At 45.5% G+C, this 72,089-nt stretch overlaps 2 protein-coding genes across 2 annotated transcripts; both read right to left on the minus strand.

The window, feature by feature from the left end:
- Window positions 1–2,012: 2,012 nt before the first annotated feature.
- On the minus strand, window positions 2,013–4,999 carry LOC780687 (sucrose:sucrose 1-fructosyltransferase). Its single transcript, XM_044582563.1, has 4 exons — window positions 4,558–4,999; window positions 4,393–4,401; window positions 3,132–4,000; window positions 2,013–2,957 (listed from the first exon to the last, which is right to left on the minus strand). The coding sequence occupies exons 1-4, from the start codon at window positions 4,910–4,912 to the stop codon at window positions 2,256–2,258; spliced, it is 1,935 nt and encodes a 644-aa protein (XP_044438498.1). The 5' UTR covers window positions 4,913–4,999; the 3' UTR covers window positions 2,013–2,255.
- Window positions 5,000–22,626: 17,627 nt separating this feature from the next.
- Window positions 22,627–26,576, minus strand: LOC123166347 (sucrose:sucrose 1-fructosyltransferase-like). Its single transcript, XM_044584135.1, has 4 exons — window positions 25,777–26,576; window positions 25,624–25,632; window positions 24,660–25,504; window positions 22,627–23,624 (listed from the first exon to the last, which is right to left on the minus strand). The coding sequence occupies exons 1-4, from the start codon at window positions 26,171–26,173 to the stop codon at window positions 22,929–22,931; spliced, it is 1,947 nt and encodes a 648-aa protein (XP_044440070.1). The 5' UTR covers window positions 26,174–26,576; the 3' UTR covers window positions 22,627–22,928.
- Window positions 26,577–72,089: the final 45,513 nt, after the last annotated feature.

Genomic DNA, 72,089 nt, shown 5'->3' on the forward strand with positions numbered 1-72,089 from the left:
CCGAACCAAGCCCGGCCCAGAGAATGCCCAGTTGGAGATGCTTTAACGTACCTGCTCATTTATGTGCCTGTAACTTTACCTCAAAAAAAAAATTATGTGCCTGTAAGGCACTTGTGAATTGATGCCTTAAGTTTGATTGCCTGATGTTGAATAATCAGTGAGGCTTTATGATTGGACTCTCAAGACAGTAGCTGGCCATGAAAATGATGCACCATCATGGCATCTATCACATGACCGTGATCGCAAACTTGCTGGCGATCGAAAAGGCAGACATGCATGTACCCATCAGCGATGCATGCCGACGGCCAGCAGCCACCCGGAATCGAATGAAGCAACAGCGGTACAGAACAGTAATAAACGTGGGTGGAAGGAATCCAGCCCGGTAAAAACTGTCAAGACAATAGTGAACCCGATGGACATCACGCGTGCGTGCGGGCCATCGTTGCCGACTACAGCACACGGCGATCGACGGCAGTGGCAGCGGTGCAACAGCAATGCCGGGAGATCCACACAAAATCTGCCCTAATAATGCAGCTACAGTACCGGGGAGAAGCCAGCCATGGAACGGCATCGACGGAGGCCGTGAGCTCACCCGTCACCATGCTGGCTGCCACATCACGACTGACTGGGCTTTCACTTGCCTCGATCGCTCGACGGCCAGGGAGGGGAGGGGAGCTGCTCCGTCGCTCTCGTCCCTCCTCCGGTCGGGTTGAGTCGTGCGTGGGTGTGCCGTCCCACCGTCCACGTGTGCGGTCCGCGGGGTCGCCTGGTGGCGGATGCTGACTCGGCTCGCCTCGGCCGTGCACATCATGCGCACGTTCTCCTTTTCTTTTTCTGTTGTGATTGACAGTGAAACGGGCAGGAGAGGTTCCAAACATGCGTCCTCCCTTTTGGATATTTGATTGAAGCTTTTCAAGATGTCTTCTTCGACCTTTTTGGAGATGCCGGCAATGACGATGGAGCCGCTTGCTGCAAATAGTGAGCCGACCGTGGACGCACCACCCTACGGAGAAGACGATCGACTTGTCAATTTACGACGCGTCAACCTTGATGCCGAGGCCAAGGCGTGGGAGGTGCAAATATATATTCCTTTTTCATTTCAATTTTTGAAACATCTATAGATGTGTGCTCGCACGTTTGTTTGTTGCATATATAAACCTAGCTAGTGCATGCAACACTGCATCTGCGTGAATATGATTGAGCTGGAGACCCTCCCTGGACGACAGAGGTATCTGTCTGACTGTGGCTGTGGGGTTGGTGGGGAGGGAGGGGAGGAGCCCATGGATGAATTGAAAGGGACAGCAACGGCGGAGAGGCTAATTCATCTGTGGCTTGACCTTGATATTATGGCATCAAGTGACCACACCCTTCATACAAACAGATCTGCTGCTGTTTTTCTGGGGTCTCCCTCATCTTTGCAGCTATAGAGCTGCGAGATTCTGCGGCTGCGTTTTGTGGTCTCTGGTGCAAAGGCAGGCGATTTCCTGTTCCTTTGTGCTGGTAGATCTAGTCCCTGATGCTTCGGGAGGTTCAAGTGGTGTGTAGTCGGTTCTAGCCAGTCAGACTGCTTGGTTTTCTTAATGAAAATCAGGGCCCGTTCTACGTTGTGCTGCTCACAAAAATTCGTTTGTCAAGTATTTTCTTTTCGGAATTCACGAGGTACGGCATTTAGTTATGGGAGCCATGTAACTGTACTTTGATTACGTCAGGTACGTATAAGGGCATGGCCCTAGGATGATGCCCCGTAAGCCATGTAGGATCGGGTATCAAGAAAAGTAGGTTCGGATGATGTAGCGGGATCCTCGGCATGAGGCGGGTGCTTAGGAAGAAAAATGTGGTCAGCTGCATAAAGTTGAAAAAGTTAAAGCGGAGAGTAGTGATGCATGTGTGATGGGAGTCTACTTTCTATTCTTTGACGTGTTTCCCTTCTGAAGAAAAATACAACATGATTGCTTTCCCCAAAAATACAAAATACAAAGATTGCATACAAAATGAATAAGAAATTAGACAACTTGAACTTGAAATAGTCACTTATATTTGGTGGTAGGCATCCATGCCCTTTTAATTTACCCGTAATTGATTTACAGGTGACCAACATCATCTAATTCATCTTACTAAAACCAAAACCGGAACCAAAAACATAAATCAAGATGACAGGTAGACTTGCTGGTGCTCCACCGCTAAAAATCTGTCCAAGATAAAAGGAAGCTCCACGGACCGAGCAAAAAATCCATTACTTGTTGTAAGTGATCAGTCTAATCGAGGACTACCAAGTCGGCGTCCGTGAATATCCGGTTGTACGACGAATCCATGTCGTGCACAATGAGCTTCTCAGCGGTGATGGTGGCGCTGGTGGCATTGTTGAACAGGTAGACCCCCGCCGCCGCGTAAATGGCCTCCGTCGGGTACGCCCTCGACGTCGCCGTCATCCTCCCGCCCATGACGAAGCTCTGCACGATGGAGTGGTCCACGAGCACCCTAACGGAAAAATCCTCGCCGTCGAGCACCGGCACCGTGCTACCCACCACCTCCTTCGCCACATCAGTGGCATGCGTCGACCGCAACTCATCGTGGCAGAAGTGCGTTCGAAGAACGCCGTCGAGGCCCTTGGACACATAAAAGTACACCGCCGTCTGTTCTGTCAGGGCGGCGTTGGCGAGGACGAGAATGCCGAAGGGGCCGAGCGCGCCGCGGGTGGCGGCGCCGCTGGTCATGGTGCAGTTGTAGCTGACGTCGACCTCATTGAGGGCCTCGATGACGGAGGCGTTGATGCGGAAGGATGCCTCGATGTCGAGTTGGGAGGTCTGGTGGAGGGGGAGGGAGACGACGGATCCGGCACCGACAGTGATACCGCTGAGATCGGTGGTGTTGATGCGGAGGGTATCGAGCTCCTCCACCGGCCATTGGATGAGGTTTGTCCGGGTCTTCTCGTCAAGCTCCACCGTTCTCGGAATCGACTGCACACACAACACACACACACTCAATAATATCGGGTCGGAATAGTGCTGCACGCACTGTTGTTACTGGCCCAACATGCATCTACCCCACCCAGCATGCAAAATTGACGGTGCAGCAAATGACGACTAACGGTGATAACTGTAAAGTAAAACAGCCATGTCCATGATGGTTACCTGAAGGTTGGCCCACCCCTTGGCCGCATCGGCACTCCAGGAGTCGGTCTCGACGACGTACCCCCAGACGATCCGCCGCTCCTTCACGGGGTCGTAGAAGGACTTGGACGCGTCGTACCTGCCATAGTCGTACCGCAGCGCGACGCCGAGTTCCCGCTCGGTGTCGATCGGCGTCCATGTGTTGGCCGCCGCGTCGAACCTCCCGAGCGCGTAATAGTCGCGCCGGTCGTCGTCGCTGCTCTCCTTGAGCACGTACAGCACGTCCTTGGCCGTCGAATTGTACATGTCGCTGGCCTTGCGGCCACCGCCGACGGCGAACATGTCGATGCACTCGTACATGCCGGTGCCGGCGGGCCCGCGGTACAAGTACCCCGGTATCAACTCGTAGCTGACGAAGTCCTTGGTCTTGTACGTGAAGACGATGCCGGAGTGGTCCGTGTCGTTCTTGGAGCCAATGATGATGCGCCACGTGTTGTCGGAGTTGTCGAACCACGCCGTGGTTGGGTCACGGTAGTCCTTCATGCCGATGCCAGGGGGCGGGTACACGACGGGGTTGGCGGGGTGCTTGACCCACTCACGGAGGAGGGGGTCGCTTGGGTCGGCGGCCTCCGCGAGGCAGGTCACCTGCGCAAACGTCTCGGTGTTCCCCGTGTAGAGCAGGATGACCCTGCCGTCGGGGAGCACGGTGATGGATCCGGTGAGGACGCCCTCGATGTCGTACCAGTGCTCGGGCACCATGGCGAGCGGTAGGTGACGCCAGTGGACCATGTCCCGCGACACGGCATGGCCCCATGAGATGTTGCCCCACCCGGTGCCCCCCGGGTTGTGCTGGTAGAAGAAGTGGTACCATCCTTTGTAGTACACCGGACCTGCAGTGGACAATGCATTTCAGCGAAAGTGCTCTTCCAATACTGAGCTCAAATGCATCTGGATGAACATTAAAATCCAAAAAATATAAAAAAACAAAAAACAGTTCTTTTTTTGATAAACATCGATGAATGTTTTATATACGTGAAAAATTTCATGATGAAAGGACATTTGTGGAGGCCTGACAAATAAATGCACCACGAAATTTCGTATGGAGGTAAAACATTTATCTATGTTCATAGAAAACATTTGTTGTTTTAAAACTTTTTTTTAAAAGCACTGTTCATCCGGGTGCAATTAGAAACTCTGTCTGAATCTCAGATAATATATTCCGCACAGGTCACAAAACTTCTGAATAGGAATACTCGATTGGGAGGATCTGTTAGTAACTAACCGTTGGGATCTGCACGGATGTCGCCGGAGAATGCCGCCGCCGGCGAGCAAACAGGAAGCAAAGGCAGCGAGGTCAGTTTCTGGATCAAAGTAACCACGCCCGAGAAAACAAAATTGTGTCTGAATCTGAAGATTTAATCGAACGGAGGATGAACTGGGACGGTACCGTTCTGGTAGTTCTTCTCCGGCTGGAAATGGTAGCCGGTGCGCTGCCACCCCAGCATGGCGTTGCTCCACGGGAAGCCGCCGTGGGAGGAATATGCCCCGGACACGCCGTGGACCGCCGTAGCCGACGCGGAGGAGACCACCGCGTCCCGGTCGACCCTGCTGGCCCCAAAGACCGCGGCGACGACGACGAGCGCCACCACGGCCAGCACGGTGGCCCACGAGCGCCACCTGACGCCGCCGCTGGTTCGCCGGTCCTCCTGGCCGTTGGCGTCGGCAGAGGAGGAGGGCAGCGGCTCGTACGCGTAGGGCAGCGGCGGCGTGCCGGGGATGAGGATGCCGCGTGAGGACTCCATGGCGCCGGCGCTCGCCACGAGAATCCCGTGGGAATTTGGTAGATATTCTTTCTCGCCGACGGATGGGTGCTGGGTTCAGTGGGGGGAGCGAGGGAGATTTATACAGAGGGAGGTTTATAGCTGGGGTTTGGTGGTAAAGATGAGAATTTTAATGGGGAAACACCTCACCTCACACTTAGATTAGTTGCACACATTCTCTTTCTTCTTGTGTTAATTAATGGTAACGAGAAGGGATTGCTCTTGGGCCCGCCGGTTTTTCAGAAAAAATAAATTTAGAAACAAGACGTCGGCAGAATCACTTTTGTGCCATGTGTTAAAAAGCAAGTTCTATGCTTTTAAAAATTACTTTCTAGAGCATTGTTTTGTTATATTTATTTTAGGGCATAAACGTAATATTTTTTTATAGGATTTGCCATATCATCTGCCTTTTGGAGATTGCGTGTCCCACAGATTATCGCCGAGTTTGTTAAGAAGGAAATAATGGTTGTTTGTGGAAGGGAGAGCTTGGAGATGCAAAAGGCGACCGCCGCCATATTGTCCTCTCTGTTGGCCCGTCCGAGGAGCTACAGGTGTAGTGCTGGACAATCCTATAGTCAGGGCAATAAGCCACCGCGAGAGAATGGGTGGACGATAGCATGTGTTCATAGGATAAGTGTATGCGCGTATGTATGAGCCTTTACGTCTGTACTGTGTTAGAAAAAACACCATATAAACGGAGTGTACAGAGTTTAAAAACCACACATGTGATGGGCCATGGTTACTTTTCGTACCCATCGATGAATGCGACGGCCACCTACCGGGATTAAACTGGCGAGATTGAATGCGTGCGTGCTCCGATCACGTAGCAGCAGCAGCAGCACATGTGGAGCAGCACAATGCCGAGAGATCCAAGCAAAATCAGCAACAATAATGCAGCCACGGTACAGCAGAGGAAGCACAGCCATGGAATGGAATCGACGGAGCCCGTGAGCTCACTCGTCGCGCGCATGCTGGCTGACTGGGCTTTCACTTCCTTCGTTTCATAGCACACCGTACACGTGTGCGGTCCACGGGGTCACATGGTGGCGGATGCTGACTCGCCTGTGGCACGGCCGTGCATATCATCTCTGAACCAGACTTTCTCCTCATTTTATACATAAAGCAACAATCAAACAAAGTACTTAGTCGAACGTTATAAGATGAAAGGTAGCCCTCGTACAACTCTGATCTATGATAGCCGGATCACGCAGGCTGCACACTACGCTACCGAAAAAGAGCACAGGAAGAATTAAGTACAATGCCATGCTACGCCCTATAGCACCTAAGCTCCACTACAACATTCCTAGGAGGGAGAACGGCACTAAATGTTGCTACTTGTGATAGTGTTGAGATTTTCCCGAAGAGAAAGGGTGATATACTATAGTAACAGGTAATACTTTTCTCAGTTAAGAATAAAGGTTTATCTAACCAATAGAAGGCGACACACAAACAACGTCAATAGTACCCGCAGGCATATAAAGCAAATGTTTGCACCCAAGAAAGGCAGGGGGCGCCACTCCCCTTATTGGTAGATAAAAGTAAAAATAAAAGTATACCATCATTCTTTTTTGGAATTTTGGAACCTCCAAAGATGCAGTTTTTAGTTTTTAAATATACCGAGAGTGGAATGGCGCACCTTAGGGCATTTCCATTGCGGACCCTCAAAACGCCCGCAAACGTCTGGACCGAGGTTTCCGGATATAGTTTGCCATCCAACACGGATCCCTATTTATTTGCGGACGCATCCTGTGTCCGTTTTCCTGCAAATCAGACACAAACCAGGGGAGGTATGCGGGCGTTCGGACCAGACGATGGAGGAGGTGTCCGACGACTTCCATGCTGACTTCACCATGGAGTAGGCGCATGCGCACTTCAATGACGTCATGCCGGAGGAGCAGTTGGTGCCGCCGGTGTCCTCGTTCTGGCTGGCGTGGGAGGACCAATGCTAAGACCTCGCCCTCCTTGCGCATCACCGGTTAGCAGAGGGGCAAATCCACGGCGAGTTCACGAGTGAGGAGGCCTTGACAGACATGGTCATGGAGGACTCAAAGTTCCTCGAGCAACAACGAGCGCTGTACGAGGCCGCGCGCAACGCTCGCTCCAACACGATCGTGGCGGAGGCTGACGTAGAGGTGGCACAGGTGATCGTGGATGGGAATGTGGGCAGCTCTCCGTCGTCCGCGTCGGACTGCGAAGATCATGAGGCCGGCCCATCCATGTTGATCATGGACTTCACCTCACTGGTGACGTCCACACGACACAATACTAGGGAAAAACCTAGTAGTAGCGCGGGATAAAGAGCTAGTAGTAGCGCGGGTGCCCGCACTACTATTATGAGACTACATCTAATTGGTAGTAGTAGCGCGGGTGCCACCCGCGCTACTACTACGTCTGCTAGTAGTAGCTCGGGTGCCACCCATGCTACTGCTAATTATTTGTAGCGAGTGTCTTATACCCCACGCTACTACTATTAATTTCAAAATAAAAAAAATCTCGATCCCGTGCGTGCTGCCAATGGCAGCAATGCTTTGATCTAGCGACGGTAGGGGTCGCCGGAGGCGCGGACGGGCAGCGGCAGACCAGGTCCGGCAGCGGCTGCTGGAGACGGCCCGGATCTAGGGCAGAGCAAGGCGGTGGCGTGGGGCTCCTCTTCGCAGCCAAGGCAGAGAGCTCCTAGTCGTCCATGGCGACGACCTGCATGGGCATGGACATGGGAGGGTGAGTCAAACCAGAGGGAGAGGGAGAAAAAAGAAAAATAAGGGAGAGAGGAAGGGGATGGAGGGAGCAACGGGGCTGGTCGCCGGTGGTTGCTTCGTCATGGTGGCATCGAGACGCAGGGAAGATCGGCAAGCTCCAGGACGCCGGCAACGCAAGGTGGCGGGCTCTTTTGAAGCCATGGGGGAGGAGGCGCACATGGGCAAGAGGTCCATGTGAGAGCCTATGTAGAGAGAGGAGGGAGAGTGGCGAGAGAGAGGATGGATTTGGGGGAGGAGATGGGCATTTCAGGGCTGTTAAAAAACCCTGTATGTAGTAGCAGCTCGATGTTTATACCCCTCGCTACTACTATGGCCTTCCTGGGGGACACGGTGGAGACCACTTAGTAGTTACGTGGGTTTATAGCCCGCGCTACTACTATCAACTTAATAGTAGCGCGGGTTTTATACCCTTCGCTACTACTATGGTCTGTCCCGAGGGGCACGGTGGAGACCACTTAGTAGTAGCGTGGGTTTATAGCCCACGCTACTACTATCAACTTAGTAGCAGCGCGGGTTTTATACCCCTCGCTACTACTAATTAGAAGCAGCGCGGCTCATATACTCCTCGCTACTGCTAAAGTTCTATCTATAAGATATTTCCTAGTAGTGGCAGACTCCGGCAAGGAAGAGTCGGAGGTGGGATACGACGTTGGCACATCCTATGTCCCATGTCCTACTGTTCCCCTCCCAGCAACCCGCGGCTAAACTTAGGACCCCCGCTTCGCTCTCCCAGGAGTGGCTCGGCCAGAGCCCAGATCGGTAGCGGCCTCCTCTCCACACATGCTTCCTCCCCTTGCCGCCACCAAATGGTGCCGCCGGGCAAATTCTGGACGGCGTCGGCGGCGGGGGGCGCCACAGCGGCTGCTCTCGGTGGTAGAGTGGTGCGAGGTGGCACGCAGTTGTGCATGGAGGCATGACAGGGGTGCTTCGCAGATGCGTGACACAGGCGTGTAGGTGGCTCACTCACCGTGGAACTGGCGTGACGCCACCGTGAGGGCAAGTCGCTGGTGAGCGACGCGGATGCACAAGGGGCTCGGGCGCTGGGGATCTGGTATCGAGTGGTCGCACAGTGGCATGGGGTGGAGCTGCAACTTGGGTTGCGCGTCTCGATGGTCCGGGCAAGGAACAGTGCCCCCGTGCTGCGGGTAAAACGGATCTGGTCTCCATTAGGCGCGGTGGCGTGCATTGGGAGCGTCGGCCATTCAGATGTTTGGTTACAGCCAGGATCCATGGTGGTTCTTGGCCCCGAGCAGCGGTCCATTGTCCCTCACCGGCATGGTGCTCGACAGGGCATGACGGCTCGCTTTGTGTCTGGTTGGCCGTTGATGGATTTGGAGCCTCGTGGTGGGTTTTGGCCGCAGGTGGTCTCCGTGAGCTGCGGTTGTTTGCGGCGGTTGTCCGTGCTTCTTGGTCGTTTTGTTGTGAGTTGAGATGGTTCGTTCGATGATCTTTCGTGGCGCCAGTCTTGCCTAGAATTATCCGTCAAAGAGGAAGCTGCACTGTCCTGTCGTATTTCGCTCAGTTCTGGCGTGGATCTTCATTTGACTCCACATGACCTCTATAGTATGGGTTTGGTCAAAAATTGTCTATGTCCAAGTCGGAGTCTTTTGCTTGGGGTTTAGGGATGTCGATGATGCCTTCTAGGGGAGAACTGATGACTATGACGCCTGCGTGCTGTCTCGATGAGTCCCTCTTTGGAGAAGTGTGTGTGGCGTATTCTACGTGTGTCGCTCATCGATTGGCGATGATTTTTGCCTGACGTTCCACTAATTAACTAAGCGATTGTTGTACTTAATTAATAGATGAGTCAATCTTTTTCCTCTGTTTGGAAATAAATTTTTTTAGGGACCAAAAATTAGGTTTTTGGGCACAAGATTTTGTTGCCATATCGGATGATGTAAAACATGGCACTAGAAGGATTTCTGTTGTAGCAGATGGTCTAAAATAGGGCACCAACTATGTTTTTATTCTCCACAATTGCATACATATTAAAATAAAACATGAGCTATGGATACAACTTAAACTTTCCAAGATCACCACACACACTTATCAACGTCATATCAAATTGTACTTCAAATCCACATATCAAATTCGAGTTTGAAGATAGCATAGTGCAACACAAACACATACAAAAGCATAGTTCATACAAACACAACACAGTCATAGAAAAATGCATTGCCACTCAAATTTCTGTGCCTCCATTGCCATCACTTGTGCTTTCATATCCGTGGTTTGTTTCCTCTTCATTCGCAGCATTGGCACCTGAGACTCCTCCCATCGAACCACCCATGGCACCCATGAGTCTTGCCAACCCAGGCCACCTCCCATGCCACCTCCCATGGCACTCATGCATCCTCCCATACCGCCACCCATGGCACCAATGCCTCCTCCCAATAATCCTCCCACCATGCCCATCGACTTCATCGCAAACACTTGGTCACGACAAAGCTCAACATATGCTTTTTTCTTCAACTGGAGACCACCTGTGTCCATGAACATTAACTTTTGCTATTGTTCCACTGCTTCGATTATTTCTTCCATGGCCACCTTCCTCTCCTTCACCGCCACCTTCCTCTCCTTGGCTGAAACCTTCAGCTCCTCCATCGCCACCTTCCTCTTCTCGGCCGCCGCCAACCTGTCCTTGGTCGCAACCCTCCTCTCCTCAGTCGCCGCCTTTCGCTGCTCGACCATTTCTTTTCTTGCATTCATGATGGCGTCCAATGATTCTTCATATTATTGTCTTCGTCCTCCGTGCCCTTTTCTTTGGCATTCATTCTTCCATCAGGCCTACTCGTAGGAGCAACTGAGTTGGGAGCAGTGTTTCTATTTTCCTTCCTCAGCACTTGATGCATCTTCATCATCAATATCATCTATTGTTGCATCTCCAATGGAGATCTTCAAATTCTTCCTAGGATCTTCATTTGCGTGTCGCAGTTCTTCCACTTCTCCTCATGTTCAAGCTTTATCCAACAATGATGCAAAGTGAATGCTTTGTCTTTCTTTGATGATCCTTTTTTCCCTCTTCCCTCAACAAACTTTGAGCAAAGTTGAACTACATACCAACATTAAGGAAACAAGTTCGCCACCTATACACAAGACACGAAGAAAAAAAAAAGATGAATGCGAGCAAACAATCACCATGTCATCCGCATTTGTACCACTAGGGTTCATGCGCTTAACATGTGTGAAGCACGCCGATCACGTTTGACAATCCGTACATATTGTGGATCATCGATGTCGAAGAGAAACGGTCGATCGATCATTGCGACTAGTGTTACGTGCATCTTATAACTCTTTGATATGCATCCAATAAGTGTTGATTGGTTGCTCATTACCGACGACCGCATCAAGACAAATTTTCTTCCATGCTAAACATAGCAAATTGTCTTCATCGGTTTGGTAGTTTGCTATTCTTCCCATTGGAGTTGCATCCAAAAAACCATCCTCATTCATGTCAAGATTGAGCTCCTCATATTGTGTTTCAAATTCTTGGGAGCGGGTTTCTTGAGAGGCGAAATCTTGAGATGCAACATTCATACATTGCAACAAAAATAATCATCGACACTACATACACTAAAATTGAATAACATAGGCACAAATCACGTCAAAATTGTATTCAACATGTAAACTTTGTGACAAAGATAGACAAAAATAGGGGGGAAGAGAATTTTATACCTTTGAGACATTTCCTCAAACATGTTATGCACACTGGTGGTCGTGCCGACGGGTGAAAGCGGATCATTCTCCAAGGATGGGGGCAGGATGGAAGTAGGAGGGGTGCACCACTTGATCACATCAGCTGCCACCGCAACCTTCGTTTTCTTCGAGCATGAGGCATACCACGCAGGATCCCATGGCAACCTCTTCACGTCGGCGCTGCCTTGTGGCTGGTGGGGGGGGGGGGGCGCTTGCTCTTGGGAGTGGCGACATGCCCTGGCGCATCCCCTCTGGCCACTGGCCACGACGGCGACTCATGGGCCCACGGAAAATTGCTGGTGGGCTGCAGACGGCTTAGGCTTGGTGGCGGCGGGAACCACCAAAGGATGAGTTGTAAGGCCGACGGGAGCGTCGGTCGCATCAGAGATGCTGTCCAAGGCAGTTCGGTGGTGGACGATGGCGGTCAAGGGGGGGGGGGGTAGGCGAGGTGGCGGTCATGCGGCGCTGCCTTGTGGCTGGTTGGGGGGGGGCGCTTGCTCTTGGGAGTAGCGACATGCCCTGGCGCATCCCCTCTGGCCACTGCCCACGACGACGACTCATGGGCCCGCGGAAAATTGTTGGTGGGCTGCAGATGGCTTAGGCTTGGTGGCGGCGGGAACCACCAAAGGCTTGGTGAGTTGTGAGGCTGGCGGGAGCGTTGGTCGCATCAGAGATGCTGAGGCGGGGTGGCGGTCATGAGCGAGAACTTTCCTGTTGGCAGTTGGGCTGCGCACGACACAAATTTTGTTTTGCAGCAGCGGTGCGGCTGCCGTATAGTTGCAACACTTGGGGTAAAATATGGGGCTACCCTAATTTTTTTGCAGCACAATACAGAGATAGGGCATCTACCAGAGCACTGTTGTTTGGGTCCAAATGCTCTAAAAGATAGTTTTTGGGCACTTGCCCTATTTTGCATCATCTGTTGGAGATGCTCTAAGTGTGCATTCAACCTTCGTGGCATAGTTGTTGGTATGTACATTTTACAACTTCAATTTTTTATGAGGCGCCATAAAAGAAATTATGAGAGAGGGCAATATTGAATGTGTATATGAACTAACCGAAGAATATCAGGTGCTCTCATCATTATGTACTCCCATTCTCCCATTTCTATCTTTCAAAAAACTTATCTTTTGAATGTTCGGAAGACATGTTTCTAGAATCCTAATTTTTCTCTTTGACAGGGAAACATTATGAGTGGTTCCGAATATGTTCCCCTTTTCGGGAAAATTTTGAAACTTTCAAGGATATATATGCATATCAAGTTTCTTTAGATATTTGGAATCTGGATTTTTTTACAACAAATGTCAAGGTATATGGAGCACGAGAGCCAAATCAATCACGCTTAGGCGCAAGGTCACTTGATGAAGGTTTTGGGTACCGAGCAAAAAAAATCGGTCACTGGGCAGTAACCGCAAAATCCCAGTACCCCACGAGAAATTGCATTACCAAGCGAAAAATTCCAAACTTCCAAATTCAAATCAACTTTGATTAAGTTTTTGATGAATTTATACCAGTTCAAATTCATTAAAAAATTCAGGTAACTACCTAATATTTTTCGGTTATTGTGGTAAATGAAAATCTTGACACATGATTTTTTACATCCAGGATCGAAAACCTTGCCCTCGACGGAGCCACTTGATGAAAATAATGAGTTGTTTGTGGTTCTCAAGATGCAGCACCGTAGGGAGAGGACGATCGAGAGTAGAATGAATCGACAGTCACTAACTTAGTTTACATGCGTCTGACATGGCACTCAATCCTTACCTGTTTAGGACACATAAGCAGTGACGCCGAGGCCAAGGAGGGTGCAAATATGTCTTTTCATTCTGAAGTTTCCAAATCAGTAGCCCCTTCATTCCAAAAAAGAAGATGTATTAGTTTTTCCGAAAATCAAACTTATGCATGTTTGACCGAGTTTTAGAACGAAAAATATTAATATCTATTTTACAAAATTTGTATCATTGAATCCATCATGAACATTATTTTCATATTTTATTTATTTTATATTATGGATGTTGATATTTATTCTACAATTCTGATCAAAACATATATACGTTTTATTTTCATGAACATTGATGCACATTATAATCTGGAATCGAAGGGAGTATATAATAGGGTGCAAATAGCTCTCATCTAGATGAGATTTATGTAATCCTCACCACAAATGGCCTCGGCATAGGAGTTTTTGTTGTTTCCTTTTCCCCTTTTCCCTTGTTTCACTTTTATTGTTTCCTCCTTTTATATTTATTTCTTCACTTTTGTATTGCACTTATTTTTTTCTTCAGAAAACACGTAACTATAGTTGCGCATGGCGAGCGTGCAACTGCAGTTGCAGGCCTTAACAAGAGACAAAAAAATATGAAAAACCACAAAAGAAATAAAATACATGGATCAATCAAATAATAAAATGAGATGACGCAGGAGCTAGGTAAGATTTAGTTAATTCTCGTCTAGATCTTGCAAATCAGTAAAATATCGTGTAGACGAGAACTAGCAAATCATCAAAGAAATATACAAATATTTGTTTTGGCACTTCTAAAGTTTTTTTCGAGTTTTTGAAAAATAACTGTCTCTGTGGAGACCGAGAGTGAAAGGCATCAACTAGAAAATGTGTACGCCCAACAATATTTATTTTATGATTTCCGGCGATGCGCTTTCAGTGGGAGAAGATGTTTCCGTCAACGAAGAGGCGCCTACAATGACTTTGTAAATCTCAAGATGATATGCCGGCTCAGTCTCTCGGAGATGCTCATAGAGGTAGGGTGTGCATGTGTGCTTTCAGAGGGGTGAGTGTATCTGCGTATGTATGAGCGCTTGCTTGTGTACTGTGTTCAAAAAAGAGAGTAAAAGGCGCCAACTACAAAATGTGTACGCCCAATAATCAGGGAAGGGAATCATGGTCGGCCCACATTCAGCCACCAATGAGGTAATTAAACCCTATGTCATTTGTTTAAGATGTAGGCGTGTACAGACATAGATCCATGATGCGATGGCACCACAAGTAGGAGGATATTCCATGGACCGGGATCGGTGGTCGGTCGGCCACTGGCCACAAAATCTCGGCAACGATCACAGTGGTGACCTTTCCTTTGATGCAAGAAAACACGAGCTACAGAACAAATGATGGTTACCAGTGGCCACCTAGCCCCACTACGTAGTAGCCTCTGTTTTTTTTTTCTTTTCCGGAGAGTAGCATCTGTTTTCTCAACAGGAGTACAGGACGGACGGACGTACGCCTGCCCCCTTGGATGATTGGATGGACACCCCCACAGGCTACTATTGCATCTAAATTATTAAGGGAGTTAGTGAATTTGTGTTTCTACGTTGGTAGAAGAAGACACTCGCTCTCCATCTGCATTTGTGCACGCATATAATTGAGTCGGATCCGAGGCCCAACATTGGTTGGATGATAGCTACATGCCTTCCTGCCTGCATGCATGAACCAGAGAGGTCTGTGGATTCGGCGACCAATGAGGCAAACCATCAATATATTCCGTTCGTATTAAATAAGTGTCTGAACTTTATACTAACTTTAGTATAAAATTATACTAGGTTTGAAACACTTATTTTGAAACGGAGGGAGTAGATTGTTTATTAAGATGTAGGCGCGTGCACAATATTGGATCGATAGGCAGCGCTGGTCAGCCACCAGCCACACAAATCTCAGTGGTGGCCTTACTTTTGATGCATACATAAACACGCGCTAGAGAACAAGCGATGTTGCAAAGTACTACTAATTATAGCTTAATTTCATGGAATAATCGACCGTACGTCTCTCTCTTGGATCTTAACTTGCCCCTTGGAGGCCACGACGATACACCTCACATGCTGGTTGCATTTTGCATACAGCTGGAGTAACATCTTGCCATGCACCCATTGTGTCGATGGCATCACGAGAACGGTCAAGTTTGTTTCACGCATTGTCGGCGAGGTAACCTAACACGCATGCATGCATGCATGCTGGATGGTCCATGGCTGTTACAGCGTTGGTAATTAAGTAACTCAGGAGGAGGAGGATGCATGCTACGAACATGGATGGATGGATGATGGCTACAGCAACGGCAGAGGGAGATTTGTGCCCTGTTGTCGACTCGTCCCAGTCAAGATGGCGTCAAAAGGTTCCTCCCTTGGCCTCTCCAGCGAAATAGTATTTCCACACCTTCCACGCGTGTTGTGGAAGTGATTGCTCGCCGTTGGCTTTTGTGATGACTGCTTAGCTAACACGGGCAAAATGCGTCGACATTTAGGATGTGATTGCTTATCTGCACCGACTTTTAGAGGTTGCAAGAAAAAACGGATCAAACTGAGTAGAGCCTGTTTGAGGAGATACAGGGCAAAATACAACGTTCACCCTGCATCGTGAAAGCAATATCCGTGCGGTGTTTGGTTGCATACATGCATCTTGATTAGGAACATTTGAACAGAGGGGTTATGGCAGAACACACACATGCCAACACACCCACACGTTCGCATGAACAACACGTGCACATGTTCACATGAACAGCATGCGCGCACACACACGTGACATCACTCCCACAAGTTCGAAGAACCGTTCTACAGTACACTGGGGAGATTTCAAGGGACTAGTAAGATGTATACGTATTCGTCTATGACCATTGAAATAGAATACATGCAACACGAAGTCGTGTGAAACAGAGAGATGAAGCTACTAGTCAAAGAAAAATTCAAACGGACGACTGTGCACGATGAATTTGTCGAAATTCATCCAAAATAGCTTCAAACATAAACACAAAATTTAAACATTTACCGTCGGTGAAATCACAAACCAATCGCATGAATGGAACCACAACATCGACATGCATCTTTTTCGTGTAGAACTTATCTTGAGTTTAAACGCAGTTGTGTAGATTTGCAGAGACTAGTGAACGAGATTAGGCGCGAAGAAGATTATGAGCGTGACATGCACATTACACTACACTGGTCACATGTAAATATACACGTCTATGATTTGTGAAACAAAAAATGCACAACACGAAAGTTGTGTCAAACAACAAGGTGAAGCTACTCCTCAAGGGAAACTTCAAATGGTCGACGGTGTGCCCCGGATTTGTCAAAACATGTCTAAAAAGGCTCCAAATATGAACATGAAATTCAACATATAGAGTGAACGAAACTATGATGCAATCGGGTGAATGACATTAGAACATCAGGGTGCATCTTTTTCATGTACGGCTTATCTCGAATCGAAGCAGGGTTATTTAGACGGGATGAAGGAGATTAAGGAGGTGATTAGTGGAAAAATACGTGCACGTACAGCAGAGCCACCCACCTACGCTTGAGAGCATCGCTCTGGCCTGACTCGCTGTAAATTGTCGATTCGGCTGCTCCGAGCGAACTAGGGCAGAGGATGCTTTAAAACTTTGTCGTGCGGGCCCAATATGTTTGCAATTTACCAAATAGCCCAACACCGAACGTAGCTGCATTTAGCGGGTTGGCTGAGGGTTATATAGGTAATCAAACGCGTCCTTGTAAACTACACATGTCATGCCGTCGCTGACTGGCTGTACACCATTCATATGCATAAATGCATAAAGTACAGATTGGGCCTATGAACATAATGTAGTCAACCGGACGAAGAGTGGAGGGGTCTTTTAACGGATTGACCTTTTCTGTTTTCGCTTCCTAGTTTTTGTTTTCTGTTTCTTTTGTCCTTTATTCTATTTTCACATACATTTTTAAAATTATGAATGCTTTACAAATCTTGTATCTTTTTAGTTTTTTGTAAATCCGTGAACGATTTTTTAAACTACATGAGCAGGTTTAAATTTTACAACAATTTTTGAAATACACAAACTTTTTGCAATTCCAGTTCCTAAATTTCGTAATTATTTTCTTAACACATGGTGGACATTTCTCAACATGGTGGACATGTATTCACTACACAGAAAACACTTTTTTATATAAAATATTTACGTTTTATACATGATTTTTGTTTTACACACAGTGAACCTTTTCTTAATATACAGTGAATAACTTTTAAATATATGACGAACATTAAGTAAATATTTTTTTCAAAATTTGTTCACAGAATTTCCTAAAATTTTCATGCAACTGGAAAATTTTGTTCACATGTCTTGTAAAAATGAAATAATTCACATTTGTTCACATCTAATTAAAAATATGTTCACATTTGTTGAGAAAAAATGAAGTGAAAAAGGGAAGGGAACAAAAGTGAAAGAGAAATCGCTACTAGTCAGTTACCACGGCATGGGCCGACGGCCCGCCGAGCGTCAAATGTGGGCCCGAGTCCATAAAAGTACCTTCTGTCTTTTTGTTTCTTGAGAAGACTGTCTTGCTTGTTGCAAGACCGAGCAACCGCACTCCTAGTGGGGTGGCCCAAAAGCATCCCCTGTGCAGTTTTTGGACAAATGTTTTAGACTACATGACTATTTAAATTTGAGAAACATTTTTTAAATATATAAACCTTTTGAAATTTGTGACTTTCTAAATTTGGAAAATTATTTGTTCACACAAGATGAAAGTTTCTCAACATGGTGTACATTCATTCACTACACAATGCACACTTCCTATAGAATGTTTTTATTTTCACAAATAATGTTTGTTTAAATACTCGATGATCATTAGTTTTGTGGATATTATTCAAATGTGTTCATGCATTACAACACCCGGTGAATATTATTCAAATATGTGGCAAGCGTTTTACAACACCCGGTGAATATTTTTTAAATACGTGTTGACCGTTTTCTTTATACATATTAGACAAGTTTTAAATATATGATGAACATTTTTTTCAAAAATTTTAATACAACTTGTTCATGCAATTTTCAAAGTGTTCATGCAACCGGAAAAAAAATGTTCTCACATGTAATAAAAATATCTTATATTTATAAAAACATACTAAGGCATGTTTCAAAAATATATTCATATGATTAAAACGTGTTCATGCATTATTGAAAAAATGAAGTTAAAAAAACGGATGGAACAAAACTTAAAAATAGATCGCCAAGAGTCGGTAAAAAAGACCCGCAAAGAAAAAGGTAAGCCATAACATGTGCCACCGGCCTACAAAGTGTCTCCTGTTCGTTTGCTCGCTGAGCGTGAAATAGGGGGCCTGATCACATAACGAAGCGTGTGGTAATGGCAGGGCTGGAATAGGTAGCCGTATGGATGACAACACTATTGGCCAAGCTGCACGTGGAACGAAGATGCCGGGTTGATACTCCCTTCCTGCGCGAGCAGTTAAAGATGGTGGCTACTCCATATCAACGCGCCTGCCCCAAGATATGAACACTTATGGGCTGAATATAAGCGCGCTCCGTAAATTATACAAGCCGAGGCGTGTATGACGACTCTGCTAGAGTTTGTCTAAAAAAAATGAGCAGACTAATAGCATAGAAAACGTATGGTACGTGCATCAGTACTTGATGATCTTTGTATGTTTTATCTGAAAGATCCAACGCTTGCTCGCATTCATTGATTTAGTAGATAACACATGAAAAACATGGCGTAGATCAAGCGATAGTGGAGTGCAGTAGAGAGAAAAATTGAAAGAAAAAAACAGCCCCAAAGGCCCCGCCTCTGCAATCGATCGTTGCACCATAGACGATTCTGATGCATAAGCCCGTAGAACATTTTCACTTTGCCGCCCTTCCAGGTCATGGTCATGTGACCAGTTGTGGTGGAGCTTGTAGGCCAAGTTGGTGGAGTGGGCACCACTGCTATCCTGGTTCCACATGACGGCATCGACGGATTACTCGTTCAATACCAGACCGGATCTGAAGATGAGCTGCCATAGAATGACGAAATGTGTTTAGGAACATTACCAGTATCAACTTATAAAATACAAGAGATTTCTCAAAGCAAACTAACATTCTACATGTTGTCTGTATGAATACATATACGAGCCATCATTATTATCATCTGAGTCATATTTGGGAGGCAGGCAATCCTGCATTACAAGGGCAGCATGTAGCTCACTGAAGTTTCTAGTCGTCGTCGGCCGCGAAGGTCCGGTTGTATGATGTCGATGCCATATAGTGCACCACAAGCTTCGCAACTGTGACAGAGGGGCCAATGGCATTGTTGACAAGGCACACCCTCGCTGCCGCATGGATGGTCTCCAGCGGGTACACCCGCGACGTCACCGTCAACCTCCTGCCCATCACGAAGCTCTCCATGTCCGAGTGTTCCACAAGCACTCTCACTGATAGGGCCTCACTGTTGAACACGGGCACGGTGCTACCCACCACCCGCTTCATGACATCCTTCGGTTGAGAATACAACAACTCGTCATGGCAGAACTGGGTCCGGAGCGCCCAATCGAGCACCTTGGCACGTAGAAGTACACCGTCAGTTGTTTGTTGCCACCGTTGGGGGCAGCGTGGACGAGGAGGCCAAAGGGGACAAGCGCACCATTGGCTGAGGCCCGTTGCTTACTGCAGTTATAGTTGACGTCGGTCTCATTGATGATGGCAATAGCCAATAGCGGAAGTGTCTACCGAAAGGAGGCCCCGATGTGGAACTGATTGGCTTGGCAGAGACACAGAGATGCGATGGATCCATTGAAGTCGGTGTTATTGAAGCGGAGGGTCTCATTCTCCTCCACCGGCCATTGGAGGAGGTTCGTCTGGGTCTTCTCGTCCAACACCACCGTCCTCGGAATTGTCTCACAGATGTAAGATATGTAAGTCCTCTGATTATGAATGCATATTGATAAGAACTTGAAATAATAAATGATTGGTAATAAGGGTCTTGCAAGCTCCATTGATCTCCATTAAAAAAGTGACCACAAAATAGTGTGCGTACCGTAGCTTCCTAGGAGTGGATTTGGGAAGCTTCTACGGACCGGTTTCGTACCGGTTTTAGAAGATTCCATATAGTATTTCTTTCTTCTTCTCTGTATTTTCATCGTCTTATTTTTTCTTCATATCTTCAAATGCATGTCGACATGTATACACATTGAACATTTTTTAGATACACGGTGAAATCTTTCAAATACATGTTGAACATTTTATCCAAATACTTGTTAAACATTTGCCAAATGTACACCAAATATTTTTTACACATGTTGGACTTTTTTCAGATACACACGGAACAACTTTTTCGAATACATGTTGAACATTTTGTCAAATGCACACTAAACATTTTCCAAAATTACGCGTTTTTTACATTGTAAAAACATTTAAAAGAATCGTGAATATTTTTCATGTGATGAACAAAATTTTTTCGGAGAAAAACTTCCAATCTATTCATCTTCAATCAGTACAGTGAACATCAGAAATAATAAAAAATACATCCAGATCCGCAGACGACCTAGCAACGACTACAAGCACTGAATTAGGCCAAAGGCTCGCCGCCGTCATCGCCCCTTCCTCGCCGGAGCCGGTATGGATTTCTTTAGAAATAATACGAATTTTTTAACATTGTATGAACATTTTTTATAAGTGCTGAAATTTTCTAAAAATATTAAGTAAAGTATTTTTTCAAAAAAATATATTTATGCTCCATTAACATTTTTAAACGCAGGGCAAATGTTTGTTCAAAATTTAAGTTAATTAATTTCTGGAATATATATATATATATCAATATATAATAAAAGTAAAAGTAAAAATAAAAATAAAATAAAAGAACAAAAGAAAAACCTGTGTACGTGCACTAGCTCATGGGAGTGCTAGTCCCACTTGTGTCGCTTATTTGGCCTGGCCCAGAAGATATGTTCATAGATATGGCTTTAACGGAAATTGCTAATGGATAGCCTAAAACAAGGAAATTGCTAATGGAGCTCGAGCTCCATGCAACCCTTAATTTTAAAATTCAAAAATCAAAATTTAATTTTCAAAAATATCTAAGAAGATACACATATACATATGGATGTTGTATATTACTTGTGTGCAAAGTTTCATGTAAAAATACATTTTTGTGTGTGCTCCACGAAAATGACAAAGTTATGTATTTCTAGCACACATACTATTCACTATAAAAGTACATGATTTTTTTTGTACAGATCACATCGAAACATATTTTGTGATGAATTTCACACACGTCTTGTATACATCTATATGTACTTGTTTATTTATTTTCAGCGTTTTAGAAACTTAATAAGTTTTTTTTATTTTCAAAATTTCAACCTGAGAGCAAAGAAACAAAAAAGCACTCTCTCGTTTTAAGAGATATATGCAAGCGCGAAATATTATGAACTCTTTTTGTGATACAGAGGTTCATAACTTAGTTCGATGTATTGTGTAAAAAGAAAAACACTTAAATTCGATGTTATGTTTCTCTCTCATTTATAAATTACGCGTGGCACATGCATCAACACTTGATGGTCTTTGTATGTCTATAAACATTATGAACTTACGAAGGCAGGATTTATACATTACGTGTGGCACATGCACCAACACTTGATGGTCTTTGTATGTCTATAATCATTATGAACTTACGAAGGCAGCGAGTTCTATAAGAAACTAACAATCTAGGTTTGTATTTTTACATGAATCTCCTTTAACACTATGCTCCCTCGCAACAAAGCCTAATGGTGAATCTGGGTGTGTGATGCGTAGAGGGGCCCACATGTATGTGTCTGCATTGTTGGTTTTGCCTCTTGGGTTCATCCACAGGGTACTCGTGGGGAGAATATCCGGTACTCCCAACCCCTAGGGTGCTCCCGGTGCTCCAGACTCGGTAGCACATTTTTACATGTTCGAAAAATTCTGAAAAAAATCCAGCACATCGACACAACATCAATGTATGCTGTCACAAAATTTGAAATTAAAATTCGAAACATAGCTTGAGAAACATAAATGACAAATTCGACAGTAAATAGTACACAACATATGTTGGGCTTTAGATTTAGCCCATTATCACATTGATGTCTATTTTGTCATTTTTGTATCTCGACCAATGTTTTGAATAATCATTTTGATTTTTTTTGACAACATACATTGGTGTTGTGTCAATGTGTTAGCTTCTTTTTTTAGAATTTTTTGAACATTTAAAAATGTGCTACCGAGTTTGGAGCACCGGGAGCACCCTAGCGGTGGGAGTACCAGATATTGTCTCGGTAGTCGTGGTGGCTGGGTGTGCATTGTTGTATACATGGACATGCTTCTCGCTGCATATGATGATGTTTGCTAAAACGTGCAACGTGACACATAACACAATGGCTAAGTGCATCCCCCCCCCCCCCCCCCCACAGCTGCAGCGATAAAGCACGACATCCAACCCAATAAAATGATACCAAGCCAACACAAATAAAGTCCAAAATGAACCAACCTACCATAATAATCAATAAAAAAAAGACAAACACACCTAACAGAAAAACCGCACAGCAAGGCATGCATAACGCTCCAGTACAGGTACTAGCCGTCGTTATTATGATAGGAGTCATAGTTTGGAGGCAAGTGACCCTCATTACCAGGGGTTGAGATCCTCTGCAGTCCTGTATGGTGCTGTAGTGCGGATGACATGTGGGGCCGGGTCCACACAGCAGTAACCTTTCTGCATGGTGGACTACTGCAGAGGATCCTAACCTCATTACCACATTAGTATATAGCTTACTGAAGCTACTAGGCGTCGGCGGCCCCGAAAGTCTGTTTGTAAGATGCCGAGGCCATCTCATGAACTACAAGCTTCTCGACGGTGATGGAGGAGCCGGTGGCGTTGTTGAAAAGGTATACCCCCGCTGCCATGTGGATGGCTTCCATCGGGTACACCCGCGACGTGGCCGTCAACCTCCCGCCCATTGCGAAGCTCTCCACAATCGAATGGTCCACGAGCACCCTCACAGATAGAGCCTCGCCGTCGAGCACCGGCACTGTGCTGCCCACCACCCGCTTCATGACATCATTCGCCCGAGACGACAACAACTCGTCATGGCAGAAGTGGGTTCGGAGTGCCCCGTCACGGCCCCTCGATACATAGAAGTAAACCGCGAGTTGTTCGCTGCCACCATTACCAGTAGCGTGGATGAGGAGGCCGAAGGGACCAAGCACACCCATGGTTGAGGCTCCGCCGCTGGTGCTGCAGTTGTAGTTGACGTCAGCCTCGTTGATGATGGCACTAGCGGAAGTGTCAAGGCGAAAGGAGGCCTCGATGTCAAGCTGGGTGGCTTGGCGGAGGCAGAGAGGTATAATGGATCCATTGTGGATAGTGATGACGCCAAAGTCGGTGCTGTTGAAGCGGAGGGTCTCGATCTCCTCCACCGGCCATTGGAGGAGGTTCGTCCGGGTCTTCTCATCCAACTCTACCGTCCTCGGAATCGTCTGCACACATGTAAGATCGGCAAGTCCTCTGATTATGAATGCACATTGTTACCAAGAACTTAAAATGATATAAATGATTGGTAATAAAGGGTCTTGCAATCTGCATTGATTTCCTCCATTAAAAAAGTGACCACACAAACAAAATAGGAATGAATGAAGAAAGTCCCGATTTTGTGTGTTTAGCTTGTTTTCACAAAAGAGAGTAAACCTCCGACCTATGCATAGGTTGATGGACACGACCATTGGTGTGTTTAGTTAGAACCGGACAAATTAAGCTAACCCGTGCCTCAATCACAACGGCCGCCATATTTATGCCAGGCACGTTTTGGCGTTGCTATGGATTATGTTAATCTAGCTTTCCAAGCAAAATTTAATTCTTTTTCTGGTTAGTTAAACCGTCTTTCTCTGTTTTTAAAGCTACTTTCCTACAACACATTATAAAAAAGTTCAGTACATGACAATTTGAGCCATAAGCAGATGGTTCCACATTAAGCTATACTTCTTAATTAGCCATCAAACAAGGAAACGGACATTGATGAGGACTCACCAGAAGAAGATGCAAAAGGATGATGAAAGTGATGAATAAGTAAATAGTAATAATTTAGCATCAAGCACGTACTAGCATCTTAAGCAGGTTGCATTTTGCACACCAGAGAAGACCGATTACACTCATGCATTTATCGACATATATAACAAAAGCATTTCAGTCTCCAAGAGGAGATCCATGTTCTATTTACTTTATTTACCTAGCTTTGTAGGGCGAGCCCATGTTTTTAATTTCTCATTTTCACTAACAAATTTGTGGCATATAACGCTGAAAGTATATGTTTAGAAACTTCGTTTGAATACAAATCAAATGATAGGCTTTCGATGACATGTCGCACTAGCTTCCTTAGTCAAATTAAGTATCCACAAACCTGTGCAGCCGAACAAACAGGATGGAGGGAGTATGAGCATGCCTAATGAAGGAATGAAACTAATGGTTGATGGTAAACACAAGTAAAAAGGAATCGTATCGATGCAGATTAACTGTACCTGGACGGAAGCCCATCCCTTGGCAACGTTGGCACTCAAGGAGTCGGTCTCGCCGACATAGGCCCACATCACGCGCCGCCGTTTCACCGGGTCGTAGAAAGACGTGGCAGCGAAAAACTTTCCCCAGTCATACCTCAGCCCGATCCCCACGTCCAGCTCTGGGTCCAGTGGTGTCCATGTGTTGGTCGCCGCATCATACCTCCCAAGCGCGTAGTAGTCATGCCGTTCATCGTCCATGCTCGCCTTCAACACGTACAGGGCCTCCTCAGAGGAGTTGTTGCCGCCGCCGACCTGGTAGAAGTCGACGCACTCCCACATGCCAGTGCCCTCGACGCGGTGGAGCACCCTCGGGATGAGCTCGTACCTGATGAAGTCTTTGGTTTTGTACATCAAGGCGATGCCGGCATGGCCGTTGTCGTCCTTGGAGCCGATGAGGGTGCGCCATGTCAGGTCAGACTGGTCAAACCAGGCGGTGGTGGGGTCGCGGAAGTCTTGGAGGCCGATGCCGGGGGGCGGGAGGATGACGGGGTTGGCAGGATGCTTGGTCCAGTTGACAAGGAGAGGGTCATCTGGGTCGGCGGGAAGGGCGAGGCACTGGACCTGAGCGGAGGTGTCGGTTTTCCCCGTGTAGAGCACAATGACCGTGCCGTTGGGGAGTATGGTGGCGGAGCCCGTCAAGACGCCGTGGATGTCGTACCACTGGTCGGGCACCATGGCGAGGGGAAGGTGGCGCCAGTGGACCAGGTCCCGCGACACCGCGTGGCCCCAGGTGATGTTGCCCCAGACGACGCCCGTGGGGTTGTACTGGTAGAAGAAGTGGTACCGTCCACGGTAGTACATGGGAGCTGCATGTTGTGTTCCAGTTAAGCACATAGAGATTTCTCAAAAAAAGAAAAAAAAAAGAGTTAAAGCACATAGAGACAGACGGACGGCTGGGCAGCGAGCTAGTGACGGACGCACTCACCGTTGGGATCTGCATGCATGCGTGCGTGTCGCCACAGTACGTAGCCATGTCAGCCATCATCAATCAACAAGGAAAAGGCGGTCAGTTTCTCTCTCCGTGCATGGAGAAAGAAGATACGGGATCTCAAAATTCAACCATTCAACCATTACATACCGTTCATGTAGTTCTTCTCGGGCTGGAAATGGAACCCGGTGCGCTGCCACTGCAGCATCTCGTTGCTCCACGGGAACCCGTCGGCATCGGCGCCGGCGGAGACCATGATGTTCTGCTCCGCTCGTGTCTCCCCAGGCGTCTCCTCGGACAACACGCTGGCCCTTGGGAGAAGCGCGTGGGTGACGAAGAGCGCCACCATGGCCACGGCGCCCAGCACGACGGTGCACTCGCGCCACCTCCGCCGCCCGCCGCTCTGCTGGTACAGCAGCCCCCCGTACGCGAACGGGACCGGCGGCGTGTCCGGGACGGCGCAGGGTGACTTCACGGCCACGGTCGCCGTTCCGGAGCTCAGGAGGAAATCTTTTGATCGGGTCGTCCTGCGGTCTCGAGGAGCCATTTTTGTGCTGTATCGCGTGTTCCTTCTGTTCTCAAGAACGTTACCACTATACTATTAAATCGGACACACACATATATATACATAGTATGTATATATTTTCTGTGTATATTTTTTTTGTGAAATTACATACTATGTATGTGGAGGCTTTAGAACAAGAGCGGCAAGAATTTGAGACATCTATCGGTTGCCTCGGGATTATCGATATTGACCGCGCACGTGACGACGAAAATGACGTTGACAAATGACCACGGCGAAGGTAGGAAGGCATTTCTAGCGACTTCGGCACCAGCTCCTGCTATTCCTCCCGGCTTGACGCCATAAGGGAGGCAGTCAAGTGTCCATCAAGGGCCTGCAAACCTATCCACGAACGATGAGTTGCTGCGGCGAGGCCTCCATCCCAAGTAGTTCATCCCCGGCGATAGAGGTCTTTGATCTTGGTGATGCTTTTAGGCAGGGTATAATTACAATCTATCATGATGATATGGGGTCCTTGCTGTAAACTGCTTGGACTAGGTTGCAGTTTTTACTTTCTATAGGGTATTTTTGTAAAAAGTATTTTTACGCTTGTCTAATGGATTCTGGCTCCTTCGGGACCCAACCCCGTTAAAAAGATATATGGAAGGGAGATGAAGAGAGACAAGAGAGGAGGGGGAGGTAGGTAGTGGGAGACAATAGAGTTATTAAGATGATGTGTGCCTTATATAGAAGAGAACAAGAGAGAGTACTAACCTCGCCGCTGAAGACTAGCGAGTGGTTCCAACCTCATTTATCACAACATCCAACACTCCAAGTAAAGAGTACAACAAAGCTGACAAATGCAAATACATGACAACGAGTGTATGAAATAGAGAGATATAGAGAGGGGGAGGAGGTGTTTGCTTCACTCTGTCGGCAGGGATGTCCTGAGCCATGGTAACTGCTACCCTACTCGACAAATGCAAACGTAGTCGGTAACTGCTACACAATATGTTAAACAACATATTATTAAAAAATTTCTTTCATAATACCCTAGTCATCAATCCATGCGGACTAGCTTAATCTCATGTAAAGCGTTTATGCAAGAAGTAAGTTTTGTTAGATTTAGGACGTGTTGTTCGATAGCTACAAAGTTTACATGGATGATCTGTGCACAATATAAGTGAACTTTTTTTAACTTGCATCTTCCATAGAGGACCCCAGAACAAAACTAGAAATGCAATACGATCCAGGTAAACGGTACCCGCGGAAGACCAGAGCGGTTGCCACCGAGGATGAACAACTTGGGGGCGGCAGATCCGCTTCGCCATCTCCACCGGAGCACCTACCGAAGCTCGCAAAAGCTTGACCGGAACTGGATTGCCACCCATCTGGAAATGACAGATCGGGATGAAAGAATGGAGCCAACAAATCTCCGGAAGTTCGCCCTTTAATTTGACCAGAAGAAGTAAACCAGTGACAGAGGCCGGCATGTAAACGATCTATGTCATAACTCCACTCCAAGCACGCCTGTTGATGATCTCGATGATCAAAATCTTAGTGGTAGCATAATTGGAGACTGATGTGGCATCCACTCACCTCCTCTTCCTCTACCTCGGCGGCATGAAGAGAGTTGTGGGGGAAAGATCAAAAGCTCTAGATCCATGGTGAAAACATACTTACTCATGATGTAGGTAGTGGTCAGCACCCCTGCCTCTTCGGCTCCCACTCACCGGAGCACCAAGGAGAGAAGAACCACCACCACGAATTGCCGGAAGTGGCCTGAGAGCTCGACGAAGCACTCCACACTACCGGCATAGCGCCAAACACCTTCATGGCGAGTCTAAATCTAGATTAAATATGTATAGCGAGAATCCGGGCACATGTCCTGAGCCATCGCCGACCGACTGCATTGTCAGACGAGGCACTGGATCGGGCTAGTCTACTTTCGGTGGCTCTCAAATGAAAGGGGAGGAGTGGAGGGAGATGGAAGTAATAGCGGAAAAGGATGCCAGTGTTGTCTGTCGGCGTCGATTTTTTTTTGCAATGGTTAGATACATAAACCTATTTAAGTGAAATCCTTGGTACACACATATTCCTATGAGATGTTACATTAGCTATGATTACAGTTGCATGCCACAAATAGCAGTCAATAGATATGTGTTGAAGAATCAAAAAATGGGGTATGAAGTTGCATTACATTGCATTTATAAGATAACTTGTTTGGTCACATCTACAAAAGTACATGAAGCTAATTAATCTATCATTATTATAAGGGCTAGGAAATATGATCATCAAAACATTTGAACATGGACAAGCGAATTTCCCACATGTTGATCTACATTAATATTGAAATTGGTAGGAAAAATAACATAGGGCAACAAGGAAAATATTTGTTTTTGGTAAAGGAAAATAGACCCAAGGGGCATAGGTTCACTACTGACATCTCTCTCTCTCTCTCTCTCTCTCTCTCTCTCTCTCTCAAGAAAGCAAGTGGCATGGTAAGCAAATTACGGTTGGGTACCTATTAATATTGCAATATATATGACTATGATCATTCATGGTATAATATCATATGGGCATTACATTCATGATAAGTAGACCATTAATCCAACTGCATCTACTCCTAGTGCTCCACCCAAAACCGCTATCCAGCAAGCATCTCGAGGTATTTAGTTGAAAAGAAATAGAGCATTGCAATACGCATGATGACATAATGTAGATAGCAAAGCATCAATTAATATGACAAACCACTGACATTTATCCCGAGTGGCCATAATACAAATACGTGTCTTGCCCCTTTTTGTCACTGGGATATAGAGCACTACAATATTGAACTCACTAAAAAGCACAACTCCCTTTGATGAAAAACCAATATATATATATATATATATATATATATATATATATATATATATATATATATATATATATATATATATATATATATATATATATATATATATATATATACACAACAATAAAACCTCAAAAGATTCAATTGATTTCAATGAAAATACTGATACATAAAGTGACAATCGACCATGTCCCAACAAACACACCACCGATAACATCGAATTGATCCCGATCATATGAGGCAGTGATACCTCCTTATAGTGATCCGGTAAAGGAACAAAGAGAGTACCCTGCACCTATTTCCCCAGAGGTGACCCTGGGTTATCGAAACCAAGAGAGGAAGGTCACCTTGAAGCGATTGCTTCTAACAAGCTTTTGTCAAAGGATCAATTCCAGCTTTTGACCGGATCAATCAAGGAAATTGTGATTCAACACTTATAAAAAGAAGGTATGAGTATGAGGTCTTAATGCTTACAACCATGTATTTGAGTTGGGACCAGATATGATCTTAGTTTGTGCGATGGAGTCACCCATCGAGGTGTGCTTGTTATGAGTCGAAGTGGAGGATGTGTCCAAATAACATCTTGACCGACACGTGTCCTGCATCAAGAATCAGTTGTCTACCAAAGGCCTTATCCATCGCGCGGGGTTGCCTCTATAATTAAGACTATAATAATCAGACAAGAGCTTTGGGCATTTAATAACTACACCTCATTAATCCCCAAGTGTTGGATCTATGTTACATACTAAACCCTTCTGTCACTGGTGTTCAGAATAACTCTTCACGTTCTCCTCGCCTTAGCCTTTCCGTACCTGCAGGGATGAAGATCGCGGACAAGACAAGAGACATCTAAGGAACAATTTTATTTCACACATTCGGGATGTTATTTCAAAGCTCTTCCATTGATCCCTACAACAAATACAGAGGGTTGCAAGGCCTATGCCTCAACCCATACCTTACCGAACTACTCACACATAGAGACCAGATCGCAAGTAGAATACATTAAAGAACACATCTTGAAGCTCGATTGAATGATAATATGTCTTACAATGGATGCCTTGTGCGATGCATGATTACAAGTATGAACTAGAGGGAGATGGACTATGGTGGTGATGGTGACTATGGAGATGGAAAATGGCAGCGGCTAGGGTTGATGAGAGGGGAAGAAGATGGTTCTGTTCTGGCTTCGCTCGACAATGTTCTGTCGACATTTTGGCGTGGTCCCCTTTATAAAAGTTGTTCTGGTGGACAAGGAGCCTCGGAATCCATGCCATACAAGCGCTCATACACACGCTTACAGTCATATGAAACACCGTCTTTTACCCTATGGCTTCTGGTGCGCCTCCTCTTTATTTCTTCTATCTTATTTCTTCCTTTTTAGCCCATTTTCTGTGGAAATACATCAAAGAGAGGATTGGTGGAACCCTTTCATTCACTAGTCATTAGTAGCAATATCAGAGCGAATACCTCAGTTTTAATAAATACCTTGGTTTAAACAAAGGGTGAATGGGTGTAAAAATATCACGCGTCAACTCCCCAAGCTTAAACTTGATTGTCCTCGAGCAACATAGAGAGAAATCCAAATCATAAGGAACTCAGTTGCTTAAACCGAATAACGAGAAGGTTTTGGTTCACTTACGATCGGTACGCCTAGATAGCCCTCCGCCTCTTGACCTGAAAACTTAGTATGGTTGTAGTGCTGGCATGGTTATTATGCAAGTGTTGGTGAAGCAAAAATAATCAACACAAAGTTCTTGATCTACTAGATAAAACAACTTTGCAACACTCTATTCTATTTATTCTAGACAACACTTGCTTGCTGGGAATGCATCGAAGAGTTTTTCTTTGATGGAGCCATAAAAAACACAAGTTAGGGAGTGAAAGGCATGTAGAAAAACATGATGCTAGAGTGCTCATAAACAAACCCACCATTATCTCATCCTCAAGGCTCTCAAGCACTTCATTTCAATCTTTGTTTGCTGAAACCTTAGTTCGGATTATGCCACATAAGTGATCATGTATACAATTTCTTTGTGGCTTAATTTTTGGGTACTATGAGCTTCTGATATATGTGGCTTTATTTACCACATACACACCCATTCAAGAGAAAGCCAACTAATATTCGTTTGTAGTGTTACCATAACGTACGGTAACAAACTCATAGCCTAAATCCGAGCTATAGCTATGGTGGATTGTTCATTGGCAGCGTAGTCCTCACCATAACATCAAGAAAGGTGATGAAGCCACATTTACGCACGTACACGTGCATATAGTAGCAGGGCTATGGCACCAGCGAGAAGCTGAAGCACCATGTAAGGAATACAATACAATTTTTTGGCATAATCTCGTTCACCCTTCAACTAAGTTCTTCTAGACAATTTACTGCACAAGTTCTATCATGTCTATTAAAATTAACAACATGGGGTTGAGCATTTCAAACATCTTCTCTACAGTTCCCTCAATACCCAATTCTGTTGAGACTTTCCCTTGTGCATGGTTATTCTTAGTTAAGATCATTTCATTTAAAAATAGTCCCCCGACAAGTCTTGGTTATCTAAACTAAATAGAACAAAGGCTACAAAATTATCTCAGCTACTAGAACAAAACATTTGTCTTAATTATCAAGACTTACTCCATCTTGCACATATCACACATAATACTACTACATCTATTCTAAGTATTTCAAGTGCAAAAGACAGGAATCGTAGGACATACCTTCACGGTTGTGAATTTACACACTTCTCTTCCTTATTCTTGTATTGCTCATTGTCAGGCCTAGATCAACTCCTCTGAAAACAAAAATGCAAACGAACTCCAAGGGGTAAAAAGAACAATAACAAAGCAAAGTTTCTATTTTTTGGTTTTTGGGTTTTTGAAAACTAACTTGCAAACAAAAAATCACAAAGGTAAAAACAAAAATGAAAGCAAATAAAAGCAAGGTGTTGGAACAGAAAAAACACAAGAGCTTTGAAGCTCCACGTGCTTAAGTAAGACCTCATTACAATTTATTCAAGAAATACCACCACATCTTGATGTAGAAGTGGTGATGACCTCCCCCAAGCTTAAGCTTTTGCAAGCCCAAACCAGCAGAATCATTGCAGCAGCTGGTCAGGATCCCATCCTTGGCTCTAGTTGGAGAAGCCCGAACTCATGTAGGTGGAAGTATCTTGAAGGGATTCAATGAGGTTGCTCAATGAGATAGAGCCTCGGGGACCGTAGAGACCCGAGTAGGTGTTGTAGAATTCTTGTCTGGCTGCTCTTGGGGCTGCTCCTCTTCTTCGTCGGTGGAAAGTTCTTCTTCATCTACTTCTTCAGCTTCAAGGCCTTCTTGGTCAAAAGCTGCATCTCCCTCCCGTGCAACATAATGTAATTGTCCATGTTCTTGCCACCTCTTGAGCATGCGTTGGTTTTCCCTTGAACAGGAAAGGGTGATGCAGCAAAGTAGCGTAAGTATTTCCCACAGTTTTTGAGAACCAAGGTATCAATCCAGTAGGAGATTACACGCAAGTCACCTAGTACCTGCACAAACAATCAAGAACCTTGCAACCAACGCAATAAAGGGGTTGTCAATCCCTTCAGGGTCACTCGCAAAAGTGAGATCTAATAAAGATAATAAGATCAATATTTTTGGTATTTTTGTTGTATAGATTGGAAAGTAAAGATTGCAAAATAGTAAAACGAGATGCGATGTAAATAAAAGAGATGCAATATAATAAGAATGAGACCCGGGGGCCATAGGTTTCACTAGTGGCTTCTCTCAAGATAGCATGAATTACGGTGGGTGAATAAATTACTGCCGAGCAATTGATAGAAAAGCGCATAGTTATGAGAATATCTAGGCATGATCCTGAACATAGGCATCACGTCCGTGTCAAGTAGACCGAAACGATTCTGCATCTACTACTATTACTCCACACGTTGACCGCTATCCAACATGCATCTAGAGTATTAAGTTCATAAGAACAGAGTAACACATTAAACAAGATGACATGATGTAGAGGGATAAACTCAAGCAATATGATATAAACCCCAATTTTTTATCCTCGATGCCAACAATACAATACGTGCCTTGCTGCCCCTACTGTCACTAGGAAAGGACACCGCAAGATTGAACCCAAAGCTAAGCACTTCTCCCATTATAAGAAAGATCAATCTAGTAGGCCAAACTAAACCGATAATTCGAAGAGACTTGCAAAGATATCAAATCATGCATATAAGAATTCAGAGAAGAACCAAATAATATTCATAGATAATCTTGATCATAAATCCAGAATTCATCGGATCTCGGCAAACACACCGCAAAAAGTATTACATCGAATAGATCTCCTAGAACATAGAGGAGAACTTTCTATTGAGAATCAAAGAGAGAGAAGAAGCCATCTAGCTAATAACTATGGACCCGAAGGTCTGTGGTAAACTACTCACGCTTCATCGGAGAGGCTATGGTGTTGATGTAGAAGCCCTCCGTGATCAATTCCCCCTCTGGCAGATCGCAGGAAAAGGCCCCAAGATGGCATCTCACGGGTACAGAAGGTTGCGGCGGTCGAAAAGTGGTTTCGTGGCTCTCCTGGATGTTTTTAGGGCATAAGAGTATATATAGGTGAAAGAAGTACGTCGGTGGAGCTTCGTGGGGCCCACGAGGGTGGGGGCGCGCCTACCTGCCTCGTGGCCGCCTCGCGGAGTTCCAGGCTTCAACTCCAAGTCTTCTGGATTGCGTTTGTTCCAAGAAAGATCATCGCGAAGATTTCATTCCGTTTGGATTCCGTTTGGTATTCCTTTTCTGCGAACACTGAAATAGTCAAAAAAATAGAAACTGGCACTGGGCCTTCGGTTAATAGGTTCGTCCCAAAAATAATATAAAAGAGCATATAAAAGAGCATATTAAAGACCATTAAACATCCAAAACAGATAATATAATAGCATGGAACAATCAAAAATTATAGATACGTTGGAGATGTATCAAGCATCCCCAAGCTTAATTCCTGCTCATGCTCGAGTAGGTAAATGATAAAAACAGAATTTTTGATGTGGAATGCTACCTAACATATTTTTCGATGTAATTTTCTTTATTTTGGCATGAATGTTCAGATCCGAAAGATTCAAAACAAAAGTTGAATATTGACATAAAAATAATAATACTTCAAGCATACTAACCAAGCAATTATGTCTTCTCAAAAAAACATAGCCAAAGAAAGCTCATCCCTACAAAATCATATAGTTTGGCCATGCTCCATCTCCGTCACAAAAAATGCTCTAATCATGCACAACCCCGATGACAAGCCATGCAATTGTTTTATACTTTAGTATTCTCAAAAAATTTCAACTTTCACGCAATACATGAGCGAGAGCCATGGACATAGCCCTATAGGTGGAATAGGATGGTGGTTGTGGAGAAGACAAAAAAGAGGAAGATGGTCTCACGTCAACTAGGTGTATTAATGGGCTATGGAGATGCCCATCAATACATATCAATGTGAGTGAGTAGGGATTGCCATGCAACGGATGCACTAGAGCTATAAATGTATGAAAGCTCAACAAAAGAAACTAAGTGGGTGTGCATCCAACTTGCTTGCTCACGAATACCTAGGGCATTTGAGGAAGCCCATTGTTGGAATATACAAGCCAAGTTCTATAATGAAATTCCCACTAGTATATGAAAGTGACAAAATAAGAGACTCTCTATCATGAAGATCATGGTGCTACTTTGAAGCACAAGTGTGGAAAAAAGGATAGTAACATTGCCCCTTCTCTATTTTTCCCTCATTTTTTAGGCCTTCTCTCTTTTATTGGCCTTTCTCTCTTTTTTTGGGCCTACTCCTTTTTTTTATTTGGCCTTTCTTTTTTTTCCTCACACGGGACAATGCTCTAATAATGATGATCATCACACTTCTATTTATTTACAACTCAAGGATTACAACTCGATACTAGAACAAAATATGACTCTATATGAGTGCCTTCGGCGGTGTACCGGGATGGGCAATGAATCAAGAGTGACATGTATGAAAAATTATGAATGGTGGCCTTGCCACAAATATGATGTCAACTACATGATCATGCAAGGCAATATGACAATGATGAAGCGTGTCATAATAAAGAGAACGGTGGAAAGTTGCATGTCAATATATCTCGGAATGGCTATGGAAATGCCATAATAGGTAGGTATGGTGGCTGTTTTGAGGAAGGTATATGGTGGGTTTATAGTACCGGCAAAAGTTGCGCGGTACTAGAGAGGCTAGCAATGGTGGAAGGATGAGAGTGCGTATAATCCATGGACTCAACATTAGTCATAAAGAACTCACATACTTATTGCAAATATATACAAGTCATCCAAACCAAGCACTACGCGCATGCTCCTAGGGGGTTAGATTGGTAGGAAAAGACCATCGCCAGTCCCCGACCGCCACTCATAAGGAGGACAATCAAAGAAACACCTCATGCTTCAAATTTGTTACACAACGGTTACCATACGTGCATGCTACGGGACTTGCAAACCTCAACACAAGTATTTCTCAAATTCACAATTACTCAACTAGCACAACTCTAATATCACCATCTTCATATCTCAAAACAATCATCAAGTATCAAACCTCTCATAGTATTCAATGCACTCTATATGGAAGTTTTTATTATACCCATCTTGAATGCCCATCATATTAGGACTAATTTTATAACCAAAGCAAATTGCCATGCTGTTCTAAAAGACTCCCAAAATAATATAAGTGAAGCATGAGAGATCAACAATTTCTATAAAATAAAACCACCACCGTGCTCTAAAAAAGATATAAGTGAAGCACTAGAGCAAAATTATCTAGCTCAAAAGATATAAGTGAAGCACATAGAGTATTCTAATAAATTCCGATTCATGCGTGTCTCTCCAAAAGGTGTGTACATAAAGGATGATTGTGGTAAACTAAAAAGTAAAGGCTCAAATCATACAAGACGCTCCAAGCAAAACACATATCATGTGGTGAATAAAAATATAGCCTCAAGTAAAGTTACCGATAGACGAAGACGAAAGAGGGGATGCCTTCCGGGGCATCCCCAAGCTTAGGCTTTTGGTTGTCCTTGAATTTTACCTTGGGGTGCCTTGGGCATCCCCAAGATTAGGCTCTAGCCACTCCTTATTCCAAAATCCATCAAATCTTTACCCAAAAACTTGAAAACTTCACAACACAAAACTTAACAGAAAATCTCATGAGCTCCGTTAGTATAAGAAAATAAACCACCACTCTAAGGTACTATAATGAACTCATTCTTTATTTGTATTGGTTATAAACCTACTGTATTCCAACTTCTCTATGGTTCGTACCCCCCGATACTACTCATAGATTCATTAAAATAAGCAAACAACACACGAAAAATAGAATCTGTCAAAACAGAACAGTCTGTAGCAATCTGTATCAAACTAATACTTCTGGAACTCCAAAAATTCTGAAATAAATTGGTGGACGTGAGTAATTTGTCTGTTAATCATCTTCAAAAAGAATCAACCTAAAAGCACTCTCCAGTACAAAATGGCAGCTAATCTCGTGAGCGCTAAAGTTTCTATTTTTTACAGGAAGATCGCAAAGACTTCACCCAAGTCTTCCCAAAGGTTCTACTTGGCACAAACACTAATTAAAACATAAAACCACATATAAACAGAGGCAACATGAATTATTTATTACTAAACAGGAACAAAAATCAAGGAACAAAAATAAAATTGGGTTGCCTCCCAACAAGCGCTATCATTTAACGCCCCTAGCTAGGCATAAAGCAAGGATAGATCTAGGTATTACCATCTTTGGTATGCAATCCAAATGTGGCTCTCATAATAGATTAATAAGGTAATTTAATTTTCTTTCTAGGAAAGTGTTCCATTCCTTTCCTTTACGGAAATTGGAATCTAATATTTCCTTCTTTCATGTCAATAATTACACCCATCGTTCTAAGGAAAGGTCTACCAAGAATAATAGGACATGTAGGATTGCAATCTATATCAAGAACAATGAAATCTACGGGCACATAATTCCTATTTGCAACAATAAGAACATCATTAATCCTTCCCATAGATTTCTTAATGGTGGAATCCGCAAGATGCAAATTTAAAGAACAATCATCAATTTCGCGGAAACCTAACACATCACACAAAGTTTTTGGAATCATGGAAACACTAGCACCCAAATCACATAAAGCATAGCATTCATGATCTTTAATCTTAATTTTAATAGTAGGTTCCCACTCATCATAAAGTTTTCTAGGGATAGAAACTTCTAGCTCAAGCTTTTCTTCATAGGATTGCATTAAAGCATCGATGATATGTTTAGTAAAAGCTTTATTTTGATTATAAGCATGAGGAGAATTTAACACGGATTGCAACAAGGAAATACAATCTATCTAAGAGCAATTATCATAATTAAATTCCTTGAAATCCAAAATAGTGGGTTCATTGCTATGTTAAGTTTTGACCTATTCAATCCCACTTTTATTAATTTTAGCATGAAGATCTAAAAACTCCGAATCATTGGGACACCTTTTAACTAAAGTTGACTCATCTCCAGTCCCTTCTCTATCAAGATTCATAATGGAAAACAAAGATTTAATAGGAGTCACATCAATTACTTTTAGATCTTCATCTTTATTATCATGAACACTAGAAGAACACGCTTTCACAAAGCAATCTTTTTTAGCACGCATCCTAGTGGTTCTTTCTTTGCATTCATCAATGGAAATTCTCATGGCTTTGAGAGACTCATTGATGTCATGCTTAGGTGGAATAGATCTAAGTTTTGAAGAATCAACATCAAGAGAAATTCTATCCACGTTCCTAGCCAACTCATCAATCTTAGGCAATTTTTCTTCAAGCAAAGCATTGAAATTCTTTTGCGAATTCATAAATTCTTTAAAACTTGTCTCAAAATCAGAGGGCATCTTATTAAAATTTCCATAAGAGTTGTTGTAGGAATTACCATAATTATTAGAGGAATTATTAGGAAACAGCCTAGAATTAAAGTTTCCTCTATACACGTTGTTACCAAAATTATTAGGAAACAACCTAGAATTAAAGTAAAGATTGCAAAATAGTAAAACGAGATGCGATGTAAATAAAAGAGATGCAATATAATAACAAAGAGACTCGGGGGCCATAGGTTTCACTAGTAGCTTCTCTCAAGATAGCATGAATTACGGTGGGTGAACAAATTACTGCCGAGTACTTGATAGAAAAGCGCATAGTTATGAGAATATCTAGGCATGATCCTGAGCATAGGCATCACGTCCGTGTCAAGTAGGCCGAAACGATTATGCATCTACTACTATTAATCCACACATTGACCGCTATCCAGCATGCATCTAGAGTATTAAGTTCATAAGAACAGAGTAACGCATTAAGCAAGATGACATGATGTAGAGGGATAAACGCAAGAAATATGATATAAAACCCATCTTTTTATCCTCGATGGCAACAATGCAATACGTGCCTTGCTGCCCCTACTGTCACTGGGAAAGGACACCACAAGATTGAACCCAAACCTAAGCACTTCTCCCATTGCAAGAAAGATCAATCTAGTAGGCCAAGCTAAACCGATAATTCGAAGAGACTTGCAAAGATATCAAATCATGCATATAAGAATTTAGAGAAGAACCAAATAATATTCATAGATAATCTTGATCATAAATCCACAATTCATCGGATCTCGGCAAACACACCGCAAAAAGTATTACATCGAATAGATCTCCAAGAACATCGAGGAGAACTTTGTATTGAGAATCAAAGAGAGAGAAGAAGCCATCTAGCTAATAACTATGGACCCGAAGGTCTATGGTAAACTACTCACGCTTCATCGGAGAGGCTATGGTGTTGATGTAGAAGCCCTCTGTGATCGATTCCCCCTCTGGCAGATCGCCGGAAAGGGCCCCAAGATGGGATCTCACGGGTACAGAAGGTTGCGGCGGTGGAAAAGTGGTTTCGTGGCTCTCCTGGATGTTTTTAGGGTATAAGAGTATATATAGGCGAAAGAATTAGTCAGTGGAGCTCCGTGGGGCCCACGAGGGTGGGGGCGCGCCTACCTGCCTCGTGGCCGCCTCGCAGATTTCCAGACTTCAAATCCAAGTGTTCTGGATTGCGTTTGTTCCAAGAAAGATCATCGCGAAGGTTTCATTCCGTTTGGATTCCGTTTGGTATTCCTTTTCTGCGAAACACTGAAATAGGCCAAAAAACAGAAACTGCCACTGGGCCTCCGGTTATTAGGTTATTCCCAAAAATAATATAAAAGAGCATATTAAAGCCCATTAAACATCCAAAACAGATAATATAATAGCATGGAGGAATAAAAAAAATTATAGATACGTTGGAGACGTATCAGTTCTATGGAGAAACGATTAGGCATAGGAGTAGGCAACAAGTATGCCACTTCAGGAATTTTGATGCAACAACGACCACGAAAAACTACTACAAGTGATAGTAAGAACACAAATGTTAATTAGTTGTTTCTGACAATGGGGCGAAGGTGATTTTAGTTGAGACCAAGAGAGTTGGACAAGGTGATCACTGCTCCACACATGATATCTCCTTGTGCATGATTTGCTTGATACGCGAGGTGTAGCAAAAGTATTGCTATAAGTTGGGCGAGTAACCGACGTCAAGCTGCTTTCCCGGGAACTAACATGTTCTCATCATTCACCTTACAAACTTCTCCCCGTGCCTCGAGTGCGGGTCAGTGAAATCATAAACATATCGAAGATCATCATCATTGTTGGGGAAGCCAAAGTGATTACACCACTCACTGAGGGTGATGTTGAAATCTCGGTTCAAGAGACAAAAAGTCATTCGCTCCTCCTCATATGTATTTGGCATCAAACCAACATCATGCGAGAGAATGCTAAGAAACTCAAGCATCATTCAGTCATATGTCTCACATCCCTGATAAATAAAATGATGCAACCCGATATTATCACAAAGCAAATTGAAATTATTAATAATACCTAGCTTAGTGAGTGTTGACTCGCAAGCCCACTTGGTTGCTTTTATCTTTGTTGTACTAATCTTCTGAAATTTCTTCCTTGCTTCACCGTTGGTGAATACGATCCCTAATACCTCCCCAACGTATCTATAATTTTTGATTGTTCCATGCTATTATATTATCTGTTTTGGATGTTTAATGGGCTTGAATATGCTCTTTTATATTATTTTTTTGACTAACCTATTAATCGGAGGCCCAGTGCCTGTTTCTGTCTTTTTGCCTATCTCCGTGTTTCGCAGAAAAGGAATACCAAACAGAATCCAAACGGAATGAAACCTTCGCGATGATCTTTCTTGGAACAAACGCAGTCCAGAAGACTTGGAGTTGAAGTCTGTAACTCCGCGAGGCGGCCACAAGGTAGGATGGCGCACCCCGGGGGGGCAGGCGCGCCCCCACCCTCATGGCCCCCATGGAGCTCCACCGACGTACTTCTTTCGCCTATATATTCTCTTATACCCTAAAAACATCCAGGAGAGCCACGAAACCACTTTTCCACCGCCACAACATTCTGTACCCGTGAGATCCCATCTTGGGGCCTTTTCCGGCGATCTGCCGGAGGGGGAATCAATCACGGAGGGCTTCTACATCAACACCATAGCATCTCCAATTATGTGTGAGTAGTTTACCATAGACCTTCAGGTCCATAGTTATTAGCTAGATGGCTTCTTCTCTCTCTTTGATTCTCAATACAAAGTTCTCCTCGGTGTTCTTGGAAATCTATTCGATGTAATACTTTTTGCGGTATGTTTGCCAAGATCCGATGAATTATGGATTTATGATCAAGATTATCTATGAATATTATTTGGTTCTTCCCTGAATTCTTATATGCATGATTTGATATCTTTGCAAGTCTCTTCGAATTATCGGTTTAGTTTGGCCTACTAGATTGATCTTTCTTGCAATGGCAGAAGTGCTTAGCTTTGGGTTCAATCTCGCGGTGTCCTTTCCCAGTGATAGTAGGGGCAGCAAGGCACGTATTGTATTGTTGCCATCGAGGATAAACAGATGGGGTTTATATCATATTGCTTGAGTTTATCCCTCTACATCATGTCATCTTGCCTAATGCGTTACTCTGTTCTTATGAACTTAATACTCTAGATGCATGCTGGATAGCGGTAGATGTGTGGAGTAATAGTAGTAGATGCAGAATCGTTTCGGTCTACTTGACACGGACGTGATGCCTATGTTCATGATCATGCCTAGATATTCTCATAACTACGCGCTTTTCTATCAATTGCTCGGTAGTAATTTGTTCACCCACTGTAATTCATGCTATCTTGAGAGAAGCCACTAGTGAAACCTATGGCCCCCGGGTCTCTTTCTTATTATATTGCATCTCTTTTATTTACATCGCATCTTGTTTGACTATTTTGCAATCTTTACTTTCCAATCTATACAACAAAAATACCAAAAATATTTATCTTATTATATTTATTAGATCTCGCTTTTGCGAGTGACCGTGAAGGGATTGACAACCCCCTTATCGTGTTGGTTGCAAGGTTCTTGATTGTTTGTGCAGGTACTAGGTGACTTGCGTGTAATCTCCTACTGGATTGATACCTTGGTTCTAAAAAACTGAGGGAAATACTTACACTACTTTGCTGCATCACCCTTTCCTCTTTCCTCTTCAAGGGAAAACCAACGCATGCTCAAGAGGTAGCAATCCCCTAAGTGAAAACTTTTTGTCGTTGTATGATGGACTAACTCAAAGAACCACGTTCGCGGGTGGAGCTCCTCATATACATCTACAATACAATTTTTCAGTCCAATACATTTAAACAATATTAATCCTACGATAGTCAAAACATCATACTCCTCTAAGAACATCAACAATTCCAAGCCAATATCAAATTTTGATCAAAACTATGCATTTCCCAAACAAGTCAATGCTAGGCATGTAGAACATGGATTTGCGAAAAATAAGTTGGGGATCGGGGGAGAAACGTACCTTAGATAAATCATGCAGAAGGATTTGGGCTGAAAACAAATGAGCAGAGAGATCTGGCAAAGCTTTGCTAGGGTCTGGAGAGGTCTGGAGGAGGAAGAAGAAGAAGAAGAAGAAGAAGAAGAAGAAGAAGAAGAAGAAGAAGAAGAAGAAGAAGAAGAAGAAAGAGACGAGGGCGATTTACCTTCTTCCTCGGAATCTTTGTGGCCACCAGGGCTCCAGACGACCGACCATATGGGCAGAAGCGCTCGTATGAAAGGCTGTTGTTCACCCTGATAGCTTACCTGCGTCTGTGCATACCTCATGTGACTGCTGATACGGGCGCTTGCTCCCGCATGAAACGCCATCGAACGCGCTAGACTTCTCTTTGCTTCTGCGTAGGTTTCAAACGATCGCCCATCTACGAGCGCTCGCGCCCGTATGAAACGTCGATGTTTACCCTGTTGCCTCTAGTTGTTTTGCGCTAGAACCTATAGGAATTCATGAGACCGCTCGAACGACCACGATGGTCGTCCGAAAGGCCATCTTTTGATCAATTTCCTCTGGAACTTTTCTTTTTTCCTCTCTTTCATGCATGGTTAGTTTCAACACAATACATAGACATATTTCCTAGCATCTGAACGTCCATACATCATATAATTTAATTTGCACATAACAAATACTTTATTAGAACAACTCTTCCAAACTCAACTTCTCTATTAAGAACTTCAATCAATCTTTTATTGAAAGAAAAATAAAAACTTACTTGTCTACTTTATTCGCGTGGGTTTCCTCCCACGAAGCCCTTGTTTTCGATTGGTTAGGTCGACGAAGTGGTGATCAAGGTGGTGCAAACACAACGGAACCATAGCTTCTGGCATTCACAAAAATGCCTTCTCCTGAATAGGTCTTCATTTTCTTTTTCCTGGAGAAAAGTCTTATAAAAGGATCTTTAGCGGGCAAGTCAAATCTCACATTCCCCTCAAACAAATTTATCAAAGTTTTCATAGTCCTTCAAAAAGGTCTACTAAGAATTATTGGAGAAATAGGGTCTTCAGGCATATCTACTATGACAAGATCAATCATGACAGGTCATTCATTTATTTGAACTATAACTCCATGATTAATTCCTACTACCTGAGTAAAAGTAGAATTAGCCATATTCAATATAATCTCAGTAGTAGCATAAGGACCTAGATTGAGACTATCATAAACAGACTTAGGAATAGTGGAAACACTAGCTCAAAGATCAAATAAAGCATTAAACTTATTCAAACCAATCTCAATCTCTATAGTAGGCTCAAAAGCATCCTCTTGCTTGGCTGGCAACTTACTATAAAGTTTCTTTCTTTCATCATCAAGTTCACGTGCCTTAGCTGCAACTTGATCAACAAATACATTATATGCCTCGTTATAAGACACCTCAGGTAGTGGGTACTTCATTGATATCATCTTTACGAAGTCTGCAACGGTGTAATTATTTCTGGCACATGGCTTGTCTCCAGTTCTTCAATATTCTATTCATTGCTTCTTACCATCTTGACATCTTCTACCGGGTTAGGTTATGTTTACCTCCAAGCTTTGCAACCTTAGCTAGGATCAATGTTTGTCTCTCTGCAATATTAGCAACTTGTGCTTCTATATTCTTGGATCTTCCCTCCTGTATCGGAACATCATTTGTTATTCCAACAATCTTAGTAGTCAACTCACCAAGTAAGTTATCATGATTCTTCAAAATATTTTTGAAGTTTTCATTCTGCTCAATTTGACTAGGAATAAAACTTTTAAGAGTATCTTCAAGACTTTCTATTGCTACTACTAGCTCCAATAAAATTATTTGATGCTGCATTCTTGTTAGGACAAGGAAGTGTAGGAGCATACCCATCATTTTTCCAGTTGGGATTATAGCTATTGCGAGCAATAAAATTCACATCACTAACTTCTTCATTGGTGATGGCATTCACGTTTACCTCTTCTTTACCTTTCATTACGGAGATGAGTTCATCAAGCTTGGCTGTCAACTCCGCATTATTTTCTTAAATTGCATTCATCCTCTTGTTAGTAGTTCTTTGAACATGCCATAGGGCATGGTTCTCTTACATATCGTCGAGTAGTTTCTTGACATCATCTATGGGCTTTCCCATGATTGTTCCTCCCACAGCTGTATAAAGCATAGTTTTTGACATATGATTTAAACCATTATAAAACATATGAAGAATTAACCATTTCTCCATTCCATGGTTAGGACAATTCCTTATGGCTTCTTTCATTCTATCCCACGCAAGCGCTAGTGGCTCACATTCTTCCTTCTTGAAACATGTAATCTGAGAACGTAGTTGCGTAACAATGATCCCAAGAAGTTATATTGCCTCTAGGTAGAGCTAGAGCCCATTCTTTTGCTTTTCCTCTCAAAGAGCAAGGAAATAGATGCAACTTCAATGCGTCTGGGTCATAATCTCTAATGCATGTCATGCTGCACAATTCATTAATACCGGCATCTTCAGAAGCAGAACCTCTAAATAGGTCATGTTGAACCATGGAAACTATGTTTGGTTTGAACTCATACTCCCCGGCTGCAACCTCAGGTTGTGCTATGGGTTCACACATGAAGTTATTATTGGGAGTAGCAAAACTTCCAAGATAATGAGCCATGGTAAAACTTTTGGAAATTTCAACTGACAAGACTTGCAACAAAAATATAACTTAAACTAAAACAAAATTAAAAACTAAAACTAAAACTAAACTTTGACAATAACTCTAAACAAAAAGACTAGGAACACTCAGCTCCTCCCCGTCAATGGTGCCAGAAAAAGGGCTTGATATCTCCTTTTGGTGATCTTATAAAGGAACAGAAAGTGCCCCCCACCTATTTCCCCAGAGGTGATCCTGGGTTATCAAACCAACAAGAGGAAGGTTCCCTTGAAAGCGATGGTTTCTAACAAGCTTTTGTCCAATGATCAATTCCAGCTTTTCACTGGATCAAATAAGCAAATTATGATTCAACACCTATAATAAAAAGAAGGTACGGGTATGATGGGTACTTGGTATGTCTTGATTTGAGCGTAGATCTCCCCGACAACGGCGGCAGAATTCGGCAAGTTGACGGGAGATCAAATCTTGACTTGACTTGGCGTAAACCTCCCCGGCAACGGCGCCATAAATCCTTCTTGCTACCTCTTGAGCATGCGTTGGTTTTCCCTTGAAAAGGAAAGGGTGATGCAGCAAAGTAGCGTAAGTATTTCCCTCAGTTTTTGAGAACCAAGGTATCAATCCAGTAGAAGATTACACGCAAGTCACCTAGTACCTGCACAAACAATCAAGAACCTTGCAACCAACGCGATAAAGGGGTTGTCAATCCCTTCACAGTCACCCCGCAAAAGTGAGATCTAATAAAGATAATAAGATAATTATTTTTGGTATTTTTGTTGTATAGATTGGAAAGTAAAGATTGCAAAATAGTAAAACGAGATGCGATGTAAATAAAAAGAGATGCAATATAATAAGAAAGAGACTTGGGGGCCATAGGTTTCACTAGTGGCTTCTCTCAAGATAGCATGAATTAAGGTGGGTGAACAAATTACTGCCGAGTAATTGACAGAAAAGCGCATAGTTATGAGAATATCTAGGCATGATCATGAACATAGGCATCACGTCCATGTCAAGTAGACCGAAACGATTCTACATCTACTATTATTATAGTATTACTCCACACATCGACCGCTATCCAGCATGCATCTAGAGTGTTAAGTTCATAAGAACAGAGTAACGCATTAAGCAAGATGACATGATGTAGAGGGATAAACGCAATCAATATGATATAAACCCCATCTTTTTTATCCTCGATGGAAACAATACAATACGTGCCTTGCTGCCCCTACTGTCACTGGGAAAGGACACCGCAAGATTGAACTCAAAGCTAAGCACTTCTCCCATTGCAAGAAAGATCAATCTAGTATGCCAAACTAAACCGTTAATTCGAAGAGACTTGCCAAGATATGAAATCATGCATATAAGAATTCAGAGAAGAACCAAATAATATTCATAGATAATCTTGATCATAAATCCACAATTCATCGGATCTCGGCAAACACACCGCAAAAAGTATTACATCGAATAGATCTCCAAGAACATCGAGGAGAACTTTGTATTGAGAATCAAAGAGAGAGAAGAAGCCATCTAGCTAACAACTATGGACCCGAAGGTCTGTGGTAAACTACTCATGCTTCATCGGAGAGGCTAAGGTGTTGATGTAGAAGCCCTCTGGGATCGATTCCCCCACCGGCATATCGCCGGAAAAGGCCCCAAGATGGGATCTCACGAGTACAGAAGGTTGCGGCAGTGGAAAAGTGGTTTCATGGCTCTCTTGGATGTTTTTAGGGTATAAGAATATATATAAGCGAAAGAAGTACGTCGGTGGAGCTCTGTGGGGCCCACAAGGGTGGGGGGCGCGCCTACCTGCCTCGTGGCCGCCTCGCGGAGTTCCAGAGTTCAACTCCAAGTGTTCTGGATTGCGTTTGTTCCAAGAAAGATCATCACAAAGGTTTTATTCCGTTTGGATTCCGTTTGGTATCCCTTTTCTGCGAAACACTGAAATAGGCAAAAAAACAGAAACTGGCACTGGGCCTCCGGTTAATAGCTTAGTCCCAAAAATAATATAAAAGAGCATATTAAAGCCGATTAAACATCCAAAACAGATAATATAATAGCATGGAAGAATAAAAAATTATGGATACGTTGGAGACGTATCAGTTCTATGGAGAAACGATTAGGCATAGGAGTAGGCAACAAGTATGCCACTTCATGAATTTTGATGCAATGACGACCACGACAAACTACTACCAGTAGTAAGAACACAAATGTTAATAAGTTGTTTCTGACAATGGGGCGAAGGTGATTTTAGTTGAGACCAAGGGAGTTGGACAAGGTGATCACTGCTCCACACATGATATCTCCTTGTGCATGATTTGCTTGATGCGCGAGGTGTAGCAAAAGTATTGCCCTAAGTTGGGCGAATAACCAATGTCAAGCTGCTTTCCCGGGAACTAACATGTTCTCATCATTCACCTTACAAACTTCTCCCCGTGCCTCGGGGTGCGGGTCAGTGAAATCATAAACATATCGAAGATCATCATCATTGTTGGGGAAGCCAAAGTGATTACACCACTCATTGAGGGTGATGTTGAAATCTCGGTTCAAGAGACAAAAAGTCATTCGCTCCTCCTCATATGTATTTGGCATCAAACCAACATCATGCGAGAGAATGCTAAGAAACTCAAGCGTCATTCAGTCATATGTCTCACATCCCTGATAAATAAAATGATGCAACCCGACATTATCACAAAGCAAATTGAAATTATTATTAATACCCAGCTTAGTGAGTGTTGAATCGCAAGCCCACTTGGTTGCTTTTATCTTCCTTGTACTAATCTTCTGAAATTTCTTCCTTGCTTCACCGTTGGTGAATACAATCCCTGATACGTCTCCAACGTATCTATAATTTTTGATTGTTCCAGGCTATTATATTATCTGTTTTGGATGTTTAATGGGCTTGAATATGCTCTTTTATATTATTTTTGGGACTAACCTATTAAACGGAGGCCCAGTGTTAGTTTCTGTTTTTTTTGCCTATTTCAGTGTTTCGCAGAAAAGGAATACCAAACGGAATGAAACCTTCGCGATGATCTTTCTTGGAACAAACGCAATCCAGAAGACTTGGAGTTGAAGTCTGGAAGTCCGCGAGGCGGCCACAAGGCAGGAGGGCGCACCCCGGGGGGGGGGGGGGTAGGCACGCCCCCCACCGTCATGGGCCCCATGGAGCTCCACCGACGTACTTCTTTCGCCTATATATACTCTTATACCCTAAAAGGAGAGCCACGAAACCACTTTTCCACCGCCGCAACCTTCTGTACCCGTGAGATCCCATCTTGGGGCCTTTTCCGGTGATCTGCCGGAGGGGGAATCAATCACAGAGGGCTTGTACATCAACACCATAGCCTCTCCAATTATGTGTGAGTAGTTTACCACAGACCTTCGGGTCCATAGTTTTTAGCTAGATGGCTTCTCTCTCTGTTTCATTCTCAATACAAAGTTCTCCTCGGTGTTCTTGGAGATCTATTCGATGTAATAGTTTTTGCGATATGTTTGCCAAGATCCGATGAATTATGGATTTATGATCAAGATTATCTATGAATATTATTTGGTTCTTACCTGAATTCTTATATGCATGATTTGATATCTTTGCAAGTCTCTTCGAATTATCGGTTTAGTTTGGCCTACTAGATTGATCTTTCTTGCAATGGGAAAAGTGCTTAGCTTCGGGTTCAATCTTGCGGTGTCCTTTCCCAGTGATAGTAGGGGCAGCAAGGCGCGCATTGTATGGTTGCCATCGAGGATAAAAAGATGGGGTTTATATCATATTGCTTGAGTTTATCCCTCTACATCATGTCATCTTGCCCAATGCGTTACTCTGTTCTTATGAACTTAATACTCTAGATGCATGCTGGATAGCGGTCGATGTGTGGAGTAATAGTAGTAGATGCAGAATCGTTTCAGTCTACTTGACACGGACGTGATGCCTATGTTCATGATCATGCCTAGATACAAAAAATATTTATCTTATTATATTTATTAGATCTCACTTTTGCGAGTGACCGTGAAGGGATTGACAACCCCTTTTATCTCGTTGGTTGCAAGGTTCTTGATTGTTTGTGCAGGTACTAGGTGACTTGCTTGTAATCTCCTACTGGATTGATACCTTGGTTCTCAAAAACTGAGGGAAATACTTACGCTACTTTGCTGCATGACCCTTTCCTCTTTCCTCTTCAAGGGAAAACCAACGCATTCTCAAGAGTTAGCAATCCCCTAAGTGAAAACTTTTTGTCGTTGTATGCTGGACTAACTCAAAGAACCACGTTCGCGGGTGGAGCTCCTCATATACATCTACAAAACAATTTTTAAGTCCAATACATTTAAACAATATTAATCCTACGATAGTCAAAACATCATACTCCTCCAAGAACATCAACAATTCCAAGCCAATATCAAATTTTGATCAAAACTATGCATTTCCCAAACTAGTCAATGCTAGGCATGTAGAACATGGATTTGCGAAAAATAAGTTGGGGATCGGGGGAGAAATGTACCTTAGATAAATCATGCGGAAGGATTTGGGGTAAAAACAAATGAGCAGAGAGATCTGGCAAAGCTTTGCTAGGGTCTGGAGAGGTCTGGAGGAAGAAGAAGAAGAAGAAGAAGAAGAAAAAAGAGACGAGGGCGATTTACTTTCTTCCTCGGAATCTTTGTGGCCACCAGGGCTCCAGACGACCGGCCATATGGGCAGAAGCGCTCGTATGAAAGGCTGTTGTTCACCCTGATAGCTTACCTGCGTCTATGCATACCTCATGTGACTGCTGATATGGGAGCTTGCTCCCGCATGAAACTCCATCGAACGCGCTAGACTTCTCTTTGCTTCTGCGTAGGTTTCAAACGATCGCCCATCTACGAGCGCTCGCGCCCGTATGAAACGTCGACGTTTACCCTGTTGCCTCTAGTTGTTTTGCGCTAGAACCTATAGGAATTCATGCGACCGCCCGAACGACCACGTTGGTCGTCCGAAAGGCCATCTTTTGATCAATTTCCTCTGGAACTTTTCTTTTTTCCTCTCTTTCATGCAGGGTTAGTTTCAACACAATACATAGACATATTTCCTGGCATCTGAACGTCCATACATCATATAATTTAATTTGCACATAACAAAGACTTCATTAGAACAACTTTTCTAAACTCAACTTCTCTATTAAGAACTTCAATCAATCTTTTATTGAAAGAAAAATAAAAACTTGTCTACTTTATTCGCGTGGGTTTCCTCCCACGAAGCCCTTGTTTTCGATTGGTTAGGTTGACCATAGTGGTGATCAAGGTGGTGCAAACACAACGGAACCATAGCTTCTGGCGTTCACAAAAATGCCATCTCCTGTATAGGTCTTCATTTTATTTTTCCTGGAGAAAAGTCTTATAAAAGGATCTTTAGTGGGCAAGTCAAATCTCACATTCCCCTCAAACAAATTTATCAAAGTTTTCATAGTCCTTAAAAAAGGTCTACTAAGAATTATTGGAGCAATAGGGTCTTCAGGCATATCTACTATGACAAGATCAATCATGACAGGTCATTCATTTATTTGAACTATAACTCCATGATTAATTCCTACTGCCTGAGTAAAAGATGAATTAGCCATATTCAGTATAATCTCAGTAGTAGCATAAGGACCTAGATTGAGACTATCATAAACAGACTTAGGAATAGTGGAAACACTAGCTCAAAGATCAAATAAAGCATTAAACTTATTCAAACCAATCTCAATCTCTATAGTAGGCTCAAAAGCATCCTCTTGCTTGGCTGGCAACTTACTATAAAGTTTCTTTCTTTCATCATCAAGTTCACGTGCCTTAGCTGCAACTTGATCAACAAATACATTATATGCCTCGTTATAAGACAGCTCAGGTAGTGGGTACTTCATTGATATCATCTTTACAAAGTCTGCAATGGTGTAATTATTTCTGGCACATGGCTTGTGTCCATTTCTTCAATATTCTATTCATTGCTTCTTACCATCTTGACATCTTCTACCGGGTTTAGTTATGTTTACCTCCAAGATTTGCAAACTTAGCTAGGATCAATGTTTGTCTCTCTGCAATATTAGCAACTTGTGCTTCTATATTCTTGGATCTTCCCTCCTGTATCGGAACATCATTTGTTATTCCAACAATCTTAGTAGTCAACTCACCAAGTAAGTTATCATGATTCTTCAAAATATTTTTGAAGTTTTCATTCTTCTCAATTTGACTAGGAATAAAACTTTCAAGAGTATCTTCAAGACTTTCTATTGCTACTACTAGCTCCAATAAAATTATTTGATGCTGCATTCTTGTTAGGACAAGGAAGTGTAGGAGCATACCCATTATTTTTCGAGTTGGGATTATAGCTATTGCGAGCAATAAAATTCACATCACTAACTTCTTCATTGGTGATGGCATTCACGTTTACCTCTTCTTTACCTTTCATTACGGAGATGAGTTCATCAAGCTTGGCTGTCAACTCCGCATTATTTTCTTCAATTGCATTCATCCTCTTGGCAGTAGTTCTTTCAACATGCCATAGGGCATGGTTCTCTTGTATATCGTCGATTAGTTTCTTGACATCATCTATGGGCTTTCCCATGATTGTCCTCCCACAGCTGTATAAAGCATAGTTTTTGACATATGATTTAAACCATTATAAAACATATGAAGAATTAACCATTTCTCCATTCCATGGTTAGGACAATTCCTTATGGCTTCTTTCATTCTATCCCACGCAAGCGCTAGTGGCTCACATTCTTCCTGCTTGAAACATGTAATCTGAGAACGTAGTTGCGTAACAATGATCCCAAGAAGTTATATTGCCTCTAGGTAGAGCTAGAGCCCATTCTTTTGCTTTTCCTCTCAGAGAGCAAGGAAATAGACGCAACTTCAATGCGTCTGGGTCATAATCTCTAATGCGTGTCATGCTGCACAATTCAGTAATACCGGCATCTTCAGAAGCAGAACCTCCAAATTGGTCATGTTGAACCATGGAAACTATGTTTGGTTTGAACTCATACTCCCCGGCTGCAACCTCAGGTTGCGCTATGGGTTCACACATGAAGTTATTATTGGGAGTAGCAAAACTTCCAAGATAATGAGCCATGGTAAAACTTTTGGAAATTTCAACTGACAAGACTTGCAACAAAAATATAACTTAAACAAAAACAAAATTAAAAACTAAAACTAAAACTAAACTTTGACAATAACTCTAAACACAAAGACTAGGAACACTCAGCTCCTCCCCGTCAATGGTGCCAGAAAAAGGGCTTGATATCTCCTTTTGGTGATCTTATAAAGGAACAAAAAGTGCCCCCCACCTATTTCCTAGAGGTGATCCTGGGTTATCAAACCAACAAGAGGAAGGTTCCCTTTGTCGTGGTTTTGTCACGGCAGATGTCCTCGTGAAGGGACTTAGTCGTGGAGCCATCACAACGGGTTAGCTTAAAGGGGTTAAAGCGGACAAGGGACGCAGAGAGTTTATATTGGTTCGGCCCCTTGCGGTGAAGGTAAAGGCCTAATCCAGTTGTTGTGGAATTGCTAGGGTTTCGATGACCAGGGAGCGAATACGCTTTGCCTGGGTCTCGAGATGTTGTCTGTTGTCCCTAAACCGCCGCCGGGTCGTCCCCTTATATACATGAGTTGACGCTCGCCGGTTTACAGGATTCCGAGGCCAGCTCATAAACGTGTCCGCTCGATCTCTGCTCTTTCTATCTTACAACACAAGTTTACATATCAATGTCGGTTTACATCTACAGACCTTTAAACCGACTTTGGGCCCTGGGCCTTCGTAAAGCGTCTCCATCTTGATCTTCATGGGCTTCAGATATAATAATCCATTATGGGGGTAACCCGGCCTCTGCTGGCCGGTTTACGCCCAGTAGTAATATCCCCAACATTAGGCCCCAGATTGATTTGAACTGGTTTATGTCAATCTTCAATACTTAAGAAAAATCCTTCTTCAGTGCCTTCGCATGAATCTTGTAAACCGCCATGACGTCATCTTCCAAGATCATGATAAACCGCCATGATCTCATTTGTTTAGAAATTGCATATAACTCACCTTCATTAATGAGCCTCCGACAATCGAGGCGACAGAGCTGTCATATATCCCATTTTTTGGGCTCCTCGATTCTCGCGCCCGCCACTTATCCATTCATCTTATAAATAAGGCTGAGGGGTCCTTTTCACTTTTCCCCTTCGTGCCCCTTCACATCGTCTTCTTCCTTGCAACGCCCGACCATTGAGCTCTGCCGCCGCCGTCGACCTTCGCTTCCGCCCCAACGACGGCCGCTGCATCAACTTGACCAAATCAGAAAAACGCGGCACTCCTCCGCTGTTCCCTTAGCATCAGTAAGTTCCTCTTTTCCTCGCTCTAGATCTACCATTAGGGTTCATGTTCATCAAAGTTTATTGCAGCTCCGGCGCCGTTCTTCCCTGTTCTTCTTAGTAGCACGAACGACTAGTTTGGATCTGATACTTCTTGTGCGGCCATGGCCATAATCCCCCTTTTCCTTATTGGAGCATCTCCTTTATATAAAAACTCATCTGAACTTGATGAACTTGTTCAAGCACTTGAAATTAGGTCTGAATACTTTCTAGTTTTCTGTCACACCGCAGATCTGAAATTTATCACATTAATCTGTGAAACTTGTTTTTCCTGCACTTAGGTACCTTAGATATGTACCTTTCATAACAATATAGGCGGTTTAGCTTTGAAAAAATGATAATCCGGTAGGTACCATTAGTCCCCTCTTAAACCGCCGATTCATTTATCTTTGCACCTTCTCCATCGTAAGATTCCGGCTTAGCAATATCAGACTCCGGTTTAGTAATGTCATATTCCGGGTCAACAATATGCGTACACCTCTGCTTTAACTTGCATCACTTTATACTTGCTCATTATAAATCTTAAACCGGCAGTAACTATGTTTCAGCTTCCATTGAGATGGCCAAACAAGTCTATGAATGCAACTGGCCTCCTTCCCGGGTCACTGAAGATCAGTTAAACAGATGTGTCGCAACTGGTGCTTTAGCCAAGAAAGAGGTCATCCACTGGAGGGCCCCTAGTCCGAAAAATTCTCCTGAACCCAAGGACGGAGAAGTATTCATTTTTGTTGACCATCTGGGTCGAGGCTTTAGCCCTCCCGGTTCAAAATTCTTCAGAGACGTGCTTGCTAGTTTTCAGCTTCACCCTCAGGACATCGGTCCAAACTCTGTGTCCAACATCTGCCATTTCCAAGTCTTTTGTGAGGTTTATCTTCAAGAGGAGCCCATAGTTGAATTGTTTAGAGATTTCTTCCACTTAAACCATCACACAGAGTTCACAGATGGACCCAATACTGAACTCGGCGGAATGGCGGTTCAAAAAAGGAAGGAAGTCAGCTTCCCTCACGCCAAGCTTCACAGTCACCCCAAGAAGTGGAACCAGACTTGGTTTTACTGCAAAGACACATCTCCAACTGATAAAAACCGTTTGCCGGGTTACCGCCCCACCGTCTTAGCAATACACATCCCTTTCCTCAGAGGTTAACTGCAAAGGAAAGGGCCAACTATGCCCCACAACTGTCAAAGCTTAGAGCCTTTATGGCGAACGGTTTAACAGGTGTTGACTTTGCTCGTTGTTGGATAACTTGGAGCATATTGCCCTTTAGCCGACGCCCCAGTTTAATGTGTGAATACACCGGGAATTTGAAGGACCCTCAACGACACATTGATATTCAGCTTACAGATGCTGAAGTTACTGAGGCTGTGAAGAAGATGCTGAATGAACCAGAGGCTGTCTGTAGCTAGACCGGATTAAGTCCTTTCTATGTTTCCAACAAACCGCCAACTGTAAGGATCATATACCCCTTTTACTTTAACTTGCTTCTTTCAAAATATTCTCTGAAAATCTTGTCCATCTTTGACAGGGCGATGATCCGTTCTGGAAGAAAAAACCACAAGATAAACCGGCAAAACCGCAGGATAAACCGGCCAAGCCACTTCGCCCGAAGACCAAGGTTATTAAAAAACCTGCCAAGAAAAGGACCACTGCATCTTCCGAGCCAAATGCTGATGCCGATGTGGCTAATCCGGACTCAGAGGTAGAACTTGACTCCCTTGGTTCATTTTTCATACACCTCATTGACAATGACTATTATCAGGACGACGCTGAAGGCAGTCAAGCTGATGAAGTAGAGGTAATCATTCTTTCCTCCGATTCAGATCCTCTACCAACATCGAAAATCCATCGAGCAAACCGGAAAGTAAAATTTTCTCACCCCCTTGCTTACTTGGACCCAAACTTTCTTTTGAAGACGCAGCAACACGAAGCTCGCCGCACAACCCGGCACAGCGGCCAGGTAGCTACCTCCGCCGGTTTACCGAACACTCCGGTTCGGAAACGCCGATCAGAGGTCTCTTATACTCTTGACACTTCTTGCCCCAAGGCGGGTTGTTTCCGACAGCCTCTTAATCCATCTGATTCGAATTATCAGGGAACACCTCACTCATCTTCTGGCAAGTCAACAGCCACACAACTTCCAACCCTCAAGACAGTTCCTGGGTGAGCTATGCATTTGATTTTATCCTTGATGTGTTATTTTTGCATACTGTACTGATCTTTTATGTCTATTCTTCTCAGTGCTAAACCCAGACCCAGTAAGAAGGCCCGGTTAAATAAACCGACTGACGACAATACCGCTGTTGAACCAGAGAAGACTCCAGATCCGAAAAATGCTAACGCCATACTTGATGACCCGCCACCGCAGGATCATGATTTTGTTGCTGATCAAGTGGAAGTTGATCCAATGGGCCAGTCCGATGAACCGACTAATCCAGTCCGCGACACTGATAAACCGGCAAGTCCAGCTGAAGCCGCTGACATACCATCGACTCCCATGAAGGCCGCTGATGGTGAAGAAGATGATATTATGATTAGTGGCATTGGCCACACCACTCCTAGCAATCCTGTCGCTTTATCAAAGCATACTGCCAAGGACGAGCTTTCTGCTATCGGCAAAGGCAAGTGGAATGCCGATTTGTCAATCTATGCCCATCTCAATGCTCAAGACCGTCACTCTGGCTTCTTGAACCGTCCGTACACCAGCCACGACTATGAAGCCGGTTTGGTAAACTTGATGAAAGAGCGATACGAGGTAACTAATGCTCAATTCTGCATCTGTTTCTCTTTTTAATTCCAAATATCAACTCCAGTAGCCCCCAAGTGACGGTTTATGATATCAATCCAAACCGGGAGTTAGTTCATGCTTAGCCTCCAGGGACCGGGTTATCTCTTTAAGATGAACCGGTATTGTAGAATTGCAATATTGTATCTTTCACTGGTGTAGCCCCCAAGGGCCGGTTTAACTTTATAAAGATGAACCGGGACTTTTAAAAGACTTCCCATATCAGTACTTTGAGCAAACATACATTAGCCCCCAAGTGCCAAGAGTAATACTTGTATTGTGCTTGGGACTTGTAGAAATTTCCGAGAACAAGCAAATATGCATTAGCCCCCAAGTATCAGGTGCATAACTTGTTATGCGCTTGGTACATCAAATATGTACCGTCAACTCATAATATGTCTGTTTCTTATAGGCTGAGCTGAGCAAAAAGGAATCTCAAACCGCCGATCTGCAAGAAAACATCAAGTCCCAGCAAGCCGAAACCTCCAAGGCAAAGGATGAGCTGACCAGCGCTTTAGCCGCTATGGAAAAGCTAAAGGAGAGTTTCGATAAGGAGCGGGCGGATGGGACACAGAAAAATCTGCTTTGCAAAAAAGAGCCAAGGACGCGGAAGCAGCTCTTAAACCGGTAGTAGATGAGCTGACTGGCATAAAGCGGCAGATACATGCCATGACGGCTGCTGTGTTTGGTAAACATACTTGCTTTAAGTTTTCAACATATCATCCCATACATTGCCGGTTCACTGATGTTTGTAATGATGCGGGAACTCGCATTAGTCATCTGGGCTCTGATGTACAGAAGAAGCTAAATGCTGCCTATACTCTTATAGAGCAGTTATATACCGGCGCGCAACGGATTATCTGCACCGCTTCTCACAACAAGCCGCCCCCAACTTTAATCAAGGAGACCTTAGAAAGGCTGTCAATGCTGCCTGCCCGGGTAGAAGAGTTAAAGAGATCTGCTGCAAGAGCTGGTGCTCTGACCGCGCTAACCCGGGCAAAAGGATGGGTGCCCGATCTTGATCCGGAAGATGTCAGCGAAGGCTAGCCGAGTTTAAAAGAAGACGGGTCAGAATTTGGCAATGATGACCTCCGAGCCATAAACCGGGAAGTACGTCCACTGGCTTGCCAATTAGCTGAAGAAGCTGATCTTTCACATTATCAGGAAAGTTATGATGTCAACAACAAATGGGTTGCCGCACCAACTCCTGAGGTTCAAAATCTTATCCCGCCAATTCGTAAGCACACTTATGCCCCTGACATTGAACCGTCCACCCTTATAAGCGACGAAGCTGTGTTCCAAGCCTTAACTGGTATCGACTGGGCAACTATTGACTTCCAGCCACTGGGTAGAGACGAAGAGGATGAACCAGTGCAAGATGATCCGCAGCCGTCAGGTCAAGCTGGTGACGAATCATGATCCGGAGGACGGTTTAAACTTCCACGTGCTGCAATTCTTGTCGAGAAAACAATTATCCTTTTGGGCACTGAAACGCCTTGTAATAGGCTAGTTAAAACACTTGGTCTGCTATGCCATCGTGCATATTTATTTGTGCCTGACACTTGTTAATCCGCCATGCTTAAGACATATGATGCTCATAATCCGTAGCGATTTACTCAAGCTATTCCTGCACACAAGAAGTAGATAGTGTCCTGGCGGTTTACCACCGGACGGGTCATGATGCCCAGATATATAGCCAGGGTTTATAACCAAGGCTGTAAAAAGATAATCAAATATGAAAATAATTGATACGTGTGACCTTGAGTCATAATGTTGGCTGACCAACTGTTGTGGTGAGGGTGATAACCCTAATCTGGAGTAATAATAACTCCTGTCATATTACACTAGTTTATGATAAAACCGTTTCGGGTTGTGAAAAACACCGGTTTATCCATATTCAATTCTGGCGACTTGTAGCCAAAACCAGACCGGGTTAATAATCTCCGGATTATGACTGATCATATACTGACAACTTATAGTTGAAAGTCAAGCCGGGTTTAATGAACTCCGGTTTATCAGAACATTATAAATGTTATCAAAAGAGAAAAAAATTGGCAAAAAAGCATACGAAAAAACTTGTAGTCGAGGCTTTTCATGGGCTGCCAGGCCCCAAATTCGAGGCTTTTCATGGGCTGCAAGGCCACTGAGTTAAACCATTTCACAAAGCCTTTTAAGATGGTCCTCAATCCTTAACCAATCGTCGTTTTAACTTTGACAAGTTCAGGGTCTCATTAGATTGACTTGTCGAAGTTCGGCGGGTCATACCAGGTTTACCTGGACGGAGTGACTTACTTAAAAAGGCAGGCTAACCCGGGGTTTTAGGTGTATACACCAGGCTTCCAAGCCATGGCTTGATAGCCTATTACAAGTGTAGATTCTTTGTTCATTGCGATAGCAAAGAATCCCCAAGCAATATTTTGAGCTGTGCTCAATGGGTGCCTATGTTTGAGTTGTTCTTTTGCAACACTCTCTTTGGCCCCGAAGTAATTTGGCTTTGAGCCGATCAAGAGGTGTGACTATGGTTCGAATACGACCAAGCTCCCAAGTGATTTTTCTGGTGGCTTTGCGCCGATCAAGAGGTGTAGCTATGGTTCAAAGACAACCAATCCCCCAAATGATTTTTATATAAAGCTTTATAAGCTGAATCAAGGTGTAAACTGGACACCGCTTTATGAACAGAAGCCCTTATGTAACCACATATGATATAAGAAAAACAACAGATACTCCGCTTTAGCTGAGGCTCCGGTTTATTATATTGATCATAATATATACATTGTCATAACTATGTACATAAGCAGAACCTATGGCTCAGGTATAGTAAGGCCGAAGATGAGAGATATTCCACGGCCGGTGGGTCTCCTCCTCCGATTTGCGTGAGTCTTTGTGCTCTCGAATATCTATAAGGTAGTATGACCCGTTATGCAGATTCTTGCTGACCACAAAGGGTCCTTCCCAAGGTGGGGATAACTTGTGCATATCTGTCTGATCCTGGATGAGTCGGAGCACCAGATCGCCTTCTTGAAAAGTTCTGGTTCTAACCCGGCGGCTGTGATAACGACGCAGATCTTGCTGATAAATCGCCGAACGGGCTGCTGCAATGTCACGCTCCTCGTCCAACAGGTCAAGTGCTTCCTGTCGTGCCTTCTCATTATCAGCTTCAACATACGCCGCTACACGAGGCCAGTCATGACGGATGTCACTAGGGAGAACCGCCTCCGCTCCATAAACCATGAAAAAAGGTGTGTAACCCGTGGATCTGTTGGGTGTGGTGTTGATGCTCCATAACACAGAAGGTAACTCCTCCACCCAACAACCCGGCGTCCGTTGCAAAGGAACCATAACCCGGGGCTTGATGCCTCTCAAGATCTCTTGATTGGCTCTCTCCGCTTGACCATTAGACTGGGGGTGAGCCACAGATGATACGTCAAGCCGGATGTGCTCACGTTGACAAAACTCCTTCATAGCACCTTTGGACAGATTGGTACCATTGTCAGTTATAATGCTGTGTGGAAAGCCAAACCGGAAAATCACCTTCTTGATAAATTGAACCACCGTAGCTGCATCACACTTACTGACTGGATCTGCCTCCACCCACTTAGTGAACTTGTCAACTGCCACCAACAGGTGGGTCTACTTATCCTTAGATCTCTTAAAAGTCCCAACTATATCTAGGCCCCAAGTCGCAAACGACCAAGTGATTGGAATCATCCTCAACTCTTGAGCCGGTACATGAGTGCGTCGTGAGAACTTTTGACATCCATCACACCTCTTGACCAAATCCTCGGCATCAGCATGAGCCGTCAGCCAATAGAAACTGTGACGAAATGCCTTGGCCATCAGAGATTTGAACCGGCGTGGTGACCACAATCTCCTTCGTGGATCTCACGCAAAATTTCACGGCCTTCTTCAGGAGATACACAACGCTGAAATGCCCCTATCACACTGCAATCTCCATTGATTACAGTCATGGACTTGGACCGCCGGATTATCTACCTGCCCGAAGTTTCATCCTCTGGTAACTCACCCCGGTTCATATACGCCAAATGTGGAACCGTCCAGTCCAGGATAACATGAAGAGCCGCCACCAATTGAGCCTCCGGATCATGAACAGCCAAATCCTCTTCGCCAGGGAGCTTGACGCACGGATTATGCAGCACATCCAGGAAGACATTGGGTGGAACCGGTTTACGTTGGGAACCCAAGCGGCTTAAAGCGTCCGCCACTTCATTCTTCCGCCGATCCACATGATCGACCTGATAACCTTTGAAGTGACCTGCAACAATATCCACCTCTCGACGGTAAGCTGCCATGAGTGGGTCCTTGGAATCCCAAGTACCAGAGACTTGTTGAGCCAGCAGGTCCGAGTCACCGAAGCACTTAACTCGGCTTAGATTCATCTCTTTAGCCATCGGAAGACCATGGAGTAAAGCCTCATATTCAGCTGCATTGTTAGTGCAAGGGAACATTAAACGGAGAACATAACAAAACTTATCACCTCGTGGCGAAGTTAATACGACTCCAGCCCCCGAGCCCTCCAATTGCCTGGACCCATCAAAATGAATAGTCCAATAGGTATGATCCGGCTTCTCTTCTGGCGCCTGTAATTCTGTCCAGTCATTGATGAAATCCACAAGTGCCTGAGATTTGATCGCCGTCCGGGGCATATACTTCAACCCATGAGGCCCAAGCTCAATAGCCCACTTCGCAATCCGGCCAGTCGCTTCCCTGTTCTGGATTATATCCCCCAAAGGAGCAGAACTGACCACAGTGATGGGATGACCCTGGAAATATTGCTTAAGCTTTCGGCTCGCCATAAAAACTCCATACACCAGCTTCTGCCAATGCGGGTACCTTTGTTTGGACTCAGTAAGTACCTCACTGATGTAATAAGCCGACCGTTGAACCAGATACTCCTTTCTGGCCTCCTTGCGCTCCACCACAATCGCCACACTGACAGCCCGGGCATTAGCAGCCACATATAATAGCAAAGGCTCTTTATCAACAGGAGCAGCAAGGACAGGCGGTTCGGCTAGCTGGATCTTTAAGTCTTCAAACGCTTCATTGGCAGCGTCGCTCATGACGAAATTATCCCTCTTCTTCAGCATCTGATATAGAGGGATGGCCTTCTCACCAAGGTGACTGATAAACCGGCTCAATGCGGCAATCCGGCCCGCCAGGCGTTGAACATCATTGATACACTTCGGTTTAGCCAAAGAAGTTATAGCCTTGATTTTTCCGGATTAGCTTCAATGCCCCTGTTAGACACCAAAAAGCCCAAGAGTTTGCCTGCTGGTACACCAAAGACACACTTGGCCGGATTAAGCATCATTTTATAAACCCGGAGGTTATCAAAGGTCTCCTTCAAGTCATCTATCAATGTCTCCTTCTTTCTGGATTTTACCACAATATCATCCACGTAAGCATGAACATTGCGGCCGATCTGATCATGAAGACAATTCTGCACACAGCGCTGATAAGTCGCCTGGGCACTCTTGAGCCCAAAAGGCATAGATACATAGCAGAAGGCTCCAAAAGGAGTTATAAATGCTATCTTCTCCTGGTCCTTAACTGCCATTTTGATCTGATGGTAACCAGAATATGCATCCAGAAAACTCAAACGCTCACAACCTGCCGTAGCATCAATGATTTGATCAATACGAGGGTGGGCAAAAGGGTCTGCTGGACAGGCCTTGTTGAGATCTGTGTAGTCCACACACATACGCCAAGTGTCGTTCTTCTTAAGTACCAGCACCGGATTAGCCAACCACTCAGAATGAAACACTTCGATGATAAACCCAGCCGCCAAGAGCCTGGCTACCTCCTCACCAATAGCCTTGCGTCTTTCTTCATTGAACCGGCGAAGAAACTGCTTGACCGGTTTAAACTTGGGATCAACATTAAGTGTGTGCTCAACGAGTTCCCTCGGTACACCTGGCATGTCAGAAGGCTTCCACGCAAAGATGTCCCAGTTCTCACGGATGAACTCGATGAGCGTGCTTTCCTATTTTGGATCCAAGTTAGCGCTGATGCTAAACTGCTGGGATGAATCGCCAGGAACGAAATCAACAAGCTTAGTCTCATCAGCCGATTTAAACTTCAAGGCCGGTTCATGCTCTGTAGTTGGCTTTTTCAAAGAGGTCATATCCGCCGGATCAACATTGTCCTTGTAGAACTTCAACTCCTCTGTTGCACAAACCGACTCAGCGTATGCCGAATCACCTTCTTCACATTCCAAAGCGATCTTGCGGCTCCCATGCACTGTGATAGTCCCCTTATGACCCGGCATCTTGAGCTGCAGATAGAGATAACAGGGCCTTGCCATAAACTTAGCATAACCAGGCCGTCCAAACAGGGCATGATATGGGCTCTTGATTTTCACCACCTCAAATGTCAACGTCTCTGATCTTGAATCATGCTCATCACCAAAAGCAACCTCTAGAGCTATCTTAACAACCGGATATGCCGATTTACCAGGCACCACACCATGGAAGACCGTGTTGGGCGGTTTAAGATTTTTATCTGTTAACCCCATGCGACGAAAAGTTTCATAGTAGAGGATGTTAATGCTACTCCCCCCATCCATGAGTACTTTGGTGAACTTATAACCTCCCATCTGAGGTGCTACCACCAACGCCAGATCACCTGGATTATCAACCCGGGGTTGATGATCCTCTCGACTCCACACAATGGGCTGTTCAGACCAGCGTAAATAACGGTGCACCACCGGTTCAACAGAATTCACTGCCCTTTTATGAAGCTTCTGATCGCGCTTGTCCAGGCTAGTGGTGAAGACATGATACTGCCCACTATTCAACTACTTCGGGTTGCTCTGGTAACCCGACTGCTGCTGCTGCTGATTTCCTTGATGATTATAACCACCTTGGTTGCCCTGATTGCCTTGATTGCCATGCCCACTCTGATTACCGTGAAAACCTGAACCGGAACTGCCTCCACCATAACCTGGCCCATGAGATCCGGGGCCTGAACCGCCGCCAGATCCGTGATCATACCGAAAGAAGTCGGAATTTTTGAACTCCTGCATAATATAACAGTCTTTTCAGAGGTGCGTGGACGGTTTGTCCTGCGTCCCATGCTTTGGGCAAGGCTTGTTTAACAGATAAGACAGGCGCTCCGGATTAGGACTCGGTCCTCCACCACGCTGGGGCGGTTTACCCTTACGCCACTAGCCTTTGTCCTGCGTGTTGGTATTAGCCACAAAATCTAAGCTGTTATCCGCTTTACGCTTACCACCGTTTCCATGACCCGCCGGGTTATGCTACTGCCCCTTGGTGTTGCCGCTCTTCTTTCCCTTCCCTTTCTTGTCCTCATCAGACTCGGGGTCCTTGGTACTATCAGAGTTGGCATACTTTACCAGAGCTTCCATAAGTGTTCCCATGTCATTACAATGACGTTTGAGCCATCCCAACTTCAACTTCAGAGGTGCAAACCGGCAATTGCCTTCCAACGTTAAAACTGTTGTATCAGCGTTGATGCGGTCTGATGAATGCAAAATCTCCAAAACCTGGCGCACCCAATGGGTTGTTGACTCTCCTTCCTCCTGGACACAGGCAGCTAAGTCCAGAATTGACATGGGCTGCTTGCATGTATCCTTGAAATTCTGGATAAACCGGGCCCTTAATTCGGCCCATGACCCAATAGAGTTAGCAGGCAAGTTCTTCAGCCAAGTGCGGGCTGTCCCCTCCAGCATCATGGCGAAGTATTTAGCACACGCTGCATCGTCCACATCCAGCATCTCCATTGCCATCTCATAGCTTTCAACCCATGACTCGGGGGATAAATCGGCGGTGTAATTTGGCACTTTACGTGGGCCCTTGAAATCCTTGGTCAGGCGCACGTTGCGCAGCACTGGGACGAGACACGACACTCCCAAAGAGCTGGAAGTAACGCCTGGTTCCACCGACGTGGTTGGACGAACCGGAGTAAGTTGTTGGGCTTCATGCTGCGCCGCTAACTCGGCCTCTCGACGTGCCCTAGCACGATCCACCACATCCTGAGCATCACCACCGCCGCCCGCCAGGTTATGGCCATGTGGCGGATTACGGTTTCGCGCACTACTTGACACGGCCGGTTCATCGATATGCTTGCTGTAACTCCGGCTTGGGCGGGGAGTAGAATGGATCCTTTCGCGACTATATGAATAAGCCTGCTGCTGAGTCAAAGCCGTCTGAAGGATCTCCCTAGCCTGTCGTGTCTCGACCGCTACTAGGGACTCGCCTTCGATCGGGAGAGCCGCCAGTCGGGAAGCGGCAGCGACAATGTTATCCATCGGGTTAGAGTAGCGACCCAGCGGTTTTGGGACGTGCTGTGACAAAACATTGTTCTGACGAGGCAGATCAGTCGGACGTGGCTGAACCGGCGCCCCCGTTCCAGGTGCCTCCGCCCGGTTTACCACTGGCAGATTACTGGTCCCCGCTCCTGGGGTATTAAAGAAGTTCTTGGCTTCATAAACCGGCGGCAGGTGAGATCGGTATCTTCTTCTCATAACGTCGTTTGATGCGCTCTGATCCAACATAAGCCGGTAAGCCTGTGGATCTAATGCGGCCCGCTCTGCAGCCATCCTGGTATCCTCCGCTGCCAGGTCGGCCTTGGCCTGAGTTATCTAATCTTTCACCTTTGCAATTTCTGCATTATGCTCATCCTGATTTGCCGGGTTAACCTCCGCCATCAGTGTTGCCAAAGCGTCGAATAAATCGGATAAAAACTGAGCCGGCGGTTGCACGGATCCTCCTGCCCCGGCCACTGTCGCTGCTACTGATCCGGAAATCATTGCCGCAGCGGTCGAAGAGTGGAGCGCTGGCTGCGTATCGGCCATGAAGATCGCAAACCGGTTTGACGGATCAAAGGGGTCCGGAATACTGTCGCCATCGGAACTGCCCCCAATCCGGCCATCTTGCAACTGATAAAACGACTCGGTCTCTCCGGTCGATGACTCGTCGCCGGAATAAGTGATGGTTTCACCACCAGATTCCGATCTATCCTCATATTCCACTCCATGGATGACTCCCACGAAGGCACGCTTCATGACAGGCTTAACCCGGTCAGATCTCGCACGCTGAGCCATCTCGACGATGTCGGTGCAGATGTCCGGCTCAGGGCCCGGTTCGCCGATCTTGCCAATGAAAACGTGTATGCCGCCGAAGGGGACCCGGTACCCGTACTCGATTGAGCCGGCCTCGGGGCCCCAACCTGCGTCGTCGATGTAGAGCTTGCCACGACGACTCTTGGTCATCTGGCCCACAACGTAGCCCTTGAGTCCTTCGAAGCTGCCCTCTAAGAACTCGAAACCATCGTGCGATAGCCCCATGATGGGCGCCAACTGTCGTGGTTTTGTCACGACAGATGTCCTCGTAAAGGGACTTAGTCGTGGAGCCATCGCAACGGGTTAGCTAAAAGGGGTTAAAGCGGACAAGGGACGCAGAGAGTTTATACTAGTTCGGACACTTGCGGTGAAGGTAAAGGCCTAATCCAGTTGTTGTGGAATTGCTAGGGTTTCGATGACCAGGGAGCGAATACGCTTTGCCTGGGTCTCGAGTTGTTGTCTGTTGTCTGTTGTCCCTAAACCTCCGCCGGGTCGTCCCCTTATATACATGGGTTGACGCCCGCCGGTTTACAGGATTCCGAGGCCGGCTCATAAACGTGTCCGGCTCGATCTCTGCTCTTTCTATCTTACAACACAAGTTTACATATCAATGTCGGTTTACATCTACAGACCTTTAAACCGACTTTGGGCCCTGGGCCTTCGTAAAGCGTCTCCATCTTGATCTTCATGGGCTATAGATATAATAATCCATTATGGGGGTAACCCGGCCTCTCCTGGCCGGTTTACGCCCAGTAGTAATATCCCAACACTTGAACATGTCAGCTTGTTCCCGCCGGACTGGATCGATAGAAGATTGTTTACACTAAATAAGAGAAGTACGGGATGAGTCTTAAGCTCAACCAATTGGGTTCGGACTGAGGGCGCTGGGGATGCCACCAGTCGAGATCTGCATGAGAATGAAGTGGGGATGGTCCAAATAAGACTTGCAACCATGTCCTGCATCAAGATCAATTGTCCAACAATCAAGCAGGATGGATATATATCACATAAAGCTTGGGGTTTAATGACTAACCTCATGAATCCCAAGGATTGGATCGCACTGTACAAACCCTTCTTCACTGGTGCCAGAATAACACTTCACATTCTCCTCACCCTTAGCCTTCCGTGGCTCGATCTCCATGATCCTGGGTACCTACAGGGATGAAGATCATGGACATTACAAGAGACATCTACGGAACAATTTTATTTCACACATACGGGATGTTAATTGAAAGCCCTTCCATTGATCCCTACAACAAATACAGAGGGTTATAAGGCCTATGCCTCAACCCATACCTTACCTAACTACTCACACATGGAGATCAGATCGCAAGAAGAACACATTGAAGAACATGCTACTTCTTGAGCTTGCGTTGGTTTTTCCCTTGAAGAGGAAAGGGTGATGCAGCACAGTAGAGATAAGTATTTCCCTCAGTTAAGAACCAAGGTATCAATCCAATAGGAGAAACGCGCAAGTCCCCAACAGATGCACCTGCACAAACAATCAAACACTTGCACCCAACACGATAAAGGGGTTGTCAATCCCTTCACGATCACTTGCAAAGATGAGTGTCGGATTTCGGGTTCCGACAAAACCCTTGAGGTTCGAACACAGGAGTGCGCATGAAGATCTCTCCTTCCTCTAACTCTCACCCTCACCGCGATCTCAAGGCTTAGCGCGTCGAACCCACAGAACAAGAGACACAAGGTTTATACTGGTTCGGGCCACCGATGTAGTGTAATACCCTACTCCAGTGTGGTGTGGTGGATTGCCTCTTGGGCTGGGGATGAACAGTTACAAGGGAAGAACAGCGTCCTGAGGAGAGGTGCTCTTGTGCTTGGTGAGCTTGTGTGGATGAGGATGATCCCAATGATCCATCCTTGCTACGGTGGTGGCTAGTCCTATTTATAGAGGCCCTGGTCCTCTTCCCAAATATTGAGTGGGAAGGGATTCCACAACGTCCAAATTCGAAGGGAGACAACTAGTACAAGTTATCCTGACTAAAGGTGGTCTTCTCCTGCCAAAAGCTCTAGTGGTGACGCTGTCTTGGGCACCACGGTGACCTCCGTCCTGTCATCCTGCTGGTCTTGGTCTCGTTGCACCGATATGGAAACCTTTGGCTGATGCCTCGGGACTCCTCGCCTGCGCTTGCCTCTTTAGCACCAAAGAGGAAACGAGGGCACTGTGCACGCTGGTGCCCGCCTGGCGCCGGTCGTCATGGCTTATGTCACAGGAACCTGGCGACGTGCCCCTTGCCTTGATCTCTCCGCCCCTCGCGAGCCAGCGTGGTGAAGCCGCCCCCGAGGAGGTCTTGCGTCGTCCGCCTCGCAAGGCTTAGCCCCTCGCGAGGGTCTTGAGTGTTTGCTGGTGAAGATGGGCCGTACAGGGCCGCTGGTGGAGCCACGCCGTGGGCCGCAGGCAGGCAAGTCTGAGGACCCCCGTTCCCAGGACACCGACAGTAGCCCCCGGGCCCAAGGCGCGCTCGGACTTGGCTTCGAGGCGAAGCCAAGGGGCAAGTGCGGAGCGCCGCGGGCCCCAACAGCCTGCGGCCTCGCTTGACGCGTGGTGATTGATTGGACGTGGGCGTCTCCGCTTCCTCACGCCGCCTCGGCAACTGCCTGACTTGATGAGTCCTTGCTGCATGCAGAGAAACATCATCATTACCTGTGATCGTGGGGATCGCCGGTTGGCCTTCTCCCGCTATAAATTAGGAGAGAGGGCGGAGCCCCCATCGCTCATCTCTTCCTGCTCCGCTCGCTTCTTCTCCCTTGCTTCGTTGCTAGTAGCGACGCCCACGGCACCTGCAAAGAGGTTCTCGTCCGCAGAGAAGGGGAAGGCCCGCCAGGAGGGGCCCGACTCTCCGCCGCCCAAGAGGGGGCGCGGCCGTCCCCGTAAGCACACCGTGACCCCCGCCGTGGCTCCTCGCGACCGCGGCGGCGCCTCTTCGCGTGGTGGGAGTCGCCCAAGTCGTGCAGCCCCGTCGATGAAGGAAGGCGCGCCATGGTCGCACGGCCTCCCCGGCTGTGCTTGCACTCAGCGGAGGTGCTGCCGGAGTTCGTCGTGTGGTCGGAGAACCCGGCCGACACCTGGCTTCAGCTCCCACGCTTCTTCGCCGGTGAGCTGCCGGCCACAGGCCCAGGCGGGCTCTGGCTGCAGGCGGATGGCTGCTGCAGCAAAGCTTCATGGGTCGCGGTCGAGGTCTCCGCCGCGGGCAACGCAACCCTGGCTCGCGGCTGGCAGACGTTTCCCCGCGCGCGCGTCCTGGGCAGGCGGTGCACCCTGCACTTCAAGTATGACGGCAACGTGACCCTCTACGTGAGGGTGTTCGGAGAAGACGGCCGCCGCATCGGGTGCTGCCCTGAGGACAATGACAGCGGCGAGGTGCTCGGCCTTGGCGACGGTCGTGACGAGGGTGAGGATGGCCTTGCCCTCGGGACTGGCCGCTGCTCGTCCAGCTACCGCGATTCTTCCTCCGGCGACAGCTCCAGCAGCGGCAGCTATGACCAGCCGCCACGCCGTCGCGCCCTCTTCGAGGGCGGCAGCGGGTCGTCTCGTCGCCGTGCCCCAATGAAGCGCGAGGAGGGGTCTGGCTGAGCCCAGGAGAGCGCCATGGGTCCATCCTCGCGAACTGCTGCAGGGGCACACGCCACTTTTGTTTGTTCTTTCTTTTCTTCCTGCATTAAGAGAGAGACAGTATGGGGCCCCACAGGGGCATGCAATAATCCATGATTTCCAAGCTGCTATGCTATGTTTATCGCTCCTGTGTCGTGTCGCAGTATCAATGTTTTATGTAGACGCGTAGAAATAACTTAGCTTGACGTGCTAAAGTGGCTTCTGCCTCATGAGGCACGCATTTCCCAGTACCTGGCGAGGCTTCCTTGGCTTGGGAGGCGTCTAGGAACTGCAAAAATTTGTTAGGAGACTCTTATTCTTCCGAGCCCTGGTCGCAGGCGCCGCTGGCCACGACCAGCGCTTCACATCACTATACCCGAGGGGCACGGATTGAGTGAGGTGCTCCAGTTTGCCGAGCTCGAACGAGGTTGCCCGGCGAAAAAACAGGAAAAACGCTCTGAGGGCACCTGTCCAGCCCCCTCACGAGGCATGCGAGAGAGAGTATAGGTCAAAACAGGGAACCGAAGGCAGAAACGGAGGCAAAAGGCGATGGAACCAAGCCGGCAAGGAACACCAGAAAGCCAACTTTCGTTAAAGAGGGGCAAGCCAACTACAGAAAGCAAATGAAAAGCCGCGTCCGACACCTAGTCTAGTCTTCTTGTCTTCTCACCAGCGCAGAGCTAAGTGCTGCCACTAGGACGTGGGAGGGAGTCCCCGAGGCCCGAGGGCGGCGCTCCTGAGACTCCAGGGCGTGTACAGCCCCACTCATTATTACGTGAGAGTGTCACGAGCGGAGACCTTCACAGGCACTGGGCCTTGCTTCACAGGCGCCGGGCCTTGCTTCATGGGTAGAACTTCCGGAGGTGCTGCATGTTCCAGGCGTTCTGAATGGGTACCCCGTCCTGCGTCTCCAGGTGCGTGGCGCCAGGCCTGGAGACGTGGGCGACCCTAAACGGGCCCTCCCACATGGGTGAAAGCTTATGTAGCCCTTCCCTGGAGAGCACCCGCCTTAGGACGAGGTCACCCACCTCGAGCGTCCTAGAGCGGATGCTGCGGCAGTGATACCGTCGCAGCGCCTGCTGGTATCTTGCCGCTCGAAGCTTGGCTTCACAGCAGCGTTCCTCCCCCAGCACAAGGTCCATCCTTCGCATGGCGTCCTGCTGCGTCTCATCAAACGCCAGGACCCGCACGAAGCGATGCTTGACCTCGTGAGGGAGAACCGCTTCTGCTCCGTAGACGACGAAGAATGGGGTCTCGCCGTTGGCTTGGTGGCGGTGGTGCGGATGGACCTCAACACGGAGAAGAGCTCGTCGTGCCAGCCCTGCCGCACGCCTCGAGCTTCTTCTTGTAGGTCCTGGTCTTGAGGCCTCTCAGGACCTCCGCGTTGGCGCGTTCGGCTTGAGCATTGCTCCTGGGGTGTGCCACCGAAGCGTAGCAGATCTGCATTCCAAGGTTAGCACAATATGTCTTGAAGAGATTGCTAGTGAACTGTGAGCCGTTGTTGGTGATGATGCAATTGGGGACCCCGAACCGGTTCACGAGACCCTTGATGAACTTGACCGCGGATCCATCCGGGATTGTGCGGGCAGCTTCTACCTCCGCCCACTTGGTGAACTTGTCGATGGGGACGTAGAGGTAGCGGTAGCTCCCAGGCGCTCGGGGGAACGGGCCTTAGATATCCAGCCCCCAGACCGCAAATGGCCACGAGAGCGGGATGGTCTGGAGACCCTGAGCCAGCTGATGGATCTGCTTGGCGTGGAATTGGCAGGCCTCGCAGGACTTCACCAGCTCAGTCGCGTTGTTGAGCGCCGTAGGCCAGTAGAATCCGCTGCGGAACGCCTTGCCGACGAGGGTCCGTGACGACGAGTGGTGCCCGCAGTCTCCGCCGTGTATGTCAGCTAGCAGCTCTTTCCCCTGTTCACTGGAATACAACGCAGGGAAACGTCATTTGGCCACTTCCTGTATAACTCACCGTCCTGGATGCAGTATGCTGTGGCCTATCGGGCCACACGCTCCGCATCCTCCTCTTTCTGTGGCAGCGTCCCTTGCATCAGGTATTCCTTGAACTCCTTGGTCTAGCACCCCTCCTGAGGCTCGAGCGCCAGGAGTAGGTGTGCTCCCGAGGTCGGGCCACAGGTCGGGGCTCCCGAAGCAGGTGGCTGAGGGAGCTCCTCCCGAGGCAGCGCCAGCCTCGAAAGCGGAGGTGCTGCCGATGGCTTGAAGAGCCGTTCCTCGAAGACGCCAGGCTCTTGGGGTAGTCGCTTGGATGCTCTCTTGGCGATGTCATCGGCATCCTTGTTGGTGCCACGGGGCACGTGCTGCAATTCTATGCCCAAGAACTGCTTTTCCATTTTGTGTACCTCCGCAAGGTATGCCTCCATGTGCTTGTCCCTCGGCTTGTATACCTTGTTGGAGAAGTTGACGAGAAGCTGCGAGTCGCCCCTGATGGTGAGGCGCTTCACCCCCAGGGCCACCGCAGCCTTAAGGCCAGCTATGAGGCCTTTGTACTCCGCTATGTTGTTGGAGACCTTCTCTCCCTGCTAGAAGCAGAGCTGCATGGCATAGTGAAGCTTGTCCTGAGTGGGTGAGATGAGCACTGCTCCAGCCCCCGCGCCCTGGCGCGCAAAGGTGCCATCGAAACACATAACCCAGCCGTCTGGCGCTTCACTTCCCGGCGAGAGGGACCGATCCTCGCCTGCTTCAAGCCCTGGGGCGTCCGTCCATTCTACCACGAAATCGGCGAGCGCGGCTGATGTCTACTACGCAACCTTCTTCTTGTAGACGTTGTTGGGCCTCCAAGTGTAGAGGTTTGTAGGTCAGTAGCAAATTTCCCTCAAGTGGATGACCTAAGGTTTATCAATCCGTGGGAGGCGTAGGATGAAGATGGTCTCTCTCAAACAACCCCGCAACCAAATTTCTCTGATGTTTTTAGGGTATATGGAAATATATAGGCGAAAGAAGTCGGTGAGGGGAGCCACGAGGGGCCCACGAGGGTGGGGGGCGCACCCAGGGGGCAGGCGCGCCTCCCTGCCTCGTGGCCACCTCGAAGCTTCCGTGACTTCAACTCCAAGTCTCCTGGATCACGTTCATTCCAAAAATCACGCTCCCGAAGGTTTCATTCCGTTTGGACTCCGTTTGATATTCCTTTTCTGCGAAACACTAAAACAAGGGAAAAAAAACAGAAACTGGCACTGGGCTCTGGGTTAATAGGTTAGTCCCAAAAATAATATAAAAGTGCATAGTAAAGCCCATTAAACATCCAAAACAGATAATATAATAGCATGGACCAATAAAAAATTATAGATACGTTGGAGACGTATCTGCATCCCCAAGCTTAATTCCTTCTCGTCCTCGAGTAGGTAAATGATAAAAACAGAATTTTTGATGTGGAAGGCTACCTAACATATTTATCAACGTAATCTTCTTTATTGTGGCAAGAATATTCAGATCCATAAGATTCAAGACAAAAGTTTAATTGACATAAAAATAATAATACTTCAAGCATACTAACTAAGCAATCATGTCTTCTCAAAATAGCATGGCCAAAGAAAGTTCATCCCTACAAAATCATATAATTTGGTCACGCTCCATTTTCGTCACACAAGAATGCTCTCATCATGCACAACCCCGATGACAAGCCAAGCAATTGTTTCATACTTTAGTAATCTCAAACTTTTTCA

Source organism: Triticum aestivum, chromosome 7D (assembly GCF_018294505.1).
Source record: "Triticum aestivum cultivar Chinese Spring chromosome 7D, IWGSC CS RefSeq v2.1, whole genome shotgun sequence".
NCBI lineage: Eukaryota > Viridiplantae > Streptophyta > Magnoliopsida > Poales > Poaceae > Triticum > Triticum aestivum.

Coding starts and splice junctions, on each gene's coding strand:
- LOC780687 (XM_044582563.1), bottom strand. CDS start 4,912: ATGGAGTCCTCACGCGGCATCCTCATCCCCGGCACGCCGCCGCTGCCC. Junction 2,958..3,131: donor AGGGGTGGGCCAACCTTCAG/GTAACCATCATG, acceptor TTGTGTGTGCAG/TCGATTCCGAGAACGGTGGA.
- LOC123166347 (XM_044584135.1), bottom strand. CDS start 26,173: ATGGCTCCTCGAGACCGCAGGACGACCCGATCAAAAGATTTCCTCCTG. Junction 23,625..24,659: donor AGGGATGGGCTTCCGTCCAG/GTACAGTTAATC, acceptor ACATGTGTGCAG/ACGATTCCGAGGACGGTAGA.